The sequence below is a fragment of the Chiroxiphia lanceolata genome, chromosome 8, assembly GCF_009829145.1.
Source record: "Chiroxiphia lanceolata isolate bChiLan1 chromosome 8, bChiLan1.pri, whole genome shotgun sequence".
NCBI classification, from domain to species: Eukaryota; Metazoa; Chordata; class Aves; order Passeriformes; family Pipridae; genus Chiroxiphia; species Chiroxiphia lanceolata.
Genome location: NC_045644.1, coordinates 34,210,203 through 34,279,572, shown reverse-complemented (window position 1 = coordinate 34,279,572; position 69,370 = coordinate 34,210,203). Strand labels below are relative to the sequence as shown.

Genomic DNA, 69,370 nt, shown 5'->3' with positions numbered 1-69,370 from the left:
CCAATCCAGACCCAAAATGCTCCAAGGGCTGCTTGGAGAGCTGCTGTTAAAGTCTTGGAGACTCCAGATTAGCCAGTGCTGAATTAAATTCCTCACCTTTCTTCGAGGTGATGTTATCTTCATCCTGCAGCCAGAGGAGCGAGGCCTAAGGGTAGGAACAGAGCCCTAATCTCTGTTGACACCAGCGTTCACCTCCCCAGCGATATTCTCCGCCTCACTTGTCCGTGCACCTGTTTTCCATGCCTGTCTTTTCCGTGGGAATCCCAGCTGAGACGTTTGCTCCCTCAGAGTTGCCTGCAGATGCCAGCTGAGGTGCCAAAGCCAAAGGGTGACCTCACCGTTTCTCAGCAGGAAATAAGTTCGCCAGCAACTGGTATTTTCAGTGACCTCATATCGTGAAGGATCTGTGTCCCGTCCTACCTGGAAATACCATGAGGCAGCGCTGGCAGCAGGAGCCAGTGCTTTTACTGGAAGGAGTATTTTTAGCTTGGCAAGGTGTTGCCCTGGGAAGCTTATTCCTCCAGACAGTAATACCTTGGGCTGTCAGAGCAAGCACATGGAACCTCTGGCTGCAGCACCCAGAGGAACAGCCCAGCCAGCCAGGGGTGGCACCAGCACCATCCCAGTGCATCCCCAGCACCGGGGCTGGATCCACGCCCGCCTGCCAGCACAGGTCAAGGCTGGACACGTGTTAGAACACGAAAATCAATCACAGCTGAAAATTAGAGGAAAGGGGAGTGTGAAGAAACCCTGGTGGGTGTCAGACAGCCCCCCCCCCAGCCTGCCCTGAGAGCTCTTCCAAATGGATAACACCCAGAGGGAGGGCGGTGATCCGGTGCGCACCCTTGGATTGCTGCTCTGCCCCGGGAAGTGGGTGCTGAAGCTGGGTGGCCTGTGGGTGCTGGATGATGCTGTGGTGCATGGCATGGTCCCCAGGTTACCAGGAAATTCATAAGTGGGAATGGATATCCACAGGCAAGAAGGGCCACACTCCCTCCAGGCTGGCATTTCCCTCATGATCCTCCTGATAAGCCAGGGCAGCAGGATGAGGAGCAACACCAGCTGTCATTTGCTGTACCTGAGGATCGGCTGAAGAGAGGGAAGGAGCTGGCAGACGCTAATTACTAGCTGCAATAAAGGAATGGGCAGGACCAGCCTCATTAGGGGGACTGGGATGGTCTGGTGTGAGCTCCCAGCCTCCGTATGGGCTGTGCTTCTGTGCCTGCCCCCCGCCCCGAGCTGGCTCCCAAGATGGTTTGAAACCCAGAAGAAGGAAATAAATCCCAGTGGAGTGCATGCAACACCTAGATTTTGGCATGAGGAGGCTGTAAGAGGGTCTGGGGGACACAGAGCAGGCTGGCTGGCTGGGGACACCTCTCAGCCTGCGTCCCTGACCTGACATCTGCATCATCAGGTAACACCAAGCTGCTCCCGTCTTTGTGCTGGTCTTCTATCAAACCCCTAGAACCCTCCTCCTGCTAAAGAAAGATATCCAGCCTCCCAGTATCACCATGCTGTTTTCCCAGGCACTCCCAGACTCCCACCCACACTGCTGAGACCTTGGCTGTGCTGTCAGAGGCAGCAGCAGGATGGGGAGGAGGAGATGGGATGGCGGGAGAAGCCGGAGGCTCAGAGTGCGACAGAGCAGGTGACTATTTTATTCTTTCAGGGGTAGGAGGAAGCAATTGCCATGTGGCACTGCCTGGGTATACCTGGAGGGTGCAGCTGATGAATAGGACTGTTTTACTTGCCGCAGGCTGAGACACACAAAGCTCAGGAGAGTTTTTTCCTGAGCTGCTCCATTAACACAAACAGACAGCAATGCGAGCTGCTGACACCGGGGTTAATTAAATCCATCTCTCCATCAATTCTTATTCAGCTATTATCGATGGTCATTAGATCAGCGACAAAGTGACAAGCAAACAGTAATAGACTCATCTTAACCCTTGTGATGCTGGAGAAGGGTGAGCAGTGCAGGTGAGTGGGGAGGTGACTTCTCTGGTTCTCTGCTCAAATTCTGTCTGCTCTCTGTTAGAGAATCCCACCTGGATTTGAATGAGTCCCCTTGGTAGGGCAGGTCACCAGCCCTGTTCTTCCAAGGAGGAGTCTGTGCCTGTGTCCCTTTCTGTCCTTTTCCAACAGCTTCATGGCCCGAGGTCATAGAATGCTAGAAAGGTTTGGATTGGAAGAGACCTTAAAGATCATCTCCTTCCAACTTCCTGTCATAGGCAGGAACACCTTTCATTAGACCAGGTAGCTCAGAGCCCCACCCAACCTGGCCTTGGACACCTCCAGGGATGGGGCAGCCACAGCTTCTCTGGGCAGCCTGTGCCAGGTCCCACAGGAGCTGCACTGTTCCTCAGGGACACTGGGGACACTGGATGAGGTCCCTGACACGGTGACTTGTGGACTGAAAGCAGAAAGGTCCCCCCTGCCATGGCATGGGAAGGGCAGGATGCTCTGGGGCAGCTGCACCTCAGTTTTGGTCCACTGGGTCAAAAAATCCCCCTCATTACAAGGCTGCCCCAAACTGAAGGGCAGAGCGATGGGATGCTCACCTCAGCAACCAAGCAAACCATGGGTAAACTGGTCACTGGGATAATTCCACCCACGAAAGGAATAAGAAGACTAAAAGAATGTGTATTTTCAGCTCCTAGAGCTGTTCCTCCTTGCAGAGAGGCAGAGCTGCTTCCCCCCGCCCCCTGCCCATGTCCTAAAGGCCCTTCCAGTGACACTCACACTTTTACAGTCAGGCTCACAGGGAAAAGCTGCTGCTGCTGCTGCTGCTGCTGCTCTCCTCCCTCTCCCTCTCTGATTAACAGCTTAAATGAGAACTGAAGGCTGCCCAAGGGCTGCAATACATTTTCACGCTTCCGCCGCCACAGCCACCAAGCCAAGGTCCAGCTCCCTCCAAGGTCACTCACAACCTTCAAGTGTCTTTCCAGCTTGCTTGGGGAGTTTGTGTCCTGTGGTTTTAACCATTTAAAAATGTATTTGTTACCACTTTTCTGCCTCTTACAATCCTTGTTCTCATGTTGCTGGAATTGGTTTGGTCATGGTGGTAGGGACACGATTTTCTGGAGAAGATGCCTGAACTCCCTCTTTCCAAGCCCTATCCTTTGACGCAAAGACAAGATTTCTGAGTGCTAGTAAAAGTGCCTCATCTGCTCTGGCAGAGAAATGTTTGTTCTTGCAGGATTGCCTGGGGTTTGTGTTCCTGGAAATAGTTAATAGTTTGGGTGCTGGTTCATCACTCTCCAGCACACACTGCTGCAGCGCTTCAGTGTGTTTGTGGGGTTCAGAGATCTCGGCCACAAATAGCTTTCTACGTGTTGCTCTGTACAGCAGCTTTTAACACCTGCAGAAGCTGCAACATGGTCAAGAGCTGGCACAGAAACACTTCACAAGTTGGTAAACCCTTTGTTGCTGGAGCTGGGAAATGGGCATCCATGGAGCCAATGGCCAGGGGGAAAAGGAGGCAGGATGTTGCAGGGTGAGTGTGTGACAGACCCCTGTCTCCAAACACAGCCCTGCTGCTGGAGAAGGAACTTCTGGGTGCTGAGGTGGGACCCAGGCCTAGTTCAGCCTTGACCCTTTGGAGGGTTTGTGCATGTATGGTGCCTCACTGCCTCACTGTGATGGTGATGGCAGGTAGTGTCTGCCTGTGATGGGCTAATCCTGGTCTCCTGGCCATCACCCCAGTCCTTTCTTTGGAGAAGGGAGACTTTGATCCAGGCAGTGAGTAGGGCACTGGTGAACGGAGAAGCAGGAGGGTAGCTTTTCCATGGTCATCTCTGTAACTGGCATATATTTAGTGGGTGGAATCCCTGCCCGTGGCAGGGGGTTGGAATAGGAGATCTTTAAGGTCCCTTCCAACCCAAACCAGTCTGTGATTCTGTATGTCTCTAATATTCCCCCTGTGCATATATCCAAGGCAGTATTTTATCCCTGCTGTTCCTTGGCGAATGGATACAGGATGGACACGTTAGGAAACGTCCTTTATTCCTGAGCCAGGGGAAAACAGCACAGAATGGGATAGCTGATTTCGGCTCCAGCAGATTACCTTAGGCTAAGGGCTGATCTGCAGGGGAGAGCAATTGCTCCCCTCAGCACAGCCCTTGATCCAGCAAAGTGCCTGTGTCCGGTGGGGATCCAGCAAGTCTGTGCCTGAGCTCAGAAGGAGAAGAGATAGTGGGGCAAGGGAGTGGTGGAGGGGGCAGAAACACTGGTGAGCAAAGCCCGAGTGCATCCCTGCTCCGGGCAGGGACATCAGCTCTGCTCGGCAGCTTAAACCTCACACACATCCCTCCCCTCCTGAAAAGGGGAATAATTGCCATATTCATTTGTGGAGGGAAATAATTACTTCATTCACGACACAAAGTCAATTTTTGTCCTGAACCAGAGGGAGCCCTTTACTGACAGAGGGTATTTCAGGGAGAGCAAAAACAAGCCTGGCATTTGTACACCACAATTTAAAGGCGAGAAGGAGCCAGTGGTGGGCTGGGGGTGGGGGAGGTCTTTTCCCCCTCTCCCTGTGTTTTTTTACATATCAAATCAGATAACAGCTAAAACGTTCTGACTTCTCTGGCTCAGGCTGGGGGGGGGAGAGGAAAGGTCTCCATTAACTTCTTTAGCCATGCTGAAATCAAAAGACAACTGTGCCCAGAGAGCTTTTCCTCCATCCCTTCGCACAGCAGCCGGGCAAGGACTGATGGGCAGATTGAAACAACTTGTTGGTCATTTAGTGTGGCCAGGAGAAGCCCAGGCACAACACAGGTTAAACAGTTTACAGGAATTAAAAAGGAAAATAATAAAAAAGAGGCACCTGGGGCCTATCTGCGTCTCTGCTATGGGAGATGGTGTCTGGTATGTGCCCAGGAATGTGGCTACTGAGTGTGGCTCTGCTCCTGGGACCTCTGGGGCAGAGGGAAAGGGCAGTTGGCTTCCTGGAATGGGAGCACAGGTAAATGATAAGCTGGAGCCTTTGTGTGGCTCCTCTACTCTCAGATGGTTCCGGCTGAGTGCCCATGTCTTGCTGCACAGAGGCTTCCCATTGCCCCATCTGGATTGCCCACCCTATCTCACCAGCTCCCAGAGGGAAGCTGGGGCATGCCTGGCTCACCCAGGGCAGAGGGGAAGGTGGTGTCCGCACCAGCTAATTGACTGATACTAAATTATGTGGGAAAGGAGGAAACTGGAGGCGGATGGCTCTGTAAACATATCTATTTTTGCCCATCTGCACCACCATGATTGAAGCTGGTGTCGGGGGTGATATATGATAGAAAATTGATGAAACATTGATGCCAGACGATGAATATTTCAGGAGGAGCCGTATACATTGTAGAGGGCTTTTCTTAAATCTTTAACCACTGTTGGATAACCTTGAGAGGGGTGTTTATGGGTTTATTCCTTGGCAATGGGAGTAGGGAGCCCAAGGGGGTTTGGAGTGTGATATTCTTGTGGGAGGCCCAGTATATCTCATTGAATGGGGCTGCTCAGCTCAGCTGGCACTGCAAGGAACATCATAGAATGGTTTGGATTGGTAGGGACCTAGTTCCAACCCTGAATATCCTCAAGGATAACGCATACCAAACCTTTCCCAGCTCCAAAAGCAAGTACAGGACATAAAAGTGAACCCCAGCTCCATCTGCCTCCCTACACCCCTTAGAGCATTCCCAGCCTGTGCACTGGTTACATCCACCTCCCAGCAGCTTGCCCTGGTCCTGGCCTCCTCACGTGTTTGGGCACAGCACCCTCAGAACAGTGGGAAACGAGTTTGCTTTCTCCTCCAGGTTGACCAGCACCTGGCTTCAGCAGGGAGGTTGTCCTTGTTCAAAGGATAAGAAGTGGAGATTTGGGGTCAGGTGGGGAACAACCAGCCCAATCCAGGAGCACTTACGCCATGGGGGAAGCTCAGAGCAGCTTGCAGCCTGGTGAGTGGAAAAGTCCTGCTGGCTCGTAGCTATTTTGAGGTAAGGCATTAATTGAGGACCAGAGGGAAAACAATAAAGCCATCCCCGAAATAGAAGCTGTCAAAATGTCGTTGCTAGGAGTGAAACCCAACCCAATTTATATTATTTTTTCCTGTTGCAGAGCCTGTCAGCTTCAAAGCAACTGTGAAGGGGCCTGAGTTTGGGGTTTTCTTTGCTCCCACCAAAACCAAACTTCCCAAAGATGTCCCCTGTGCCCGGAGCAGGCGCCGGGCAGGCAGTGACAGCCAGGCATGTGCTGGGGCTAATGGTTTTCTGTGACATTTAGAAGGTGCCTTGGGGGCCTTTTGCATTTGCTGCTCCAAAGATTTGCTTGTTTATTTTGGAAATTAGCAGCATTCAAGGTTTTTTATTGAGAAAACCTCTAAGAAAAAGAGTTTTTTCACACGGAGGGAGAATTGCCTAGAGGACGGATGTTCAGCGGGGGTTTTGCTTCCAGGATGGGAAGAGAGAGGAGGGGATTTTTTTAAGGAACAGTTTTGATGTTTCATGTACAAAAGCAGTGTTATTGTAACACTCGGGTGTGTCTTTCCAGGAGCAGGATCTCCTGCTGCATCAATCCTGAAACTCCAGTCTGGGGCTGGGACCTGGGAAGGGTTGGCATGACTGACAGGACTTCTCCCTGCTTTTCCCTGCAGCCCCAAATGGAAGCAGGGTGATTTATATGTCTCCCACCCCACCTTGCCTCTCCATAAACAGCATTTCATCCAAAGAAGTGTGACGAGCATAAATGGGGGGGGGGGGGGGAGAAAGGGAGGAAAAAGCCTGCTCTCCTCCTTATCCTATCCCCAGCTGGGCACGTGTGCTGGCCCGTGAGGGCTTTTGGTGTTGCTGGGCAGAGAGCCCCTCCTGCACAGTCCTTTTGAGTTGTTCCCAAGCCACAGTTTCCAAGGACTGACCTGGAAAAGTGTTTTCCTGCCACCAATATTATCTCACAGCACTTGCCATCTTTTTTTTTCCCCCCAATGCAGAAAGCTGCAAATCGAGACCCTGAGGCACCCACATAGCGCCAAGACAACTCTTGTATATCTCTTTTAAAGATATATTTTCCATTTTGCAGTGTTCAAACACCATCTGCTGTTTTGTACGGTGGTGCTTTCACAGGAGGGGAGCATTTTTAGGTGTAAATTGTTCTTTAAAGTACATATTGAGAGTACCAGAGGCTGGAGCGGGTGGAAAAACCCTACAGTGAGCACAGAAAGTATCACAAACCTGGTATTTAATGGAGCTCAGTGGAGGGGAACTTTAGGTTTAGGTTGGATACTAGGAAGAAATGCTTCCCTGTGAGGGTGGTGAGGCTCTGGCATAGGTTGCCCAGACAAGCTTCCCCTTGGAAGTGTCCAAGGCTGGATGAGGCTTGGAGCAACCTGGGATAGTGGAAGGTGTCCCTGCCCATGGCAAGGGGTTGGAATGACATTGTCTTTAAGATCCCTTCTACCCCGAACCTTCTAGGATTCTGTGAATCAAGGCCAGTAGCACCCCAGCAAAGCCCCTTGGGCTTATAATAATAAACTGATCATGCTGCCTGTGAGTGTTAGTTGTGGAGGATTGGGGTTATCCAGAGCAAGGAGGCCTCATTTCAGAGGAATGCTCTTGGCCAAAACCCGGGATAATGACACCATCCCCCCAGTTAAAAATCCCCTGGGCGCTCTGTCTCCTTTTCAAGGTGAGCAGAGCAACAGCAACTAACTGGTGAAGAAACTTAGTCCCTGATCTGTAGCATTAAAACAAATACGATTAAAATAATTGGGTGGCTGCTGTGCCGTCCCCTGTTGCAGTGTCACCGCAATGTAATGACTGCCCTGTGCTACTGCAACATCAATTTGGCGCCTCGTTGCTGGCTATCACCTTATTTATTTTAGAAGCCTTAATTTATGTTGAGCCAGGTGTGCCAGCTGGCCCAATTACACAGAGATTGGGAGCGGCTCCTGCAAAGAGTGTGGGAGTTGGAGCCGGGTGCTGCAACAGCCTCTTCCCTGGCATCTCCTCCTGCCTCTCCAGGAGGATGCTCCAGGATCCCTGCTTGGTCTGGGCTTAGGCAGGCTCCATAGACCATCTCCAGCCAAGTAAAGGGAAGCAAAGGATGTTTTTCACTTGTGATTTTTGTTTTTCCTCCCCTTTCTCTATTTTCTCTCTTTTTTTTCTCCTGCTGGCAACACCAGACGTTCTGTTTTGACGAGTTAATAAACATCTCCCCCAGGAGCGAGGGAGCTCCAACATGCTCTGCTTCACCGTGTTTTACGTCTGACTTACAGAGTTTGCCGAGCAAGAGGTGTTTTTCTAATCTGAGAACTCTGTGGCTCACGTTTCCCACTTTTCCCTGGAGCTGCTGCGCTTCCCTGCTGATACCAGGAGCTTCTGTGCTATATCCTGGAGGGGAACCCATTGCTGCCGCCTCCTCCAGCCCCTTCTGCCACCCCCAGTCCCAAATCATCCCTCAGATCTTGTGCTTTGGAGCTGTTTATCAGCCTCAAATGTTAAGATACTGCTGTACATCTTGCTCTGGGGCATCTCTGTGACCTGCACACTCCCATGTCCCTTCACTGCTGGAAGGGTCACCAAAGGACACCCAACACTGCTGCTATGAGCTGCTGGTGAAGGCCACGTCCCTGCATCACTGATACACCTTGTCTTGCTCCTCCCAAGCACCTCCATCATTGCTCCCCTAATACAGAGCCCCCCCAAACTGTTGTTTTTATCAGCCTTTCAGACCAAAAACCAAGAGTTCTCCATAATTTTCAGACCACCCTGTGAGGAAGCCCTTGGAAACCTAAAGAACAGGGGCAGATGGACACAGTTCCAAAACCTGCTGCTTCTAGGATGTCCCTTCCTGGCTGTATCAACTCAGAGGTGGCTGGTGCCTTTGTGCCTTTTGGCAAGAAGAAATGAGACCTTGGATATGGTGCAAGGCAGCCCTGGGAAGACGGTCCAGGGAGCCAAATTGCCAGTTCCAACTTGTAGAATATTACTGCTCGTGAATTATGGATAGTTATTGCACCTCCTGGACAATGAATTATTGAGCTGACATGCCTGGTGGAGAGCGAGGAGCTGGGGCCATGTTTATGGCAGGAAGATCCAGCCTGTGGTATCCTTGCAGGGAGCAGAGGATGTTTTTTCTCCCTTTCCTTCTAAGTAAGAGCCTCTCTGCCTGAAGCTGTGGAAACAGTAGGGCTCTGCCCACCCTGTCTCACCCAGTCAGCTGTGAGGGCAGCCAGGGGCAAAAATCCCTGGCAAGGGATCCCGGAGGATCCCTGCACTGGGACATGGACATAAACCCTGGAGTCCCCTCTCTGTCTATCCTGTAGCATCACCATGAGCAGTTCTGAGCCAAATAACCTCTCCTTGCCCTCAAGAGGATTTGGGGAATGATTTATTTATCTCCCAGGCTGTGCTGGTCCAGCATTGCTGGCAGGGGATGGCAGGTCTGCTGAGCCCCTTGTCCAGCACAGGCTCCAGGCAGCCTTGGGCTTTAGGGACTCCCTGAGGTGGCTGCTCCATCATGTTTAACAGGCCTTGACAGACCTGTGTGCCCCGGGAGTTTACCTAAATGCTTTCTGGGGGCCACTTAACCTGTAAGTCTCCATAGCACCCTGTGGCAATGAGGTCTATAATTTAATCACGGGTGGCGTGGAAAAAGCGCCGTCTTTTGTTTGTCCGTAAACCTCCTGCCTGATAACTCAATTTGGACATTCCTAGTTCCTCTGTTGGAAGAAATGGGGAATTATCACAGCCTCTGCACCTGCTCCACCACACTGAGGCTTTTATGCTGGCCCACTGTGGCTTTTTTTTCCCTCTCCCTTATTCATATCTCCTGGCAGTTTCCCACTCCCCTGCCACCCCAGCCTGGCTTCACATGGAAGATGGAGCTAGAAAAGTCTCTCTTCATGGCTGTGTTGATCTCCCTTCTCTCCCACTCTCTTCTGTTACAGGTGCGTGAGAGATGCTCAGGAGGCACTGCTGACTCTGGTCCAGACTCGGCTCCCTGTGGAGCAAACCATGGTCTTGATGCAAATATCCAAAGCATCTTCTGGTGGCATTGGGTGCTCACTCCTTCCCTTGGTGTCCATGTGTGCACGTGGGGAGCTTTTCCCAGCCACCCAGCCCAGCCCCTCACAAGGGAAAGGATTCATAATATGGATCCTGGTCACCTTGGGAATCACTAATCTCCTAACCAGGATGGCCTGGCCTCAGGGAAGAAGTTTCCACCTCCATCCCCCTGTGGGACAGAGATGCCATGAAGCACCATCCAAGGTGGAGGAGAGAGGTGGCACGAGGGTCTGAAGGGGTATCAGGGAGAGGTGGGGGCTGTTTGTGTCTGCCTCTCCCTTCCACCCAGAGGGTTTTCCATCACGGCTCGAGCTGAAGCCAAGGAGACTCTGGAGTGGGTAGAAAGTGAAGCGCTTTCCCTAATCGAATCACACGCCAGTGTCACTCGGAAAGCTCTGCAAAGCAGAAAGGACTTGGGAGCCACTGAACCACAAACACCCCCTCCCTCCCTAGTGCCTCCACGGAGATCCTGCCTCTCTTCTTCTCCATCTCTCACCCATGAATTTGGCTTGGGAGGTAACCAGGACTCAGAGATCCCGTCTTGTTCCCCATGTCTGGTGCAGGGCCTGCACACCAGGTATCCCATCGGTTGGAGGATATGTAAATGGTATTTCATGGTCTTGGTCTTCACCTTGGGGTATTCTGCCCTCTCTAGTTATCTCCCTGACAGCAATGTCTCCCTGGATATGCGTAATGTCCTGCTAGTCAAGGGGGCCTCCTCCATCCTCAGCTTCTGTGAAGATGCTGCATCTTCTCCTGTGCCTTGCTCAGCTCCCTCAGGAGCCCCTGCCAGCCCAAGTGTGGAATGTGCAGTGCACAGCATCCCTGTTTGGAGGTGAGGAACAGGACAGCCCCTTGCCTTCACCTCCCTGCTCCAAGGTTAAAGGGGTAACCTGAGGACCCCAGTGTGGGATGAGAGAGCCCATGGAGTGGGGGGAGGAAGGGAGTGTGCCGAGTGTTTCTCCCTCAGAAAGCATGGGAGAAAATTACAGGGAATCATAGAAACATGGAATAGTTTGGGTTCAAAGGGACCTTAGAGATCACCTTCCACTATCCCAGGTTGCTCAGAGCCCTGTACAACCTGGCCTTGAACACTTGCAGGGATGGGGCATCCACAGCTTGTCTGGGAAACCTGTGCCGGGGCCTCACCAGCCGGGAAGAATTTCTGATCTAAATCTCTCCTCTCTTTTAGTTTCAAACAGTTCCCCCTTGTCCTGTCACTACCTGCCCAGGGAAGCTGGCCCATGGTGAACCAAGAGGACACTGACTCCATCCTGGTGCCACCAGCAACAACCTACCCAGCAAAATACCCTGGCCCACCTGTTTTGCAGGAACACCTGCCCTCTCCTCCTCCAACCCTTTTTCTGCCCTGACTCTCCCCGTATTATGGAGAGGAACAAATTCCCTGTCCTTTCCCCGTCCAGGACTTTTTGGTGGCAGTGACAGCATCCTTGCAGCAAGTCTGTCAGCAGGGATTTCCACAGCCTCCTTCAGTGCTCCCAAAGCTCCCAGGTGAGAAAACTGCCAGTAGTAGGGGAAAAGATAAAATGAATCACTGCTAACCCAGTGTTTACTTTGTGTCAGGGCTCTCTCGGTAACAACAAGCTCCCTATAAAATTCCCTCTTTACAAAAAGCAGGGGCATTTCAGCCCAGCTGGATTCCCAGAGGAGGGAGGCAGCTATTCGTGGAGTGAAAGGAGATGTGGTAGGGTGAGCCAGTGAGGAGGAGAAGCCAGGGCATCGGCTGCAGCATCCCAGGGAAAACAAAACTCTGTCTAAGGCTTTTCCATGCTGGGGAAGCCCTTCCCAGTGCCTTGACCCCACGTTATCTGTAGCTTTGCTCTATATCCCCTCTTTTTCTCCCTTGTGCAGGTCTTCAGATGCTCTCTTCTTCCTAATGCCTAATCAGGTTGGTGGGATTGGTTGTCCTGATAGCACAGCTGTGGATAATATTATGCAAATTGCCTTGAAGGCCTCTGAACCCCCAAATAGATAAGCACCTCTGGCTAGCCCCCTGGTTAGCTGCCTGCGGCCCTTCTGGCCAACCACAGCTGCAAATAACATCTGGGGGCTTAAAAGAGAATGCTCTTTAAACAAAATAGATAAAAATCATCTTTTTACCCTTAATAGAATTTTTTTTGTACCATAAAGATGTCTTGATATCTCGGTGCCGCCGAGCCCAGCCTCATCCCAGATCACTGAGGTGTTTAGTGAGGAGCAAGGTCTGAAAGGAAAAGGAACTAATAGGAGATGTTTCAGCCCACCTAAGGCCTGCTCTGCCTCTAAAGTTTGGGTGGGAAGAGAAACCCACCCCTCCCGTGACGGTGTGGTCAGAGCTGAAGGGCACCATGACCTCAAATCCCGAACAAGCGAGTCTTTGTCTCACCTCCTGATTATGCTCTGGGAGTTTCCTCTGTTTATTATTCATCTGATTGCCATAGTTTTTAACGTTTTAATGCATCCACCCCCCTTCCTGGTTATGCCAGAGACCCGAATATCCAACCCAGAGAGGTCAGAGGGTCCCTGCTCAGGTGTCACATGTGTCACCCACCGGTGGGATTTGGGCTACCAGCCCTGTTGCATCCCTGAGTGGGAGCAGTCCCTCCCTGTGCCTGCTGCAGAATGCCAACCCACCCTTTCCCACATGCCAACAGCTTCCCCTTGGCTTCATCCAGCCCTGTCCCTCTGGGGCTGATGACCCTGCCAGGGCAGCTGAGCCCGGTCCAGCTCCTCACACCTCGGATCAGCTGCTGGGAGCTGGTTCCCTCTATGCTGGGAATTTGATTGACGCATTCACGCCGGGCCATTAGTGGGAAAACGAGGGGTAATATGTAAACACCTGGGAGGAAAAACGGCCCTTTGCCTTAATGATAGTTTGTCGTGTCATATTTTTCTCAAATTGTGCAATAGGGGTAAGTGAGCCCTTAATTTGCATTGCTTTAATTCATATTTTGAATACCGGGCAATGACAACACCACTCAGTTTAACCCACTCGCGCTCCCTCATTTCTACAAAAAAAAGGCACAAAAGACACACTCTCCTTCCCAAAGCAGGCACTCCAAATGTCCACTCTGGCTGGAAAATACCTTTATTTTCCAGTTTATTTTCCCAAAGCTGTCAGTCTCAGCCTCTCTCCAACGCCAGCACTGCTGGGTTTGCATCAGGTGCATCCCTCCCCCTTGCTGCCCAGCCGGGCGCTTCCCTTACAGCTTCACTCCCTCGACAGCAATTGGAAATGAGATTTTTTTTTTTTTTCCCCCGCTCTTCAGCCTTTTCCAGCACGTCCCAGTGCTCTGTAAATACCGGCTCAAGTGCAGCCGGGTGTGAGATGCTCGAGGTAGCACTCCAGGCAGCTGCATGGCCGCGAAGTGCAGGTGGCCCAAGCGATGTGCCACGAGTTCCTCCTGTTTTTTGGGGTCTGGCTGGGGCACCCATGGGACTGGCTGAGGGCGAAGGTGGCACCTGGGCAGCAGGAAAAGCTCATGATGGCTCTGGAAGGTTCCCAAAAGGTGGATTTTCATTTTTGGGGTGATGGTTTGCATGCAACACCCCAATTCCACTGCTGCTCCATCCCGTCAGAATTCACGCTGCCCCTGCGAAGGCGACGACCAGGCTCAGCCCTGGGAGCAAACCCGCGTCTGGAGCAGCTCGTGGAGCCTGGAGAGCCCCGGCGCCAAACCCACGGCCCCGGTTCCACCGGGCTGGCGGCGGCAGCACAGGCTGTAATTACCGCCTGCCTGCCAGGGCTCCTTCGCCCCCACTGCCCTACCCCGAGGAGCTGAGCAGCTGCCAGCAATTAAAAGTAGTTAGCAGTTCCCATGCTATTTTAACCATTTATAGGCAGCCATGGCAGCCCCTTCCTTAGTGGGAAAGAGTGGATCTTGCTGTCACTCAGCACTGCACAGCCCTGCTTGCACAGATGCCGCTGCAGCACTGCTCTAGCGTAGTGTGACTTTGCTGAATTTGGGGTTCTCTCCCCCAAAAAGGGCCTGCTGAGTCCTTTTCCCCCCCTCCACTGAGCAAGGGGCCAGGGTTGGGTTTAAACCCAGCTTGAGGAGGGACTCGCCAGGTGGAAAACTGCAGCCCCAACAAGGTTTACAAACCTGTAAGTTTGTTTACAATTCTTTACAAGAAGGGAGATGTATGGATATCATGGAAGCACGAAATGGTTTGGGTTGGAAGAGACCTTAGATCATTTAGATCCAATCCCCTGCCATAGGCAGGGACACCTTCCACTATCCCAGGTTGCTCCAAGCCCTGTATAACCTGGCCTTCAACACTTCCAGGGATGGGGCAGCCACAGCTTCTCTGGGCAACCTGTGCCAGGGCCTCACCACCCTCACAGGCAAGAAATTCCTCCTAACATCTAACCTAAATCTCTCCTCTTTCAGTTTAAAACCATTCCCCCTTGTCCTATCACTACCTGCCCCAGTAAAAAGTCACTCTCCATCTTTTTTATAAGCCCCCTTTAAGTACCAAAAGGCCACGTATCGAGGAGCAGTTGCAGGATACCTCCCTCAGTGTAGGAATTTTATTTTTAATTATTTGTGTGTGTGTGCATATGTTATCTTTATGCTCTTGTGGGTACATCCTGTAGCCTGGATTTTAATGCCCACTCTTGGGAGTGGGGGGGGTATAAGAGTACCTGAAGGGAGCTTACAAGAAAGATGGAAAGAGACTTTTTAAAAGATTATGGACAGAACAAGGGGGGAATGCCTTTGCATGGCTAGAGAGGAGGTTTGGCTTAGATATTGGGAAGAAAATCTTCCCTGTGAGGACAGTGAGGCCCAGGCACAGGTTGCCCAGCGTAGCTGTGGATGCCACATCCCTGGAAATGTTCAAGACCGCCAGGCTGGACGGGGCTGTGCTGGTCTAGTGGAAGGTGTCCCTGCCCATGGCAGGGCTGAGTGGAACGAGATGGACCTTCAGGTCCCTTCCAACCCAAAGCATTCCATGATTCCATGATAAGCGTCCATTCCGCCACCCCACGGCACTCACATCGCAGCAGGACGCGCCGCTTCACTCGTGCAAAGTATTTTTGCAGGGGGAGGAGGACGCGGCGGGGGAGGGGGGGGGACTCGGCGCCGAGCGCGTTGCGGGGCTCCCCCTTGTGCCCGCTCGGCCCCACTGCACAGCGGGACCCGCCGCTCCGCGGGTTAACGCGGGTCCCCCACCCCGGCCCCGCAGCCGCTCTCCCGGCCTGGCTCCATCCCCGTATCCCGGGACGGGGCGGGCGGAGGTGCCGGGGGAGGGAGGGAGAGCGGCTGAGCCCGGTCGCAGCTCATCGCAGGGATGGAGGGCCCCAGGCCCCGCCCCCAGGCCCCGCCCCCGGCCCCGCCCCCCGTGCCGGGCAGCCCGGCAGTGGCGAGGCGGGCGGGCAGCGCTCCGCTCCCGTCCCGATCCCATCCCATCCCGGTCCCAGTCCCGCCGCCATGCCGCCGCCCGCCCTCCGCATCACCCTCCTCCTCCTCCCGCTGCTGCTCCGCCGGGCGCTGGCCGCCGCAGGTAAGGGGGGCACAAGTTTGGAGGGGCTGTGCGGGAGGCTGTAGGGTGGGCAGCGACCCCCCCCAAAAAGTTCACTGCCGGTTGTGGTGGTCAGCCTTGTGACGCTGAGTTCGTGTTTGTTTTGGTTTTCCTTTAAGATAAAGGTTGAGGGGTTGGCGGGGGGGGAGACTCTCCCTCCGCGCCGTTTGGGGGGGATGCTCGCGGGGGATGCGGGCTGGCAGCGCCCTCCGCGCTCGGGGGATGCTCCGGGCCGGGGCGGATGGTGCTCCGGGTGGGTGGGAGCTGGCAACGCTCTGCGCTCCGGGGGGGATGCTCCGTGGGGATACGGGCTGGCAGCGTTCTCCAGTCCGGGGGAGATGCTCCGTGGGGAAACGGGCTGGCAGCGCTCTCCGCTCCGGGGGGGATGCTCTGGGGGGATGTGAGCTACCAGCGCCGCTCCCTGCCCGCCTCGCCGTGCCGCTTCCTTATATTTCTCTCTCTCTGTATATAAATATATTTATTTTTCTTGGCAAAAGCAAAACAAACCCAGCCCTGTTTTTGTAGTATCGCTAGCTGCGATTCCCCGGCGTGTCAAAGAAGTGATTATTCAGCCTGGATTTTTTTTTTAATCTATTTTTTTTTTAATAAATCTGCTTTTTCATAAGCCGAGCCACTGATGGCCAGGCAGCCAAGTGGTCTTTTCCTACGGCTCTTCAAAGTTTCCTGTGCGCAACGCAATCTTGTGATTGAGATGCACTTAAATCCAGCCCTTCCGTCAGTAATCCCTGCCACATACAAGAAACAGAGGCACCTCTCTCCTGCTGCCCTCTCTCGTTAGGACTCCTGTGATCAAATTCAGCCTTTCAGCTGTGTTTTTCCCCCCACACCCACTCCACAACTCCCGAACATCCTCAGCATCTCGGGACTCTGTCCTTTGTCATCCTCCGGCGGTGGCAAAGCAAAGGTGCCGGGTGTTTATTCTCCAGGTGTAAAAAGACGTGCTCGAGTGTAGAGCTCAGAAGTGGAGCCCCATAAAGTTTCATGGCTTTTAGAGGTTGGAAGAGACCATAACCGTGATGGGCAGGGTAGTCATCCCCGTGGGAATTCGGGATCTCTCACTCCCCGCAGCTTCTGGCGAGGGTTCGAGGACACGTTGCAAAGCACAGATCGGTCTTGTTAGGAGTTGAAAGCGTCTCCTGACAAGCTGATTTTCTAGGAAAATGAACCAAGCCTTCTTTTCTGAAGCGTAATTAAGGTGACGAGGAATTTTAGGGAGGGAGTTTAATTAGATTAATATTTTTTCCGCCTCCGCCACACAAAGATCCAGTGTGTTTGGGCGAATGGGAAACAGGAATGGCACTACTGACTTTATTCAGTGGCCTGGACGTTCCTGCAGCGGCATCTTCCAGCCGGGAGAAACTCTCCCTCGTTGGGAAGGGAGAGGTTTGAGGGCTGGCAACTGGTGTCCTGCTTGGCTGGGAGTGGTGCCGTGGTGTAGGGATGGGCAGTGAGGGGCCCGGAGGCTCGACATGGCGTGGGATGCTGGGGATGGGTTTGGGAGGGCTGGATTAGCCAGGCTGCTGTGGGGCAGGGTTTAGCTGTGACCAAGCAGTGGGGATGCCAAGGGGAGGGTTGGTGGTGCAGGACCCCTGTGCCTGGCTCTGTCCTCTTTATTTTTGTGTGCACCGAGTTCACGCAGGGGTTGAAATAAAACTGGGCAGGAGGGAGGGAGGGAATGAAGAAAAAAAAAAAAACAAGTTAAACCTGACCCACCTGGCTCAGTTTGAGCCTGGGGAGCTCTCTCAAGGCACGCTGGTAATCTGGCATATGTATGTCTGCGTATAATAAAGTTTTTAGCTGTAGAGCTATAATTAGTGTTTCTCCAGGAGTGTTGTGTAGAGGTGGCATGTGATGATGCAGAGGAGGAAGCTGAGACCTGGTGATCATCCGTTCCCTTCCCCATCCTTGCCTGGTTTTAAGGAGGGAGGGAGAGCCATCACCTAGAAAACAATTTTCTCTTTTGATAACAGAGAACTTACACATTGTTTGTGTTGGGTTTTGCAATGCAGGGGGAGAAGTGTTGTTTTGGGTGTGGGAGTGAAGCCCAGAAGCAGCTGGTCCACTCATCCATCCCCTAGACTGCTGCTGAGGGAACCCCAGTTCCCAGCACATCCCCCCATCCTGAGCCTGGGGCTTTACCTGCCAGGCTTCCTCCTGCTCCTCTGTGTGCACCTCTGGATAGGAGAAAACTCTGTGTGAGGATTTGGAGCTTGCTTGAGGTGAGGGTCTTTCCCTGAGGGCTGCATGGAGGTTGCAGAAGGGTGGCTGAAACCCTGGGGGTGATGCTGGAGGGGGGCACTCAGCTGACAAAGGGGTTTGCAGACAGTGTGGCACTGCCATCCTGATGAAGGACTGTCCTTCCATCCTTCTGCTCTATCACCAGCGAGAAAACACCTGGGGAGGAAGGGATATCAGCATCACTGTGAGCTGCAAGGACAGTGGTGGCAGGAGGCTGCCTGCCTGCTGCTGCCGTCGGGAGCAGATGGCCAGGGCAGAGCTGCTCCAAGACCTGTTGCTCATCCAATCCTGCCCTTTGGAAGTGGAGGCTTAAGGACAGTAGTATGTGGAAGGATCTGCTTTGTTTTTTTTGTTTTATCTCCTTCTCCTGTAGCTGGTTGGTTGTGGAGCCTTCTCTCTCCTAGAAGTGGGTGCTCTCTGTGTATGATAGCAGCAGGGTGAAATACCGAAACAACAACAACAAAAAAAGGAGAGAAATGGGAAAACACTGATTTAAAGAGGGCAGAATCTCTTGGAATTGGGTAGTTGGGGGGGTAGAGGAGAAATCCAGCTTGCATTTTCTCTGTTTAGAAAGCACAAGCACACGGCTGCTGACCCTGTAAGGAGCTTGGAGAGTCCATCTGTGTCCTTTATCTCCCTGTTTTGTATATCCCATGGGTCCCTTTGATGCTGTGCATGCTGGTTCCCTTTCCATCCCTGTCCTAGCTGTACAGGAATAATATATATAAAAATATCTAAAAAACAGATCTGTATTTTGGGTCAGTTAAGCGAGTCAAGATGCTGCAAGGAGCTTGGTTTTCCTTCCATTTCTAGCAGTGGCAGCACTTTTAAATCCTCAGCCCCACAGCTCTCTCCCTCCCAGTGTGTTTGGGGCCGGAGGATCATCCTGCCAGCCTCGTAGGTTATCAGGAGAGTCCTGAGCTGGGCTTTGCTGGGCCAAGCCAGGCTGGCAGGCGGGTGCCAGGAAGGCAGCAGGAAGGCGGGGAGGTGAGGGTGGAAGGGGCTGTATGGAGTCTGTGAGGAGTTCATTACAGCAGATGTTGGTGCCATAAAGCCACAGGTTCCTGCTGTTTCCTATTCACTTATATCCTCCCGGCTTTAGCGATGCTAATGCGAGTGAAAACATTTGCTGGAGCAGGAGAGAGGGGGGGAAATAAATCATCAGCCTATCCTCTCTGCCCCCTCCTGCCATCCCACTCGTGCGTCTCACCACAGGAAGGGGGGATTATCAGGGCTGTGGGGGATGCCTGAGCTGCTCACTGGCTGCCATCGGCCCCTCTGTGGCATTGCTCCTCCGTGGCATTTTAAGGCCCACTGGCTCCAAGTTTGGTTTTCCATAATATGCAAAACTGTAATTTGCTGTAATCAGTTGTATTGTGCAAGACACCCCTGCCCGTGAGTCACAGCACGGTGGCACCAAGCTGACACAGCCCTGGCCCATGGGATGCTGGGGTCTGTGAGGGGACCTGTGTCCGGTGACATGGAGGCTTGTTTCTCCTGGAGCTTCCATCCCTGGAAGTGTTCAGGGCCAGGTTGGATAAAGTCCTGGGCAGTCCAGTCTAGTGAGAGGTGTCCTTGCCTGTGGCAAGGGGTTTGGAACTAGATGAACTTTAGGGTCCCTTCCAACCCAAAGCATTTTGTGATTCCTGCTGCGCATCCTGGGCTGAAGAGACCTTGGCCAATCCTTCCCTGGGACTGCCAGAGCTCAGAACCTTAAGGTAATGTTGTGTGAACTGTGTTGTTCTCCCCTCTCCAAAAAAAAAAAACAAAACACCCCCCCCCCCAAAAAAAAACCAAAAAAAAAAAAAACCACCCAAGCAAATCAGAGCCTTCATGGTGTCCCAAGATTGGTGAACCAGTAGCTTTTGAGTGATGTGTCTCCTCACGTTAGGCTGGAGCATTGGAAAAAATCCTGTATGACCTACACTAGGGCTGGGAATTGCAGAGCTTTGGCTTGGGAGAGGCAGAAAGCCCCATAGAGCTGCTCTGGCTTCACACCCACCCTCCCAGGGACCTCTCTTGGTGGGAGCCTGGAGGCCCCTCGCTGGATGCAGCACCCTCCCTAACACTCCCTAAATCCTCCCTGTCCCTGCAGCCCTGCAGGCTTGGCTGACGCTCGGATTTTTATTGTCGAGGCAGCTCTGGAGTGTGGGTTTCCTTTTAGCTTCACGCTGGGGCTCCTTGCACAGAGAGTGATGTTGTTCTTGAGGGTCCCAGCTGGGTTTTGGGATAAATCAGTTATGGTCCCATTGGGGAGCAAAGTGCTAAAACGGGGGAGGCTGGGGATTCGGGAGGCAAGCAAGCATCCCAAAGGCTGCACAGAGTATTATTTTTGAAGCCTCCTGGTTTTTCGGAGGCCTGACTCACGGCGCAGGAATGCGCTGGGCTGGCAGCCCCAGACCTGCTCCTCGGAGGGGAAGAGCTGCCGTCCCCTCCTCCTCCTCCGGAGCCCGTTCCCGTCCCAAACCGCTGGGCTGGGCTGGTAGCAGCCACATGTTTGCTGAGCTTGGATTTTTAGGGGATTTTTTTTTTTTTTAATCCCTCTGCTATTTGCTTTTTTTTTCCTTCTGGTTTTCTTTTTTCCATGTAGGGGCTCAAAACCCCATTTTTTTATTTCTGCTGGGGAGGCTCAGCACCTCTGGATCTCATCGGCTGCATGGAGGTGAGGGAAAGGCAGACCGAGCCCTGAGATCTAATGCCAGCCAAGCTGGGAAAGGCTGGGCGAAGCCACGCTGGAAAATGAGGAAAGGGAAGGGAAGCAGGAATTATTTAGCACGGGGCTTGCTCCAGCGTGTCCTGCACTCTGCCTTTAATCTCCTGCGAGTCCCTCCCTGCTGCAGCCCAGCGTGGCCCCGCTCGAGTCTCCTCTGCTCTCTGCTGCCTTGGGTGGCTTCTCCCACTTTTTGGGGGGCTGTTTCCAGTTTCAGTGGGCTTCTTGAGACCCACACAGACGTGTCATAGCTGGGTTAGGTTTGGAGTGAAACGCCTGAGGCGATAGGCCCCCAAACTGGGGGTGCAGGCCTGGTGTAACTGGGGGGGTGTTGAAGCTGTAAGCCTTGATGGCCGGGGGTGCATCTTGGGGTGAGTCTGGTAGAGGGACTGTGATGACAAGTTTGGCTCCCTGTGTCCCTGCAGGTAGCCCAGTGTTTCTCTGTGGAGCCCACCACGGGGAAATTCAGGTGGGGAAAAAGCATGGAAGCAAAGCAATCCCCATGTCACTGCGATGCTCAGCTTGATGGGGAAAAAGTGTGTTTTTCTTTGGTGTGAACTCTCCTTCCCATCTTTCCCTGGGCTTTGCCAAGCTCCTTCCCTTCCTGCCTACCTGGAGCACACATGGAGGCCTCTCCTCCTTCTCTCCTCCTGCTTCAGCCCCTCTTCACTGGGGATTGATGGCCAAGCTCTCGCTCATTTAGGTGCTGGGAAATATTCCCTTTCCAGCTAATTCCTTGCTGACACGGCTCTTTGCTGGGGGAGGAGGAATTACAAGGTCCCAAGCCCTGGGCATGGCTGTGGAGCCACGTGGGGTATAAGCATGGGGATGGCAGTGGCACGGGAGTCCCAAAATTGGACTGTGACCATGACATAAAGTTTCCTCCTGGAGCTGAATTTATCCAGGTGAAATATGTATCAGGAGCTGCATCCCATTACCTGCTACACAGGGCTTGGTCTGGATGGATGGGGTTGACATAGCCCCCCAGATTTAAAAATCAAGTGGTTTTGAGCTATTTTTCCCCTTTGGCTTTGCTTGTTGTGTCAGTTTAAGGCAGTGCTGGTGTGTTGTGTTGTTTGTTGTCTTTTCTCGTACTCTGGGAGATGAAGGACACGAGTTGAGACACTGATATTATTACTTAAGAGTAATAATATACCTAGTTGTACAAGGAGAAAACTGAGCAGAGCTTTTCTCTCCTGGCATTTTGGGCCTGTACTGTCCCTTTCCTTGGGGGAGTGTGAGTCCCTTCAGGTGAGGAACAAGACCTGTACAGATTTGTGGGAGTCTCCCTTTGCACCACAATCTGTCTGCAGCAGTCCATAATATCTGTACATACATGTCTAGAGCACGGCTGCCCTCGCTTCTCTCCCCAGTTTATTCCCATGTCTTAGGGGAATAAAGGAGAAGGAGGAAAAGCACCACAAGCCATCCCTTCCCAGCTGGAATACCCAGGGCTGTGAGCACAGGCTGCCACCCTAATTGGTACAACCCTCTCATGGAGCCAGACACAAAAGTCAGATCCCAGCATCTCTCATGCTTCTGGGGGGTCCTGCCAGGGTGGTTTCCATAAAGACCCCATGAATAACCTTTGCTGCCCCCCAGCTCCCCTCCTTCACAAGCTTACGCCAAGCGCCAAAGCTGAGGGATTGTTTCCCTTTGAAAGAGCGTGGAAAATCCCATTTTGAGACGTTTAATGCGTATTAGATCCATCTGCCTTCCTCTGGAGCGGGGCCACCACAGGAGGAGAGGTGAGGACATCCCAGTGCAGATGGGTGGGCTTTGGGGCCCTGCAGGAGTAGCCCCAGCTGGAGAATCCATGCAGGTGGATAGCACGGGATGCTGGAAAGAGGTGTGGGGAGTGAAAAAACCCTGCAAAGCTTCCATAGAGGTGGAGAAATGCTCTTGATATTGATGTCGCTGCAGGTTTTTGGGTGCTTTGGCTTGTCCTAGGGATGAGTTTCAGCACATCTTGATCTATTGGACCAAATGGCTGTCCAGGTGCAGGTAAAACGTGTGAGAAGGTTTGAGTGCAGGATGGGGCACGGGGAATGCTCCTATAAGGCACAAGGATGCTCCTCCCCACTGGGCATCCCTCCCTGTTGGAGTCATGTGGGGACGGACGTGGTGGCTGTTAAAGGGTGGGAGATGAGGGCACAGCTGAGATGAGAGCAAGGTTTTCTTCACCCAGACTTTGTACTGTTGTTGCTTTGTGAGCTTTCCCTTTGTGGACCAACTCATCCCTGGGAGCTGCCACTGGCGTGGAAGTGACCCCTGATTGCTCCCTTCTCGCCACGCTCCCTCCTCTGTCAACAGCATTGAAATGCCTCTGCAGGTCCTCTTCCAGGATTTAAAGAAGGAGCAGCACCTTTGGGTGGGCTCCTGGATGTACCTACACCTCCTGGGGCGGTGACAGGGAGGGATGAGACGTGTCAGACCATACCCAGGCTTCCCGGCTGGATGGCTTGCGGAGGCGGGAGGCTATTAAAGGGTTGTGCTGCATTGTATAGCGTGGGAGTTTTCCTTAGGCAGGAGGTTGGAGAGCCCAGAAACTCCTCGGGACAGATTTAAATGGGAGAAGGGACACGCCTGGGATGCAATATTGCCGTCAGCAATTGTCCTCGGTGCTTTCTAGGCTGTGAGGTTTGGGGCACACATGGGCACATCCACCCAGCAGTGGTTGAAGGCACCAGGGTGGTCCTCAGTGGAAGACCTTGCTTCACTGACCGTCCAGTTTTCCAGTGGACTCACATGATATCTGGGAAACTGGAATACTTCCTTCAGGTGATGGTGACTGCTATTTGGAGGACTGAGAGCAACTGGAATGGAGGGCAATCCCATGGTTGGCAAGATGGTGTTTTGTCAGAGGTTGGACTCGATGACCCTGGAGGTCTTTTCCAACCTTAATGATTCTGTGATTCTGTAACAGGGTTTTATGGAATGAAGTTCATTCCTCTGGGTTGATGCCTCCCTGCCATCATTGTGGGGTGTGGCCTCCCCTCTCATGGTCTGTGAGCCGGGGCTGATCTCCCCCTGTGGAGACCTCACCATCCTATGCCATCACCCAGCTGCATTATTGGCTCCATCTGTTTGGGTTGGCTTGAAGAACAGAAGGAGGGTGTTTTCCAGCAGCCAGAAAGTGGTTGCTATTTAAAACAACTGAAAAAAAAAAAAATAATGTGGTCTGCTGCTTCCTTTTCATCTGTGGAGCCGAGCAAGCGTCCCCACCCTCACCTGAAGGGGCATCTCTGAAGGCCTTGCAGGGCCCTGCAAGTGAAGGTAGTAATTAGTGCTGGTCATGAGGGTGGATCTGCAGTGTGGCCAGGCTGTCTGCTGTGGGCTGGCCTGGGGCCATCACTGCCCAGGTGTGGGATCCAGCAGCCTCCCTCCACCCCTGTTTATCCCAAACAGGCTGGGGGTGCAACCTTTGCCTCCCCACTGCCGCAGCTCTTTTTGCAGTTGCTGGATGTTGCTATGGTGTTCCTGCACTGGAATATTATTTTTGAAGGTTTTTCTTTCCCACTTTGACAGATGTGAAATGTAGAGACAGGCTTGAAATGAAAGCATGGCTCCTCGAGTCCAATTACGCAGCAATTAAAAGTAATCAGCGGTCTGGGTCGCTGTGCCGGAGACGGGGTTCATTGAAGGGTTTTCTCTTCCAGCTTATCTTGGAGAAGCTTAAATGTCTGTCTCTTCTGCTGTCTGGGACCTGACTGGGGGACATTTCTGTAGAGCGGGCCAAGTATTGCTGGAAGTCTGAATTAGGCTGGAATTAAGCTGTTCCCAGTGCTCCCAGCTCCTCGCTGGGATGTCCCTACACAGCTCTGTAGGGTCTCCTCTGAGTTGCATCGGTCTGTGTTTAGGGGACAAGGATTTGGTGACATGGTATCACTGCTGGGTGCATGCCCAACTCTGTCACCATTGCCAGGGCCACTTTGGGCTGGAAAGAAGAGGAGGTGGCATTTTGGGCTCTCCTTCCACATCCATCTGCGCATCCACCAGGTCTGCGGTTCCGCTCGTCCTCCCCTGGTCTTCAGGAAGAGATGCTGACTCAGTTGTGGAAGCAGGTTTTCCTGCAGGATGTCTGATTCCCCTTGCACATCATTTTGGCTGCTTTTCTGCAGTCAGAGCCTTGCAAATGCTTCTTTCCGTGCTCCGGCGTCGGCACTAAAGGGATTTGTTTCGGGAGAGGGGATTTGGCTGTGGAGCTGAGCAGCACAGAGCTGCTCGGGTGAGCGGGATCCTGAGTGTGAGGAAGTGGGGTGTGGGCTGCCAAGGGCTATAAAACTGACTTTCTTCCCCTTTTCAGTCCCTCTTTTTGGTTTTTTTTTCCATGTGTGTCTGTGCTAAATCATTTGCTACTGGTGAATGACTAGTTTTGGATTTCAGGACTTAGAGCCTACTGGTTAATCCCTGTCCGGGGTTGTGGGTCCTTCAGCTACCCTGACATATATATATATAATATATATAAAATGTACATGTGTGTATATATATAAAACAGGGCATTGAGGCACATACTTCAGACTCTAAACTTTACACACCAAGATAAAAACGTTGGCTGTGCCCAAAGCTGGAAAAGCTAGATCCAAAAGCTGGGAAGAGGGTTGGGTTCTGTTTGGGCTGAACAATGACTAACCAGAGCTGAGTTTTTAAAACAAATGTTTGGGATAAACTGGTTATGCAAACTGGGGCGAATTGGGCAGGTTCCTTTGTAGTTTATAGCAAAACCCTGGGAGTCTGGGGCGTGTTGGGGCTGGTCCTGCCGGGGATGGAAAAACCCACACGCCGGCTTTGCAGATGGGGTCGCAGCCTATCACGAAGGATCCTGAGGGATAAGCAGTAGGGGAAGCCATAGGTTACTGCAGGGCCTCATCTGTCCAGCTAAAACCTTGAGTAACACTGATCCTAAACACAGAACAGGTCAAAAATAGAGATTTTACTTTTTTTTTAAAGTGTGGTTTTTAATACCTGCTGAGGGGAATTCATGCTGTGCTCAGCTCCAAGAAGCTGTCAGGCTTGCTGGTCCTGTGCTGCTGAAAATATACAAATTCAGATGATTTGGGGTGGTTTTTTTTTTTTTTCCCCCGGGGTTTGTGGCCGGGAGGGTGGTGTGGGGCACACAGGCACTCCAGCAATGCTCGGTATGCCTTGGGAAGGCAGTTCGGGCTCATAGACCACAAGGCTTCTGGTTTCCATCACAGCCAGCGCTGTTTTGGCCAGGGGCATCCGTCCATCCATCCGTCCATCCATCCATCCATTCCACACCCTCCCAGGCTCCGCAAGGCCTCCTCTCCACTGCGGTGCTTTGGGGACACTGGGAGAAAGAAGCAGGTCTGAGTGCCCTTGTGAATTTTTAACCTCACCCAGCAGCGCGGGCTGGGGGAAGGTGAGGCCTCGCTTTCCACGAAGGCAAACTAATGCTCCATAAAAATCCCTCTTACTGCTTCCCGCTGGATTGGTCTGGGCTGAACAAAAACCAGCTTAGGCTGCCGTAGTCATTTTGAGGGGGGAAAAGCCTGGCTGCTGGATGAAGCAGAAAATGAGATGAAAACTGCCTAACAGGAAGATAAAAGATGATTTTTGCACACAGGGAGGGGAAAAGAGGAGAAGTTGCTGCTTAACCCTGAACGTCCTCTGACCACTGGCACTGCTGCACCCGCTTGCCATCCCTGCATCCCAAAGGCATGCTGTTGTTCCTGTCTTTTGCAGAGGTTGGATGTGGTCCCTGGCTGGCTGGGGAAGGAAAAGCTTCCCTTGTAGAGTGGCTCCTTGTTGTGCATGCACTTGCTGCCCCCCTCCCTTTCCATCTCCGCATCCCAGTGACATGCCAGCTCTGTTTCCATCAGTATTTATGGACTGGCTATAAGGGGATGCAGCAGATCCAGCCGGGATGTTAATGACCCCTGCATGGAACAGCAAAGCCCACTTAGCGGTCTCGGCCGAGGGGTTTTACTGCAGCCTCTCCCGCTCCACCTGTGCCCGTCTCCTTCCCTCGGAGAGGGATGGGAAGCTCTGTCGGCACCATTCCTCGCTTAAAGAGAAAAGGGCCTTGGTTTGTGTGCCACGGGGAGGCGGGGGAAGGAGAGCGTGTGTGAGTCTGTGGAAGGTTTAGGGGGGAGAATGCAAACCATATGTTTCTGCAAGGGTCGAGTTGCAGAGCTAAAACCAGCAGGGAAGCCAAGGAAGCCAGAATCCTGCAGTTTGGCTGTGCTTTGCATCCCGGTAGGTGTGGAGGAGTTGTCCAACGTGGCCTAGCAAAGGATGATTTAGCAAAGTAAACCCACATTAAGAGATGATTTGGGTCCCTGTCCAGTGTATTTAGGGCTGGGGTCCAGGGCTGTTTCCAAGCCTTGGGGTTCCTATAAATAAACAACAAAGATGCTGGGAAGAAGCTCCTCTGGGTTGTCCTGAGTTCATGGTGTTTGCAAGCCTGACAGGAAGAAATTTTTGCTGGGAAGGGAGTGCCTGCAGCCTGCTGGAAAAGCAAGGGTGATGTGCCCTGCACCGTGGCTGTCCTTGCAGTCTCCTTCCAGCTATAGAGAGGCCAGGCAGAGGAAAAGGTCTGTTTTCCCTTCTCAGAGTGGAAAATGTGCAGGCAGCCTGGAGAGTTGTGCAGACATCGAACCCGAGCGATGTGAGCTGGACGAAAGTGCTTTTAAAAAGAAATCCAAAGACAGGAAGGAGCGCCGAGGTCTCCCAGCAAACTTTTTTAGCTGGGAGACATCTTTTGTTTCCAAAACTAAAGGCACGGAGACAGTATGTGCTTCCCCAACCGGCTCCACGGAGCTGTTTGCAACCTGTCAGCTTGGTAACCATCTGCTCTCAGCCCATGGGGACCGAGCTCTATGTGGGACACGGGAAGGGGGAGGCACTGCCATGACCCCCGGGAGCGGCCGTGGGCTCCGGCCCCTCGTCCAAAGGGACCGCAGGGCACAGCATCACCTTGTCCCCCACACCAAGAGGAGCTCCTGTGCCTAAGATACAAAAAATCCCCACAGATTTATCTTTTGGCTGGATGGCTTCTGTGGTTTTTTTCAGTTGTTGTTTGTTTGTTTGGGGGGGAGGGGATTTCTTTTTTTAGCTTGATTTCCTATAAAAATCCAGACTTTTTTTTTTTCCCTTTCCTGTCGTGCTGTTTGTGTGTCTGCATCCCTCCCCCTCTGACTCAGAAGGAGATGTCTCGTAATTAAGCGCCCGCCTGATTAGGAAATTAGCAATAAAGTTTTTATCTAGGCGAGCTGGTTGGCCAGTGAGAGGGATCTATTAATATCCCACTAAAAAAAAAAAAAAAAAAAAAAAACCAAAACATCAACAGCATAACACTTTCCACCTACTATTGGGGAACACAAACGCCACGTGGGTGGGAGCATTTGGAGCAGATCTATAGGAAAACAGGTTCTGCTTGGCTGCTCGAGGGACTACAGTGTACAGGCTGGGATATGGGGTACCTGGAAACACATGAAGGACTGAGAAAAAAGTTGGAAAAACCTTAGGCAAGGTGAGGGAAGAGCTGAAGGCTGCTGTCAGGGCATGGCAAAAGGCATTTGTTGGCAGGTGACCTTTATTTGAAGGAAATGATCCTTTGCTAATGATGTTTGAGATGGAAGGGGAAGCGGGAGAAGAGCATCCCACGCCCTGGTCAGCAGGGGGGGTTGTGGAAGGAAGGGTGGGCTTCCTTGCAGGCTAGACACGGGCTTTGGATGCAATCCCTTGGCATGGTGGATGTGGTGTAGTTACTTGGGACTCATTTTGCCACCATGTGTGTAGAAAAAAGGGAGTTAAAAGGGCATTTATGTCAATCACGGGGCCTGAAGTTAGGAGGAGTTTGGGTTATCTCTGGGTCAAAAGAATGGTGCAGCTTTGGCTTTTCATGTTTTTGGGGAGCAGGAGTCCCTGACCTCTCTGAAAAGGGAGCATCAAGGGGAAAGATGGGGGAGAAAAAAAGGATCTTCCACTGATACGATTCCAGCTGCTGCTGCAGATCCTGAAGGTCTCCCCAGGGTTTGATCTGGCTGGTATTTGTGCCTAGGGAAGTGCCATAATAAACCTGGCCCTTGCTTCACTGGCTCATCCCAACCAAGCTGCCCAGGAGATGCTTTAATCCAAGAGAAGCTGAGTCTGGGGAAGGGCTCGGGTCAGTTGGGTGGGGAAATGAGTCCTTGTCCTATTGCAGAGTTCCCTGAGGTTTAAACTGCATTGTTTGCAGACATAGGCTCTTAATGCAGTGCAGGAGAAGGCTTGGAAAACCATGACAAGGTTCTCAAGAAGCTGGTGAAAACAAGAAACTGGAGCTAGGAAAGGAAAAGTGTGTTTTTATTCCAGCACCAGGATGTTTATTCCAGATAATGCAGAGAGATGGCATCCCTTTTAATTTAAAAAAAAAAAAAAAAAAAAAGGGAAAAAAAAGGAAAAACAACCTCTATTTTGAGGCTGCTGAGAAAGTGACTGCCCCTTGTGATGTTTCACAGCTGAGATCATTTCTGGCTGAGTGAATCCGCTCCGGAGGCTCGATCTGTATGGGTGAGCTCAGAATCTGAATTTTTATGAGGCAGTGGCGGGGTAAATCTCAATAATTTTGGGCCAAAAAATAAAATAAAGCTGCGAAGATGCATCAGTGAAGAAAAGACTGTCATGTTTTGGGGTGAATCGTGATCTGGAGCTGCTCTGCTGTGAGGGAAACAAGAAGCGAGCGTTTGCTGAGAAAACATGAGCAAAAGCTGGAAGGAATTACTCTTCTTTTCAGAAATAGGTAATAGACATCATTTTTGGAGTAATTAAATTTCACGAGTGCTAATTCAGGATGAAATTTAGTCTGTTCACTGTACTGCAGACTTTGGGAGAAGATATGAAGTCCGAGGCAATGCAGGCTGCCTGTGGGAGTGACTGAGGCTCGGAGCAGGGCTTTAATTTCGGCGCTGTATCAGTGTAATAGTGTTGTTTATAAGCTTCTCTTGCCACATGAAAGCAACATTGCATTATCCTGGTTGGCCCTAAAAGCAGGGAAGCAGCCAGAAGAGGGCTGATTACAGAGCAGCAGCTCTTTCTTCCCATCACTACAAAAGAATAGACAATAGAAACCGGGATCCAGTTTTAGCTCCAGTAATGCAATGCCCTCCTTCTGGTGGTCATGTCACATGCTGCCTGAGTAATTCCCATCCTTGTTTTGCCTGGAAAACCAGCCTCTGAGGGAGGGAGGAGGGAAAGAGGGAGGGAGGAAGCAATGGCTTTGACTGGGTGATGCCAGGATCGGGCACCCCTGTCTGCAGCACAGAGCTGCAGGATTGGGGAAGGTGGTGACATCCAAAATCTGTAGGGATAGCAGTGCTGTGGAGCTGGTGGGCTGTTGTTTGAGGGGTCACCATCCCTAGGAATGGGGAGCAGCTGGGCTGGAACCTGGAGTTTGCTTGGAAGTCTGAGCCTGAGGCACTGGAAGAGGAACTTGCAAAAGCAGCTGTGTGGTTGCTACTTGCTTGTGCCATGAGCTTCCCATCCATGCATGGGGGGTGCTAAGGCATGGAAAACATGGATTTTTGGTGGTTTTTTTCTTTCAAGAATAGTTAACTTGACCTTTCCAAGGTGGCTTGGAAACAGGACAGTTTGTTTCCAACTTGTTTTGTGTTGCTTGGCTTCCCCAGCTTGGGTGATCGTCATGGGATTCAGGAGGTGACTGGAGAGCAGGTGATTGCTAAGGAGAACGGGGACACCTCTGAGATTGTGTTTCCAACTCCATCATTGCACGAGGTGTGGAGAAAATTCCAGTGGAGTTACTTCTTAAAAAGTAGCTGCAGGTCACAGCTGGCTTACTTTGTGCTTTGGCATTCCCAAAGAAGCCAGATGGGAAACCAGTGCAGAGAGAAACCTGCAGCAGAAACCTCACAGTTCTTTGTGCCCAGGACAAAGGGTTGGTTTGGAGTTACAGGGAAGAAAAGGAGCTGTGTTGGGGGGAGAGGGGAGGGAAAGGTGTTGCAAGACAGGCATTGGGACTGGAACACATAGCAGGGGAAGCAAATGGGGCCAGAATGAGCAAATACATTGTTGAGGATAATTGAGGATGCTGGCCCGGGGGAAATCTTTCACCAGCCTGAGGGTGGTGCGGATGCTGATTTTCCTACTTCTCTGCAGCTTTAAACAAGCAGAAGACAAATTTTCCCTGGACACTTTGGTGGCAGGAGGTGGGTGCCCACCGTCAGCATCTTCCTGCTTAGCCCTCAGGAGCGTGTGCTGGGGATGTGGCCGAACCCCAGAGCTGCTGCCACCCCTCAGCCTTTGGCCTCGGTGGTTTTGTAACCTCATTTCCCTCCGCTCACTTAGTTTGCAGTGAGGAACACCTTTTATCCACCTTTTAGACGCTGAAGACTTATGGTTCAGCCTGAATATGTTATCAGAGCAGTGTCTGATAAGTTTTCTGCCTCAAGCCCTGGGGAAGTGCCTGTTCAGGGTCGCTGCAATAGATTTTCCTCCTCTTTCCTAGCTGCCTAAGAATAGTGTGATTTTTTTACTTACTCCTTAACTGAACATTATTACTTTAATCAGTGGAAAGAAAAATGCAGGGCCCAGCCAGTGTTGTGATGCCTCTCCCCGCTTTCAGAAATCCATGAATGGTTGGCAGGACGTGTTGTTAGGAAAGAAGAAATCCCTGATTATTTGGATGAGCTTGGACTATGTGAGGAAGGTGACAGGGGAAGGGTGAAAGGTTTGGCTTGGGTGGGTGGTGGAACTAGTGGCTTGATGTTGGATGTGGAGGTGATGAGGGTGGTGATGGTGGAGAGGCATTTCCTGTGGATGGTGTAAAGGGGAGCAGCAGAGGCACCAAGTCATTTTGTTTTGCAAGAGGAGGGTGATTCAGGGGTCCCTGCTAGAGTTTGGAAGATGGGAGGAGGTACCACATGGAGTGGGATGCTGAGCATCCATGGAAGTAGCCTCGTGTGCATTAATCAGAGAGCTGCCTGCAGCTCCCCTTTCAAGCTGTAATAGCCAGACCTGGCAGAGTCAATCCCTATCTATTTAAAGCACTTCAATAAATAAAGATACTAAATAAAATCACAGTGGCCCTGCACTTTCTCCGTGCTTCTAGGATTTCTCTTTCCCCTCCCCACATCAGCTTCTGGATGCATCCAGAGGCAAAGAAAGGGAAGGGTCAGGGGTCTTATTTTGGGTGGGCGACCTACACCTCACACCAGTGGTCTGGAGCCAGACCCCAGACTGGGCATCTGCAGGGTGATGGCAACAATGGGGCCTGGATTTGCTGGACCCCTTCATCACCCCAAATTATGACAGTAGAAGGGGGACACATTTTCTTAGGGATATTTTATTCCAGGCAGTTTCCCTGGCACAGCAGAAGCTCTTGATGGTGTTGCTGTTTTCTGTGGCAGGGAGGTGACAAGTGGGAAGCTGTCTTTGCAAGCCCTCTGTAATGCTAATGGAAGCTGCAGGTTGGGTTTTTGTTGTTGGTTTGTTTTCTTGTTGTTTTTTGTGGGTTTTTTTTTTCCCCTTGCCAAAGACTAACCAGGGAACACTTGTTGGAGGATAAAATTAAAAAGCCCGTGGTGGTTTATTTTGAGGGCAGTGTGTTTGCTTTCACATCATGCTGGAGGGAATTGCTCTGCTACTGTCAGCAAATAAATAAAATAAGAGCTTTGTTTTAAATTAGACTTTCTTCTGGTAGCTAATTAGGCGAGCTGATACCTGCAGTTGCATTACCTAGGCACCGGCTGTACCCAGCATATTTGAGGCATATGGCTGCTGTCGGCAGCTTCTAAACTTCATTAGCCCCTTATTATGATTTTTTTAAAATATCCCTTTAATTGGATGCGAATTCCCTGGGACCAACAAGAGTCCTTTTGGGGTGGATGCCCATGAAATCCCTGGCAGGGATGGAGCTGGGGGTTGCAGACACTGGCTGGGACTCGCTGTCCGTGGACGCCACGTGGCTGTGGCATGATGCAAGTCCGAATTCACTGTGGGTGCTGGTGTGATGCTTTCCAGCCACTGAGGCGAAAGTTCTGGGTTCCTAGTTGTGAAAATAACCACTCGAAGCTCTTTTTGGGTGTTAAGAGCATCCAGCCCTCGTGCCGGGAGGGAGCTGAGGGAGCGCCAGGCTGGAGCCGTGGCTCCCATCCCACCTGGCAGCAGGCGGGATGAGAGCCAGCAGCGCCTCCTCTTCTCCCCGCTGGTGCTGGGAGGCTGGAAGTTCCTGTCGGTCCTGTTGGTGATGGAGATCAGCCCCGTGCAGCTCCTGAACCAGAGTCTGAGCAGAGCCCACCACCCTCCTCGCCAGGGAGGAAGGCTCTGGGGGGTCCCGCCCTCCTCTGCCTCCCACCGGAGAGACTGCGACGGTCCACAGACCGAGCCGTGAAGGTCTTCGGCTGTTTTGGGAAGGGCTCACCCCGCGTCTTTTTGGGCGGGACGGTGGCTCTCCGGGCTGTCGCCTCGTGTCCCCCCGGCTCCAGCCTCGGGCATTCCCAGCCGTGCTCCCGCACCCAGGGCTTGACTTTATGGGGAAATGAAGCAGAGTAATTATCCCCGGGGATAATTACCCGGCCCTTGCGCAAGGCGGGGGCGCTTCCGACCCCTCGGGCCGCCCCGGGAGCCGGGGCTGGGCACCGAGCCCTGCGCACCCCTCGGGGGTCCCTCCATCCCCCGCCCCTCCCCAGGCTCCTGCTCTCTGTCTGCTGGGGCCAGGGGAAGGGGGTTCTTCCTTCCCCTCCTCCTCCTCGAGCTGCTGCAGGGGCTGCCCCCATCCCGCATTCCTCCTCGGGAGGAGATAAGGATCCAGTCTGGCGCCGGGGTTTCAATGCGCTCCCTGATTATCGGCAGGCGCCGGGCAGAGCCCCGGGCAGCGATAAGTGGGGAAGGGGAGCGGGGAGGGGGCTGCCCGCTACTCCGCACCCCTCCCCCGCCCCGCACCGTTCTGAACTGCGCTTGGGGAATCCTCAGTCTCACTTAAAAGCCTGGTTTTTTTTCTTTAATTTCCTTTCTTTAAATTTTTTTTCTCCCCCCCTTTTTTTTTTTCCTTTTTTACCTGTGCACCCGTGGCTTCTGTGGCTTCACTGCTGCCCAGCTGGGCTTGTGTGGGCATGGAGGGGGATGAGGAAGAAGATGTCCCAAGCTCAGAAGTCTGGTTCATAGAATCACAGAATGGTTTGGGTTGGAAGGGACCTGAAAGCTTAAAGACCATGGTCAGGGACACCTTCCACTAGACTAGGTTGCTCCAAGTCTCCTCCAGCCTGGCCTCTGACACTTCCAGGGGTGGAGCAGCCACAGCTTATCTGTGCCAGGGGCCTCACTACCCTCACAGGGAAGAATTTCTTCCCAATATTCCATCTAACGTTTCCCTCTGGCAGTGGGAAGCCGTTCTCCCTTGTCCTGTTCCTCCAGGCCCTTGTTCCAAGTCCCTCTCCAGCTCTCCTGGAGCCTCTTTAGCTACTGGAAGGGGCTCTGAGGTCTCCCTGGAGACTTCTCCAGGCTGAACAATTCCAGCTCTCCCAGCCTGGCTCCATAGGGGAGGTTCTCTGGCCCTTGGAGCATCTCTGTGGCTTCCTCTGGACTCACTCCAGCAGGTCCATGTCCTTTCTTATGCTGGAGGCCCCAGAGCTGGACACAGCACAGCAGGTTGGAAAAGCCATCTGAGGTCATTGAGTCCAACCATTTGGGCACAAAGATGCCACCACCAAGCACAGAGTGGTGCTTTCCTCCCCTGGAAGATGGGATGTGTATGTCCAACATCATGTGCTGTGGTGCAGCAGGAACAGTTCTCCATGGGACACTGCCACGGTGCACAGTTCCCCTTCCAGATGTTTTATTGCACATCTGGGCCTTCCATGTCCCCCACCAGCTCCTTGCATTGCAAGTCCCCCACCAAGTCCTCAGCAAAGGTCCCTTCTGAGTTTTAGGAGCACAGGGCAGGGTCTTTTTCATGGGACAAAAGCTCTTATCATGCTTTGTCAGCGCTGTGGCATCTCTGTATGCAATTAAACCCCATGTGTCTCCTCTCTGCCAAGGAACCTGGAGGCAAAGGAAGAGGCTTATCTTCCTGCTGGTGGCTGGAATGCTCTTGCAGCCCAGAGGCATTTCTCTGCTGTGCTAATGCTGAGATCTGGGGATAAAAAAAAAACCAACACACAACCAGTGCGTTTTGCCCTCTCTTTTCACTCTGAAGCTTATAAATAACAGTGCAGCATCCTGTGGAGCAGTGGTGGGGTTTGATTTTTTTTTTTTTCCCCTTAACTTTTTTTCCTCTTCTAAGTGTAACTCTGGGCTGATGTCCCAGGAATGTGATCTCTCCGGCTCATAAAAGACCAGCTTCCTTCCCAGGCATTAAAGAGCCAGGCCTTGGGGATGAATTGATGGGATCTTGCATCCACTGGGATGCTCCACAACATATGGGGCCTCTGGTTTCTGGTGTGATCTCTCTGAAGCTTCCTGCATTAATATTTGATGCTCTTCCTTGGGGTGAGTGTTAACAAGAAATGACCACCACCAAAAAACGTGCTTTTTTTTTTTTTTAGTGGACGGGAGAGAAAAAGAAGGAGGAGGGGGGAAAAGCTGAAATGCAATCGTTTTTTATGGCTTTCCGGAATGGCTTGGATGTGGGCTGGACAGCAGCGGGTCAGGAGCAGAAGGAGCAGATAGCCCCATGATCATCTACCTTACTTGCATCTTTCCCTTTCAGGTCGTAAATATAAAACCACTACTTGAAAAACAAAAAGCTCGTTAAGCTGTCAGCAGGGTCCCTCTTGGAAGGTCGTAAATGTGTCTCTTAGCAGTGACTTTTGTTCCTGTCATGACTGGGGCTTAGGCACCGGGATCCTCTGTAGGGCCGGAGGGAGGTCACTGCCCGTGAGGACACCAGTAGCTCGTGGGGGGGCTCTGACCCCGCTTATGAGGGGAGTACCATCCCACTGCCACAAATTTGAGGCTCCCCATCCATTCTTGATCCATGCCTTGGCCTTCCATGTGGACCTCAGGGTATGATGGTGCTCCAGTGGAGCACAAACCCTGCACAGAGTCAGGGTTGTCTCTGCTGGCCAGGGCTGGCAGAGCATGGGCTTCTCCTATAAAGCTTCTGGAAGGGTGATCAAAGACAACAGAATACTTGAAATCTGTTTAAATCTTGTGGGAGCACAGTGGAACATCTCTGCCAAATGATCTCCGAGCACCGTTGGATGGTGGAGTCCCCATCCCTGGGGGTGTCCAAGGAACGACTGGACACGGCACGCAGTGCTCTGGGCTGGGTGACAAGGTAGAGGTGGACTCAGTGGTCTGGGAGGTCTTTTCCAACCTGATGGTTCTCTGATGGTGTTTACGGTTGTGCTGGTAATGACAAGCCTTGGTGGCTGTCCTGTGGCGGGGCCGGGCGCCACGGGCAAGGGCACAGACTCTGCCTCTGCGTCGCCTCATTGATTTCATCACAAACAGCTCGGCTCAGCTCCTTGCAGCTCACTGAGGTGGGTGTTAGAGATGATCCAAATAGCCCAGCAAACAGCAGAGAGGAGGAGGAGCTGGTGGTGAAGAGCATCCCGTTGCCTTCTCCCGGGAGATGCTCTATAAAGGGGCAGCCAGGAGGGTTGGTTGGTCTTGTTGGTCAGTTAGGTGGTTGACATAAACACAGGTTGTGCTGGTGGGGTTTTTCCGCTGTGTCTGGATAGACAGAACTACTTTGGAGATCCTTTGCATGCACTGGTTCAGAGGTTGGATGTGGGGCTGGAGAGGGAGATCTGAAGCTGGCACTGTCCTGACTCACAGGCATCAGGCAGTGGGTGCAGAAGCAACCCATCCTGGTGTGAAAGGATATCCACATTTTATGGCCCGTGTTTCCACCAGAGAGAGATTTTCCACGCTGAAAATAAGGTCACACATCCCTGGGATCTGTTTGTCATTTAGGGCCCCGATGTTTTCCCCTTAGTTACACCATGTGCTGCAAATGCAGCCGCTCTTGCATTAACATCTAATTAGCAGCAACCAAAAAAGCCTGTGCCTGAAACAGGAGGAGAAAGAAAAGGGTGAGAAATTAAAGATGCAAAAGACCTGTTAGATCATCTGGCCCTTCCTCTGGGATTGTTCCGGTGGTGTTTTGTCCAGTCTTGCTCAAAAGTCTCCAGGGCCATTACTGCTTCCCTCGGAGGCCCATTTCATTGTGTATTGAGAGAAACCTTCATAAATGTAAAAGCTTTATACAATTGAGGTAAAAGAAGAAACAGATTGAGTCATTGTATTGTTCTTTGTAATCAGCTTTGCTTTTCATTAATTTCCTCCCCAAAGCCTTATTTAGGCTGGGAATTTTAAAGAAAAAGCACGTGCGAGGGATGGTGGGAACGGGCTGCCTGACTCCGGTGGGTTCCTGTGCATCACCCTCCTCGCCCCGACGGCCTGCATGTGTTCAGACACCTTCAGGAGCCAGTCTGCCTGCTAGCTGGGCCAAATTTAGCTGTGGTGGAGACGTGGTCGGTGCTCTCACGGCCTCCTGCAATGGGGTCCGACTTGTCTGGGCAGCTGCTTGCTGCTGGAGCTGCCTAATTTAGCTATTTTTAAAGTAACAGCACCAAAAAAACCTACAGGTGGGCATCAGCTGGGGCAAAGGTGACGGAAAACGATGGAACAAAATCAGACTGGGCTTTTGCAGGCACTTACTGGGGGTTTGGGAGCTGTGCCCTTTGCTGCAGGGTGTGCAGTGACAGGGGATGGGGCACAAGCATCCGGCGTCTCTGTCCCTGACACAGCGGATGCTTTTTGCTAGTGGCGTGTTCTGGGTGAGGCTTCTTTAATTAGGCCTCTATATCCTCCCATGTCCGAGCGTTTTTGCTATTTTAACCTTGCCAGCCTGGTGGATAATTCTTTCCTTTAATATGCCTTGGTTGTTCCGCTTTCCAAACACTCTCCTTCCTCCTCTGGTATTTTAGTGGAAGGGGCCCCTGCCCATGGCAGTGGGGCTGGAATGAGATGATCTTTAAGGTCGCTTCCAAACGAAACTCGTCTGTGATTCTGTGATTACTTTCTTTCCCCCTCCCTGTTTTCCTCTCTGACATCCCCATTCTCATCCCTTACATGTCCCTTTCACTCCCCAAGTCCCCTGCATCTTGTCCAGGCTCTCCAGGGCAAGGTGCTCCACATTCAGGCAGGCTGCCAGCATGGCTGCAACACACCCCAAAAGAGCTGCCCTTGTCCTTCCTACTCTTGTGGGACACCTGAGGCACGAGCAGCATCATTGTTGGCCCTCAACAGCCCTACAGGCTGCTGCCCACAAGCCCACGACGAGAAATAAATGAGCAGCGAGTGCCAGATGCTGTACAGGCAGCTGCTGCTTCCTCTCCCGCGTGGTCCAGCGCCACACCGGCTTTAATCCTCCCCTCTGGAATACCCAAGGTGCTAATCCGGGCTCTGCCGGAGCAAACAGGAACTACATCTCTCTCTGCGTAGGAAATGCTGAGGAGATGTTTTGGGGAGAACTGAGAGTGCTTTGGGGTATATCTGGTGAGCTGGGGGGATGCCATCCTGTGCCAGGAGTGGCTGGATTGCTCCAAGGAGCTGAGTGAGGCTGCTTTGCCAAGAGTTTGGTGCTTTGCCCCGGCACAGCCGATGGAACAGTGGAGGATCAGTGGAGTTGCTCCACGTGTTCGAGTGTGGTTGGTGCATTTCCTGGCTGTAAATGCAGCCGGGGGTGCACGGAGGTGACAGAAGTGAATCCTGCTGTGGTCCAGACTGGTCCTGAGTATGGCTGCTCTTCCATGACAACTGCCCCTGCTATCCAACCTCTCTGTGGGGTCGCTTGCATCCCTCTTTTCCTGCCCCCGTTGGCTTTGGGTGGGTGGAGAGGGAAGGTGTGGGTTGGCAGCTTGGACTGGGGCCACGGGGGAATTCCCTGGTGCCCGAGTCTGGGTGGAGATCCTGCCAAGCCAACTCTCCTTCCTCACAGCCAGCCTGGATCCTGCCCAGACATCAGGCCCTGCAACTTCCCCAGCCTTCCCAGGATTGTGCATGGGGCCATGTGCCGGGCAACTCTTCCACCAGGGCTTTTGGGGCAGTAAGAGTTGCAGATGAGAAGTAGAAAGAAGAAAATACCTCCAGCCTCTGTGACTGCTGGGCAGGACCTGCTGTCTCCTGCAGGGAAGGATGTGTGCCCTGGTGCCAGCTGACGCCTGCTTTCATCCTGCCATGCTCAGAGCCCTGGACCAGGGTGTCTTTCACTGCTCAGGGCATCCTTTAATGCTCAAAGCCCTGTTTGGAGGTGTCCTATAATGCTCAGGGGGTGTCCTGAGATGCTCAGAACCCTGTACCAGGGTGTCTTTTATGCTCAAGGCATCCTTTATTGCATAAAGCCCTGCTCAGGGGTGTCCTGCAACGATCAGAGGGTGTCCTGAGATGCTCAGGGGGTCTTACACTGTTTGGGTCATCCTGTAATGCTCAGAGCCCTGCTCAGGGGTGTCCTGCAATGTCCAGAGCCCTTTTTGGGGGTGTCCTGTGATGCTCGGAGGGTGTCCTGCGATGTTCAGAGCTCTTTTTTGGGGGTGTCCTGCGATGCTCAGAGCCTTTCTTGGGAGTGTCCTGCGATGCTCAGAGCCCTGTACCAGGGTGCCTTGAACTGCTCAGGGCACCCTTTCACCCAGCCCAGCTGGGGAGCCAAGGAGTGCCCCTCTGGGGATGGGGACCTCCACTGGTGTGGAGCTGCAGGTCCCCAGAGCTGTGCCGGCAGCCGGGCTCACGGCAGGGCCGGGGCCAGATGTTTCCCAGATGTTACTCACTTCCTGTCTGGCTTCTCCTCGTTCAGCTTTTTATGTACTTGTTTGTTTTGGACTACAAACAAAATAAAAAGGGTTTTTATAACCCTGTTCCCGTGGGGCGGTGAGTTCAGGATATAATCTGAGGTCTATTCACTATTGTCTCAATCCCCCTCCTTGCCCTCGGTGTCGTCCCCGGGCACGCTCAGACTCACACGCTGCTTTTGTTAAGGTGCTTTTTTTCCCACATGACGTCTTCTCTCAACAGACCGTTTTTCCTTATGACCTCTTCCAGCTCTCAGGGGAGCTCTGGGAATATCCCTGGCCAGTTTGGCATGGAGGCCTGAGGAGGAAACAGTGTGTTTCTCGGTGCTGACCTGCTCCTTGCTGCGGGCTGTATTGTTTGGAGGGTTCTCCTGTGTATCTGAGGATGGGGAAACTCATTGCACTGATGACATCCAGCATCCCCATGGATTGCCATTGGGAGCAACTGTAGCCACTTTGCCTTGATGAGGATGTTTGCAGAGGAATGGGGTGGAGGGTGCAGAGAGTGAAATAGCCACATCGACCACTTGTAAAAGAAAAAAGGAGTTGAAAACACTTGGAATAAAGGTGTTTGTGCTTGAGTCAGGTTAACAAAGGGGTCAGAAATGGTATTACCTAAAGGAACGCTTTCATTTTAGGGGTAGAATGGATGAAAAAAAATTATCTCAAAAGTATTGTTTTGGCATGTCAGGAAGTTCTGGTGATTGTGGTATAACCAGGAGCTGTTACAAATGCAGCCAATCGAGTTCTCCCATCCTGAAAAGCACCTGGATCAGGATCAGTCCTGCTGCTCAGCAGGGTTGCTTAGTGGATGATCTCCTCTCTGTCCCCCTGGGTCTCAGAGCATCCACTTTAACACCCTCCCAACTCAAACAAAGTGAACCTGGCAGCATCCCTTTAAAATGTGTATGTTCAGCTCTTTCTGCACTCCTCTCACTTCATTTATATTGTTTTTCCTGCCTGTTGGGGTTAAGACCCCTTTTCCTCTTTTCTTTCTCCTTCTCTCTTAATTGCCTGTTAAATAATTTAAATATTTAGGACTAAAGGGCTTCAATTATCCATTAATTTACATTAGTAATTTATATATCAGGCTGAATGGACACACTGTTAGTGTAATGGGTCCCTGTGGACAGGCAGAAGCAGAGCTGCAGTGTGTTTTCCTGGAAGTGTGGATGTTTCCTTACACCTCCCAGCCTGGATGTCAAGTATGTGGAAGGGACCCCACTGCCCACATGCCTGTGGGGACAGGCTGCTGTGGGGTCTGGAGTCCCATCTCCTTAGGAGAGGGTTGCTTGTGTTTTAAAGCAGCATTTTTTTATTTCTTTTTTTTGCATTTTGAGCTGTGCATGCAGGAGGTTGAACATGTCACATGTTGATGGACATCATGGAACGGTTTGGGTTGGAAGGGACCTTAAAGCTCATCTCATTCCACCCCCTGCCATGGGCAGGGACATCTTCCACTAGCCCAGGTTGCTCCTAGCCCCATCCAACCTGGCCTTGGACACTTACAGGGATGGGGCAGCCACAGCTTCTCTGGGCAACCTGTGCCAGGGCCTCCCCACCCTCATAGGGAAGAATTTCTTCCCAATATCCCATCTATCCCTGCCCTCTGGCAATGGGAAACCATTCCCCCTTGTCCTGTCCCTCCAGGTCCTTGTCTAAAGTCCCTCTCCAGCTCTCTTAGAGCCTCTTTAGGCACTGGAAGGGGTTCTGAGGTCTCCCGAGAGCCTTCTTTTCTCCAGGCTGAACAATTCCAGCTCTCCCATCCTGTCTTCATAGGAGACATATCCTTTAGCGAGGACAGGGTTACTTTAGGAGGCTCAGTGCAGGACCTCCGGGACTTTCTGAGGCTAAACCCCTCAGCACAGCCATCCATGGGTGCTTTGGGAGTGCCAGGGAGCAGGTCCAGGCTGGTGCATGGCTGGTGCTTAGCCTTAGAGACCAGTGTCCCTTGGGCAGTGACAGCTCTTCCCTCCTGTCCCCCTGCCCAGGATGGGGATGGGGCAATACCTATTTTCTGCATTCAGAAATACAGTTTGGGGAGGATTTGGGGGGGGGGGTTCAGGTGCTTGTACATGTTTGTTTGGACCCAGCCCAACGGCCCCCAGCCCCGGTCTAGCTGGCACCCGTGGTGGCAGCTCCCGGTGCCGTGGCATTGCTGGCGGCTGGTCCAACCGGGAATCCTCAGGATCCATCCCTGCTGCGGCAGGAGGATCCAGACTCCCCGCTGCAGGGCAGGAGGGGGGGCCGTTTACTGATTGGGCTCCAGGGAAGAGTAAATTGGAGCCAAGCTCCATCCCTGTAGCACGGGGGAGGGATGCAGGAGCGTGCCCTGCTCCGGGGGGAGGCTGCCCCGTGGTGCTGGACGTGGGGAGCTGCACCAGCCCTGCTGCCCTCCCGGAGCAGAGGTCACCTAATGACTCTGATTACCCACAGCACGACCGTAGTTAAAGCAATTAGTGCAGATCGCTTATGGAAATGCAGCCGCTGGGGGACAGAGAGGAGAAAAGGATGAGGCTGGGGGGCACCGTGATTTTTTTTTCCTGCTTTTTCCATGACGTTCAGTATGCGTGATCCTTTGCCCCTGCTCCCCTGAGACCTTTCTGGATCACCTCTGGTCTCTCTCTCTGCTGTGCATCCCTCGGAGGTGCCTCTGAGCCCTTCAAGAGACATTTCGCTGCTCTGCCTTGGATGTCCTGCATCCACCCGAGCCGTGTGTGAGGTTGTGTTTGTGACCATAACAAACCTGGACTCAGCATCCCAAACTTTATTTAATTCGGCAGTCTTGCATATTTTTTAGGGCAGTTTTTGTCAATACTTTGGGATCTTGTAGCACCAAGGGAGGGAGAGGAAGGTGAGGGAGGGAGCATTGATTTGCTTGTTGGTGTATCCAATTTGTTGGTCCACATGTGTTGCAGCATCAGTTGGGACACTTCCAGGTGGAGTCCCACCTATATGGGGTGGCACAGACCGCCAAAATTGGGGCATTTCTAGCCCTGGAACCTCCAGCACCAAGTGGTACCCATGCTGAGAAGGGAAAGATGCTCGTGGGAGGTTGGCCCACCTGGGAGCCAGAGTTTGGTCCCTGGGGCAGAGCAGGAGTGTGTGTGCCAGAGGACAAAGGGAGGAAAGAGAAGCTCAGCACTGTGGGAACAGGGGCTGTGTCCAGAGAAGAAAAGGTGGAAATTCCCGGCAGTGAGAAAGGAAGAAACTGGTCCTCTGGTATTGAAGTGCCAGGGAGGGGAGGAGGGTGCCAAACAACGCTAGGAAGCTCCTGAGGGCTTCCCAGCTCGATGGAAATGGGAGCGTGAGGGCAAAAGGCTTTGTTTTTTGTAGGGGTTTCCTTCCATTGGATCGTGGGGTGTTTCTGCTCCCACTCTGGATGGTGAGGCAGCAATACCAGGCACCAAAAACAGCCACCCACCAGAAAAACACCAAAACCTCCCAGCTTTGATCAAATCCCAGGTTTTTTTCTCTCTGTAAAAGCGGGCGTGAAGTACTGGGAGCCCAGCTGGCTGCGGGGTTTAGAGGGAAAGGAATAAAACTAGTCAAGGTAATTGCTAAAATCCTTTTGCAACTGGCCAGAGACCTCCCTCTATGCCACGATGGGGACACCAGGCCCTGGTCTTGGGTACCTGCTCTCCATCCTACCTGCTCTTGGCTTCAGGGATTAAATCCTAACAGGGAAGAAGGGATGGGGAAGCCTTGTCCTCTAAGCTAGTCTCGCTGATTGTTTGGGGGATATTACTGAAAGTGGGGGGAAAGAAAAATCTTAATATTTGACATTCAGCATCAGCAGGGATTATTTTTTTTCTCTTAAATCTTTTTCTATCCCTGTTCTCCCTCTCCCCCCTTTTTTTCCTTCTGTTTGTCCTCTCAGTAAAAGGAGAAGGGAAGAAAAGGGCAGAGAAAGGACAATGAAAAGCAAAATATTACCAGACTCCATTTGTGGTGGTTGTTTGTTTTTTTTTTTTTTTTAGTGTTGTTTTTTTTTATCATAGCAACAAATCTGAAAGATTAAGGGCAACTTTAAAGACTGTTTAATAAAGGGACCTTAATCAGCCGCTCTTGTGATGTTCCTCCCCCAGTTGAATTAATGGGGAATTCGGGGCATGGAGTGGACCTTTCCTTTTGCTGGTTTTTTTAATGATTGAATAATAATGTGAAGATTGAAATTATTTCAAATCAGGACAGTGCTGCCCCGAGCACCTTCCCTTGTGGAACTGGAATGTCTGGCAGGGTGGGAGGTGACCCCTGGGTGCTGGGTCTGGGTGCCTGGCACAGGGGAGTGGGTGCTGCGGGTCCCGGGGAGCGGGTGCTGCTCCCAGCCCACGCCTGCCGAGCGAGCGGCGGGAGAACAGTGGGAAAAGCATCGGGAAAAGTAGGGCAGCATCTGGCGAGGGGCCTGCGGAGAGGCTGGCTGGAGGCGGCGGGAGCATCCTTCCAGCCAGCTTTGGCTTCCCGGGGCTGGCGGGAGGAGAGAGTGAGTGAGAAAAAGACAAAAACGATGGGAACAAACAAACAAAACAAAACAAAACAAAAAAAAAAAAGGCAAAACCCCAAGAAATCCCCACAAAAAACCAAACACAAAATCCCCAGCTTTCTCTTCTTCCTTTTACGAAGAAGGTCCCCTCTTTGCAGCCAGCTGCCTGAACTTTTTGGTTTGCCTCGCTGGGTTCATGCTGCCACATTGGCTTCCTCGGGCTGGGACACACACAGCCGCCTCCTCTGGATTTTGGGACACAAGTACCACCGCCCAGGACCACCAAACCTTGTGAGCCACTTTTAGAGAGCGTGGCTGGGTTGTTTCCCACCCCCACACCCCCCAAATGTTTGGCATCAGCATGCTCAGAGGGTGAAAGCTGCTGCCCTCCAGCTCATGGTCCGGTGGGATGCGCGTGTTCAGGGAGGGATGCTCAGAGCTGGGATGGTGCCTGCTGGGCAGCAGAGCATCCTTCTCTTCCCAAGGAGCAGTGGGTAGTTCCCAGCCCTGCTCGCTGCTGGTTTAAAGTCACTTTTTGTGCCCAAAGCCAAGGCAGCCGCCTCTGGATTTGCATGGTCAGGGAAAAAGAACCCCCAGCTGAAATTTGCACTCTCGGAGGGAATGCTGGGGAATTTACATTTTGAAATATGTGTGTGATTTCAGTGAAGGGGAAATTGCTCTCTCTCTGCAAAACCGGGAACTTTCCTTCGCACGGAGTTAGCATTTTAAAACTGCACTGCTCAGTTGAACAGGACACCCTTCTTTTCCTTCCCTTTTTCCATTTTCCAAGGAGAGATACCATCTCGCACTTGGTTTACTGCAGTTTGAAAGATAATTAATAATTCCTTGGACTTTCTGGCGCTAACCAGGGCAACAAGTCCCTGTTTGTTCCTTGTTTTCTTTTCCCTTCTCTCTTTTCTTGTTGAAATTATTATTCTTTTCACAACAGAAACCCAGCACACGCCGTACATGTGAATAAACAGCACGTTACCGCATTCTCTGCTGCTGGCTCTTTTCTTTTATGAGCCAAAGCAAATAAATAAAAAAGTTCATATAATTATTGTGTCCATTAAAAATAATGTTGTAGCTTAGTAAATAGAACAAACCCTACAAGAGGACCGTGACAATGGAATTAAAATAGCACAAAGGGAAGTGTCTGTGCCCGTAACAAGAACCAGCGCTAGATGAAATTTGGAGATAGTTTTCCAACATAACTGCTTCCCTGAAGGGAATGTATAAAACAGCACAAAAGAAGTGAGCACAATAGAGTGTAACAGGGATTTGCTACATAATTCCTCCTCCTTTTTTTCTGCCTTTCTTTCCTTTTTTTTTTTTTTTTTTTTTAATTCGCTCTCTTTTCCGCGGGTATTTACGGGGATCTGCGCAGCTCACAGCTCTGCTCCGTTAAAACCAGAAATAAGGAACAATTTACTCCAATCTGCCTGTGTCGTGTTATAAATCCATATAATGAAAAATGAAGAGGTTTGTACCATAAGGGATCTCAGCTGTTTACACTTCTCGGGAGGCTTCATCTTTGATTATAATAATCATAAAGATAAACAAAAGAGTAGTGGCTCCATAAATACTCCGACGTAATGCGTAATCAACAAGATGAATCTCTCTCTTCCCAACTCCCAGCAAGGGAAGTTGCTGCCAGAGCCTGGGTGTTTCTCCTTTTGGGGGTTGGAGATGGTTGGGATTTGGGTTGGACCCACTTAGTCATGGCTGGCAGGGGCACAGGGAGGCTGCTGTGAGATGGGCAGGGGTGCTGAGTTGGGGTTCCCGAGGATGCTGTGGTGGGATGTGCAGGGATGCTGCCATGGGATGTGCAGGGACGCTATGGTTGGATCCACTGTGTGAGGGTACCCTGCCTTATTTTACCTCTCAGGCTGCTTTGCAAAAACCTGACCTGAGAATTTAGCTAAAACGTTGATTTATTTTTATATTTTTGTCTTTAAGTGTTGTTTGATCCATAAGGCCATTGCATGCAGGCACATTCTTGGTGCTGCCCAGCTGCTCCTACCCACCCTTTTTTCAGCACAGACTTTGCTTTCTTTATTTTGTTTCCCCTTCCCCATCCAGTCCCAGTTTAATAAAGGTGTGCAGCGAGATAGGCCGGCTGCAGGCTTTTCCTTTGGCTGGGAGAGGAGGAAATCTGCTTATTTTTTTTCCAAGGGTGTAATTAGGGCTGGCTGGGTGCACCCCCTCATTACCCACACTGGGGAGGAATGCTCTCTAATTATAAAGCTTGCCTGTCGCCGGGTGGGAGGGAGTGCTAACCCACTGGGAAATGCCTGTCTGTCCTGCTGTCCGTCTGTCCCGAGCTGGGTGGGCTCTGGGAGGAGCTGGAGGTGATGGGGTGAAGGAGTGGCGCTGGACGATGCCAGGTTTGGTAGGAAGGGTATGCAAAGGGACTGTGAAGCTCCTGGCAGAGGGCAGCCAGTGGGGGAAAAGGAGCTGATTTGTCAGGCAGAGGTGCTTGGGGGAAAGGTTAAAGTGGCTCTTTGCAGGTTTAATTATTAATAAAAGACTGGTGAGAATGGAGAGGCCAAATGCACCCCGTGCAGCCAGGCTCCCAGGTGCTTTCCTGGCTGGTGGGAGCAGGAGGGGATGGGTTCCACTTTTTGAGGGGCCAGAGAGGTAGAACAACATGTTCTGCAGACCCAGCACAGCCCTGAACACGGCAGCACACCGATGGCTGGGTTTCTGTGCTCCAGCCTTTGCTGAGTTACCATGTCTGGGGGAGGTGTCAGGTGCCACGGGGAGGGGCACCCCACGTCATCCCAGTGGCATTTTGACCTCAAAATTCGACCTTGCTCCAGACTGGAGATGAGATAGAATCATGGAATGGTTTGGGTTAGAAGGGACCTTAAGGATCATCTCATTCCCTGGACAGGGACACCTTCCCCTAGATCAGGTTGCTCCAAGCCCTGTCCAATGTGGCCTTGGACACTTCTAGGGATGAAGCAGCCACAATTTCTTTGGGCAACCTGTGCCAGGGCCTCACCACCCTCACAGCCAAGAATTCCTTCCATAAATCTAACCTAAATTTCCCCTCTGTCAGTGTGAGCCCAAATGAACTCGGAGGCCAGGTACCACTGGTTTTCCTTGGTCCCCCCAGAGGTTCCATGCTTAGTTTTTTGGCCTCTCTTGGGTCTGTCCCATCGAGGGAGAGGTTAATGAGCCACGCTGAGTTAATGAGGCCGGGGGTTACATCAGCCAGCTCAGCCCTGGGGACCTGTTACATTCCCTGCCTCTCACTTTCATCAGCACTTCCCAGCTTGTGCCTGAGCCCGCTTTGAACAGTCCCAGGGTTTTGAAGGCACAGGATTCTGTGGGCTCTGTGCAAAGAGGCAGCAGGGAGAGTTTGATGTGAGTGGCTTCAAATTTTCCAAACCCATCCTCAGTGACACTCTGTATTTTGGGTGGTCCTCCTTTCTCCCTGCTGTGGCTCCAGTGGAAGGCATCCCTGGAGAAGGGACAGTGGGCTTGGCATGGCACTGCCTCACCTCATGGAGACTTTGCCTTTGAAGATGCCCCAGGCTGCTGTCACCTCCTCAGTGATGGGACATCATGTTGGGTGACCACACATGTGTGGGGGGCTGAATTTGGGATGAGAAGGGGATCTCAGGGAAGGATGTTTGGGGGAGAAAGGATGCTCAGGGTGGTTTTAGGATGAAAAGCTTGGCTGTGTGTTAGCGCTGGACACAAAACTGTACCAAGAGGGCAGTCTGTGATGGAAAGCCCATGGGAACAGGGCAGGCCTGGAGTGGTGATTCTGGTTCCCCATTAGCTCAGGGATGGACTGGAATGTGATGGGAAGCCTTTGCATCCCTCCGGGGCTGGCAGTGGGGATGCCCTCAGTGGGGCAGGCATTCTGGGATAGGAGTGAGCCACGCCATGGCTCCAGCATAGAAATCTGCTGGAGCATAAATGGCAACAGCACTAATCCCTAAATGAGTTCTCCCTGGAAGCAATAGGGGGGGAATTTGGGGAGGGAGGGAGTCCCACTCCAACCTTTCAGACACCTCCTTCGGCCAAGCCAGTGGCCAGAGCATCCCCTCCATCTCAGTCTCTGGAGCAGAGCCATTCCTATCCCTGCTGGGGGATTGGGAAGGGGGATTGGGAAGGCAGATGACTCTCCTCCTGTGGTGCTGGAGATAAGCTGCCATATATTTTTTCATTTCTACAGGAAGAATTTATCCCACCTGGCAGGTTTAACCGTTGCCTCCCAGGCCTTCCCCTGAAACAGCGCTTGCCCTGAGGCAGATGGGAATGGGGGGAGGTGGAGACAGAAGGGGTTAAGCGTCCACTGCCGCTGAGATTTAGTCAGAGAAACCCAGCCGGAGGACCCAGGCATCCCAGCTTAATCCTTACATCCTTACATTGCATCCCTGCCTGCCTGGTACGGGGGAGGGAGGGATGGTGGCCGTGGGTGATGGGCAGCTACTAATGCTCCTGTAATCTTCCAAATATTTGGAGGGATAACAATTGCAGGAGAGAGGATTTTAACGCTTTCCTGTGGAGGTTTGCTGGGCCATTGCTGCAAAGGGAATTGCTTTCCTAGGGGAATTGCTTTCCGGGTTTGCCATCCCTTGTGCCGAGGTTTGGGGTAAGGCTGGATCCCGGCTCCAGTGCTGCTCCCCGTGGAGGGGGTGGGTGGGTTGCTTGGGATCATCGGTCGATCATCAACGGAGTTGCAAGCGCTGGCTGCAAACATCTGCAGGTCACCCCCTGGGGAACAGATGCTGCGGATAATCCAGCTCAACCCCGGCAGATTAAAACGTGTGATGAGGGATGGGGAGAGAGAAGAAGCCCTCGGTGCCTATTCCCCTCCTCCCTTTTCCACCTCGCTGCTCCCACCACACTCATCCTCAAGGCATCAGGATTTGGCCCCACGGGTCGAGCCAAGAGCTGCTCCTCCTTGGCTTTTCCCCCCCAGAAAAACCATCTCGAGTACCGAAGGCTCCATCTCGAGTACTGAAGGCTCCAGCCGCCCCGTAACACCATGCCCCGAGCAGTGTGAGACTGTGGGATGGTGACAGCCTGGGACTTCCAAAACAAAAAAAAAAGAAAACAAAACCCCAAAAGAGAGCTGGGAAGCAGGCACCCACCTCCAGAGGGAAGGAGGGAAGCCGGCAGATGGGAACCCCCTGTAGACGTCTGCCAGGGAGATGATGATGGCAGTCAGCGGAGCGCACACTCAAATATTTATTAGTTTGTCACTGCTGGGAGTTTTATTGCTTGTCTGATTGCGGGACTGGAAATCCTGGCTGTGCAGGGCTCCTCTCCTGCTTTCCCATGCAAAAGCATCTCCTGTGCATGCTACTCCTGTGGTCACTGGACCAAAGTGTCACCTCGGGTGGGCAGAGCAGAGGTGGCCTCTCTGGAGGTGAGGGGGTTGTACCATTGGGAGAGTACTTTTATTTTTGGGTTGTTTTGCAGTTGGTGCTGGATAGTCGGGGCAGAAGGAGCAGCAGTTGTTCCTCCGTATGGCACAAGCAGCCATGTTTTCCCCCCTACCGACCGAATGTGGACTTTTTGGGGGCCCCCCCGTGCGTGTTAGCCGAGTGAGAGGTTTCCCATGCGGCGGGTGGCCGGGCGTCGGGAAGGGGAATGAAAGGCTGGGTTGATGGCTTATGATAAATGTGCTCAGCATGGTTCTCCTCCCTTTTCTTATCCAAAGTCCCTGTTGTTCCTGTGCCTTAATTCTTCCCCAGCTTGTTTAAATACTAGTGGCCGTATCATGCTGGAGAAAAACGCCCTGCCCAGCTGCACATGCCTTTTTTTTCAGCTGGATTTTTGGTTGGAGAAATCATCCTCCCCCTTGATTTGCTCCCATCCATGAGCCTGAGAGATCTGTAGGGTTGGGGCTCCATGGCATGGCCCCAGTTGTGAGTCTGCCACAAAAAAACCATCATCCTTTTCCCCCGTCTCCTGTTAGAGCTGATTTTTTGGCCCCAGATCTCTTTTGGCCAGAAAAAAAGATCTCTCAGATGTTGTCAGTTTGCAGGATTTAAACTTTCCCAGCAGCCAGGATGCTCTTTGCTTTAAAGGTTCAGGTGTTTTGGGTTCAAACCTTAAATTGAGCAGGTTTTTGTAGCCACCAAAAGCAGATGCTGTATCTGATGGGGACATCATAGTATTCCAACCACCCTCATCCCCAAAGCCACTGTGCCTCCATGAGAACAACCTTGAAGTGTTGAGCTTGAGATCCACAGCATTTATTTGGGCAGACCCCCCCTCTTGGAGCAGGGGCTTGGATGGGACCCAGCAGGTTGTTGGTACCTCCAGGGGTGTTTCACCCCCAGACCCTGTGCTGGGGGGCCAAGGTGGCTCCCATCACAGCCTGGAGCGTCACCCATCCCACTGGAGATGATCACTGGTGAGTCACAAACCTGGCATTTTCATCCCCATCCAGCCATGACTCATCCCCTCCCCGCTCCCGGATCCTCTCGGATGACCTGAGGTCCGGTTTAGCATCACCAAAGTGGCACTGAGGTGGAAGAAAACATGTCTTTGGTGTTGACTGCTGGAGGAGGACCTCTCCTTGGTCATGGTTTGGGATCAGGGACGTGCACTTCGGGGTGTCACCTCCATAGGGGAAGGACCTTCTGAAAATTGGCTTCTTTAGGGACATTGAGGCTTCGTGGGTCATTCTTTTAAACAAAACCCAGGAGCCACCCCTGCCCTGGAGATGGGTGACCAGCAAGCCCCCAGGTGGATTTTTGGAGGGTGCCTGTGCCCTTTCCCGGCTGCCAAGTTCAGGTGTGACTTTGCAGGCTGCATGGCACAGGGATACAGGGAGCATCACTTCAGGGAGGTTTTCACACGAGCCCAGGAGTGAAGTTTTGTTGGCTGCCTCTGTTGCCAGTTAGATTATCTCCTGCCAGCCCTCTTTGCCAGGGAATTTAGATTTGTGGCATCGAAGCGGTTTTTGAAATAAAAAAAACAGCAAACGACCAACAAAACAACAACTCAGCAGATGAAAAATTGAGTAGTAACTTAAAAAAAAAAATAAGGAGAATAAAAATAAAGGATATTTGCCGGTAGGACACAGGCAAGAGGCTGCTCAACAGGAGAGGGGGAGCAGGAGCGGGGGCCTGAGGTGGGCACAGGGGGCAGTGTGGGACTGCTCGGGGGGGGGGCTCACACCTCAGCATTCCCTGTCCCCCTGCCCGCCGCAGGGCCTGGGAAAATCACGGGTCTGCAAACAAGATGGGGGAGGAAATAACCAGCGGCAGAGAGGTGGGGAAGAGCCAGCCAGAGAGAGAGAAATTAGCCCGGAGTTTAATTCATTGTTTCCAAAAGAGCAGTTAATGGATTATGACAAATGTCCTACCGCTCTCCCTTAGTGCTGTGTTAAATGGAAATGGAAAGTCAATTTTCCTAAATGGATTTTAAACGACTGACCTCGTGCATTTTTTTTTCCCCTCACTGATTTTTGCTCAGGAGGCAGCTTGGTCATCTTGTTTTCTTGATGCATCTGATTATATTTATTTTTTTCTCTTCTTCCTTCTCCTCCTCCTCGCATCTTGGGATTCTGATTCTCTCTGTGCAGCACCGTTCCTTGCCAAGGGTGATGGAGGGAGTGGGCTCCTTCCTTTTCCCTGCCAGCTCTGGAGATGTTATCGCGGGGCTGGGGATATTTACTGTTTTCCTGCACGCTGCAGTGCCTGGAGTTGAGAATCACAGCTCTGGCTGAGGGAAGAGAGGAGGAGGAAAAAGCTCATAACTCCTTTGGGTGTAAAGAAAAGCCTTGCGATGTGACCTGACTGCTAGTGAGATTCCCAGGAACAACAGGTTCCCAGTGCATCCCAGCATCCCAGTGCACCTCTGTGGATTTTTCTATTAGTCCTGGGATATTTGGGTTTGATCTTAATGGGTGAAATGTCTGGAAACAGGCTTCCTGCAGATGATACTCAGCATCAGTCACATCATCTTCCCAAGCTGTTGCTGGGGATGAGCCACCCCAAGGTTCCCATTCCTCAGGGATTATGTCCCTGTGTGAGCACTGAGGTGCTAACCCCTTCCCAAGACTTTTCTTGGCCTGGCCTGAGCACACCTGACCTCTTTGTCCCGTTATTTTTGCATTTAGATGGCTTTTGAAAGCAAAAAAGCAGGAAGATGGAGGTCCCCAGGTCACTGACCCCTAGTTTCTGGGGTGGGAGGGTGTGAATCCTGGTGGCACCTTTGGGTGATATTCTCTGGAGTTGGCTGGGCTGGAAGCAATTGCTCACCTGTTGTGTGATGCTGAAATCCGAGTGTTGACAGGGGCGTGGGATCCCAAACGCAGCTCCACTGAGGATGTGGATCTCACACTGGATGTCTGAGATTTGTGCTGGGAAAATGGTCAGCATTCCCAGCACTGAGCCCTGCCAGCATTTTCCCTGGGGCATACCCGTGCATTCCTCAGGGCTGTGAGGAGGAGACCTGGGGTGGGGGACACCAGCCCCTGTGGAGCCTCTCAGTGTCCCCATCAGCATCCCTGGACCTGGGTTTGTTCTGCTTTTTCCCTTGTGGTGTCCTCTAGTGAGATCACCCAGGCTGTGGGCTCAGAGTGTGGGCGAGGGGCTGGTACCCAGGAAAAAACAGGATAAACTCCGCAGCTCTCTCACTAGCAGGGATTTAGGGATTTGCTTTTCTGGTTTTGGGGGGGCCTCCAGCCTTCTTTTGCTTTTCCAAGCATCCTCAGCAAGGGCTGTTGGTGACACCACCATGTGCAGGGCACTCCTCGGGAAGGACAGGAAGGGATGAAGCGGTGTAAGCAGGAGATGCATTCCTGCTGGGATGGGACTAAGGGCACCTCCCCACCCTCTGGCTCCCCTGGCAGGGCTGGAGTACAGCGATGTGCTGCCCGACTCCTTCCCCTCAGCGCCGGCAGAGACCCTCCCTCACTTCCTGCTGGAGCCACAGGATGCCTACATCGTGAAGAACAAGCCCGTGGAGCTCGTGTGCCGTGCCAACCCTGCCACCCAGATCTACTTCAAGTGCAACGGGGAGTGGGTCAACCAGAACGACCACGTCACCAAGGAGAGCCTGGACGAGGTCACTGGTGAGCAAATCCACCTCATTATCCCCCTGCCTCCCCTTTCCTCTCGTTTTTCCGGGTGCTTCTGCCCTTTTCCCTCATGCACAGCCAACCTGTTGAGGGCTCTCCTCCAGGCAGAACAATAGGTAGACTTTCCAGAGCACGGATGAAGGCACGATGGTGGTGCTGTGGTCACCCCCTGGAAGCTCGGGGAACTCAGTCAATCTGCTTGCACACTTACCCTTCTGCAGGACCTGGGCTTGTTAAATGGGATTTTAAAGGCAGCATGTTTAAATCCGATAAAAAAAATGGAACAGCTTTCCTGCAAAGTGCCTAATCAACACGTAGGAGTCATTGCCAGGAGGGGTGGCAAAGGCTGGCATCTTACTCAGGTTCACAGAGGGATTAGGTGTTTAATGGGTAATGAGAGCAATTGCAGGTAGGATTTGAAATGCCTTTTGATGGCAAATGAGCTCTTCCCTGCCTCAGAGGATAAGTCAGCCTCTGGCTGCCTGGAACAGGGGGTAAGAAGGTGGTTCAGGCAATTTAGGGGGGTTTTTTTCCATGGGACTGGGCTCCGCAGAGCTGCTTGGTCCATGCCTTGAAACCTCCTGGCATGAGAAGAAGGTTAGAAGTTGGATATATTGTGTGATCAAATAGATTTGCTAAAATTGGGATGCTTTAGCTCAGCTCCCATCTTTTCTGTGCCAGTTTTGGTACCTGTGGTCTGACCAGGGGTGGAGGAAAACAGTCACAGTTCCCGTGTAACATCTGTTCTCTGCAAATCCCTGAGTATGTGGCATCTGCATGTGGCATCTGGAGGGCTTTAAACCAAGGCAGCCCTTTTGAACTGCCGTGGTGTTGGCCTGAGAAGTCAGGCTGAGCTTAGAGGAGAGACTTCATTAGCCTGGAGCCACGAGTACTTTTACAGAATCTCTCCTTGTCCCTGTGGTTTTTCCCACAGCCTTGCCCTTCCCTGGCATCTCTCTCTCTCCATCCTGCACTAACCATGACCCTGTCTGTGCTTAGGCCCGTCCCTGAACCTGCTCTGCAAAGGGGGGATCATTTCTTTCCTCTGTGGCTCTTTGAGCCTGTCCTCCTAAAGCTGCTTCAGATATTCCTGGAGTGTTCTTCTTCCAGAGGAAGGGTTCAGAGATGCCATCTCTGAAGGACAAAGCTGTCCCCTTGCTTCTCCAGAGGCTGACAGGAGCAGGGGCCACAGCATTTCTCTTTTCCAGGGTGCATCTCTACCTTCCAGCTCTTGCAGAGGCCAGAGTTGAAACCCTCACCACTCCAGGGCAGAGTCAGAGCTGGTCAATGACCGAGCAGCCTTTGCTGAGGGGTTTTGAATTTATTTATAACATCTGGCCACACTGGGTTGAGCCAAAGGTCCCTGTGCCCTGTGTATGGCAGTGGAGGACGCTCAGGGGAAGAGCACTGAACCAGGACAAGGAGGCAGTGATGCAGCCTGCTCTGTTACCCTCCCAGCTTTCTGCCATCCATGATTAGGGACTCCCTGCTCCGATGGCGGTATCTGAGCAGTGTAGTCCAGCCTCAGATGAATTCCCCACTTGTTAATTTGTCTGAATGCTGTTAGGACTCATTTCTCCTCTGGATCATCCCAGCACCCTACAGCAGAGAGTTTCATGGCTTACTGATGTGCACTGTGGAAAAAACCACTATATTTCAAAGGCTCATATAATCCCAGAATGGTTTGTGTTGGAAGAGACCTTAAAGGTCATGTAGTTCCATCCCCTGCCATGGGCAGACATCTTCCCTTAGAGTAGGTTGCTCCAAACCCCATCCAACCTGGCTTGGAACACTCCCAGGAATGGAGCATCCATCTGGGAAACCTGTTGCAGGGGAAACTCCTTTGCCTTGGGCCCTCCCAGCAATCTGTGGAGGAAACAGCGTGCACCACCTCCGTCCAGGCTTCAAAGATGGTATTGCTGCTTTCAGGGAACACACCAACAGTACCTTCAGTGTGGAGGTGATGCCGTGCATGTAAAAGCTGCTGGCGTGGGCATCTCTGCCCGGCAGCTTCCCTGAGAAAAAAGGAGCTGGAACCAAAGTGGTTTAACATGCTAGAAAATCTGCATTTGCAGCGCCTGACCTTGGTCAGGAAAGCTGCTGCAAAGGGCACAGGGCAGAGCTGGGCACAAAGGCACAGGTTAACACGGTTAGTTTTTAAGTGTCCTCGGTTAAAAGCTTGGAAAAACGGACCTTTAAGAAGGTAAAAACAAGAAAAGGAACTTTTAGGATGATGTGTCTTGAATGAGCCCGGCTCAGTAATGCTCTGTCTACATCTGATCCAAAACATTTCATGTGGAAGAAAGCAAAAATAGGCCAAGTCAGGGAGGATAATTCAGCTGGGTGAGAAGGGCAGGGTGGGAAGAGCAGCCAGGTTTGGATGCCTAGGAGCCCTTACATAGTCACTCCTGTGAGCCTTGAGCTCAGCCTACAGTTTTGGGTAGTCATTGCTTTCAGGGGGACAGAAATAAGGCATTTGCAGGATGCTCCCCACCTTTCCAAGGCTGCTCAACCCACCCCACTGGAGCTTTCCAGATAGACAAGATGTGTTTGAGCCATCTCCATCCTGGGTCCTTCTAAAAACCCTAAGTTTCCCAAAAGCACTTGGCCCAAATACCTTTTCTTTGGTTTGTTTTGTTGGTTTTTGGTTTTTTTTTTTCTTTCCCCCGAATAGTGACAAAATAAATTGTATTTCCTTGTCAGCTCTCCTGCAGGAAGGTGGCAGAGAGACGGTAATTGCTCCTCACAGCGCTGGGAGCGGGCTGTAACAAAATTACAGCTGGGGAGCATGCGGCGCTCGATCGCCGTGAAATTGAGGCCTTTTTAAAATAGAAACTGCAAATAAAAGGGCAGGTATTGCTTAAAATAAGGAAAAGTAAGCCCTGAGTCTCTCCTGCCCTTGGTGATGGCCACTGATGCTTCAGCATGTTCTGAACATGGTGGTGTCACCTTTGCCACCACACCACTGCCGTGGCCGGGGTGATTGCCTGAAGATCTTCTATTTGTCTTGTTATGTTTGTATTTAAGTGGCACTGACAGAGATGGTTTCTCCCTGCAACAAAGCCTGGGAGGCATCCTTCAAACCCTGGCGGGGGGGAAGGAGTCTGGGCAGGGATACTGGTGATGTGGGAGAGGAGGGTGGAGGAGGGTGATGCCTCTAGAAATGGTGGAGAGGTCCTGGTCCTGCTCAGTCAGACTGAGGAGGGACAAAACCAGACAATTCCACGGGATCCATTCCCCTGGCTTCAAATCCAGGTCACCCTCCGGAGGGAACAGTCCCCCTGATTTGCAGAGGTGCCATCCCCAGATGAGATGCCCCTGTCCCCAAGCTTTGTACGTCCACCATCCCTCTCAGGTGCTGCCTCGGTCCCCCTCATCCCGGATGCTCCTGCCGAGCTGATGCCGTCCCTCTCTCCCCTTCCAGGGATGCTGGTGCGGGAGGTGCAGATCGAGGTCTCCCGGCAGCAGGTGGAGGAGCTCTTTGGCTTGGAGGATTACTGGTGCCAGTGCGTGGCCTGGAGCTCGGCGGGCACCACCAAGAGCCGCCGCGCCTACGTCCGCATAGCGTGTAAGTGCCCGGGACGTGCCACGCTTGCTCCCGTGGGGTTGCCCATCTCCAAAAGCTGGCTCCCTATTGAAGTCACTTTTCGATCACTTGGAATGACCCATCCTTGCTGGATGGCCCTGGTCTTCGCTCCCCATCCCAGCTCCAGCTTTGCTTCTGGGCGAGAGGCTGTGGCACTACCTGGGTTAATGCCGCAGTGCCCGTCAGCTCAGCTCTTCCCAGTGCTTTATTATCCCTAATAACCCAAGGATAGCACCTTGCACGCTCTGCCTGAATCAGCGGCTCAGTGTCCCCGTAGTCCCTGCTGTCATATGTCACTTCTCTGAGCTGCTGTTTGGGGGTGTCAGCCTGACTAAGGGCGGGTTAATCAGGCTGTTCCCTCCCCAGTTTGCTCGATTAGCAAATGAGATGGCAAAGCCATGGGAGAACAGCCAGGATTCCCCAGCCCCAAATGGATTTTGCTATTAGAGGGCTAATAATCCCACGTGTTATCCAAAACGGAGAGGGCTGATGAATTGGCTAAAGGGTTTAGCTTGAACAGGGAAAATCACGGGATCAGAGGATCATGGAATGGTCTGGGTTAGAAGGGACCTTAAAACTCATCTCATTCCAACCCCCCCGCCATGGTCAGGGACACCTTCCACTAGACCAGCCTGCTCAAAGTCACATCCAACCCGGCCTTGAACACATGTTGTTTTTTCAGAGCAGATGAGGTGAAGCGAGGGTTCCGAAGCCACATTTAGAGGGCTGGAGCTGTAGCAGAGGATTGCAGCACCATCTAGTGATGCTCCTGCTCCTTCCAAGGCTCTGGAGCAGGACACAGCCATATCCCCCACATCCCGAGGGGCCTCTCCTTCCCCAAAACACTGTCCAGCCCCTTGCTGAGGAAGCCTGCCTTTTCCTCTGCAACCTTTCCTCATTGGAATGCAATGGCCACATTTCCAGCAAGTCTGGGGATGTGGCTTAGCCAGGACCAACTAGGGCAGAGCTGAGCAACAAACCCCTTTAACCCTGAAATCTGGGAATTCTCTTCAGCACTGATGTGGGAGCTGAACTGTTCTGCAAATCTCATTTTCTCCCTTCATGAAAAGAGGGCCCTGGAGCAAGGTCCAGAGGGGGAAGGAAATAGAGGGGACAAAGAAACAGTGGTCAAGCTGAGGTTTAGCCCCAAAAGGATACGACAGGATGGGGTATAAACTTGCAACAACATGAAGGAGGAAAGATAGTGTCCTTGAGCACCACATGCTGCCCAAATGCATCCTGGAAAACATGATTCTCCAGCTCCTTCCTCCCAGGACATGTTTTGCTCTGGCTGTGCTATGCCAGAGGGATTTCCTCACTTGTGGACACTTGGTGCTGAGGTGCCCACCAAAGTTTTGGAGGTTGTCCTGCTCCTGCAGCAGCACTGGTAATCCCTGGCTTTTCCTTTCCCTCCCAGACCTACGAAAGAACTTTGACCAGGAGCCGCTGGGCAAGGAGGTCCCACTGGAGCATGAGGTCCTGCTGCAGTGCCGCCCGCCCGAGGGGGTCCCACAGGCCGAGGTGAGTGGCTCCACAGCCCCAAGGAATGCCACCCTGTTGGCTGAGGTGTCCCCTCCCTTCCCAGGGCACGTCCTTGCACATGGCTTGTGGCCATGATGAATGGCCTCGTGCCGAGACCGTCAGCTCTCACTGTGCAGCAGAAAGGTTTATTTTGGGCAGTGGATCTCTTGCTGTGACATCTAGTAACACACGTAACCTCAGCACCTGCTCAGAACACCTCCCTCACCCTTCCTGAGGTGCCCTTAACCCCTTTTAGAGGGAAAAATCTTCATCCCAAGGAGTTGGCTGAAGGGGAGCAGTCACCAGTGGGAGCGGAGGGCAGCTGGGAAAGTCAGTATGGATGGGTTTCCCTGCCAAGGTGGCGGAGCTTTCCATGCCCACAGCTCTGTCAGCCCCTGGGAGCTGTGCATTTGTGGTAGCCACATCCTTGGCCCAAACAGCTGTTATGTGCCTCAGACTTTTAAGTTTTTAAGGAGAAACAAATACAGTCAGAGGCAAGGTTGGCCAGTCAATGATTGAGGTGCTGAGGACATCAGTGGTCTCGGTGATGGCTCACTCACTGTCCTCACTCACCCCTTCCTTTATTGCCAGGTGGAGTGGCTGAGGAACGAGGACGTCATCGACCCCTCCCAGGACACCAACTTCCTGATCACCATCGACCACAACCTCATCATCAAGCAGGCCCGGCTCCTGGACACTGCTAATTACACCTGCATGGCCAAGAACATCGTGGCCAAGCGCCGGAGCACCACGGCCGCTGTCATCGTCTACGGTACCAGCCCTTGCTTCAGGGAGGGGACCTTTGCTCTGGCCATGTCCCCAGGCCAAGGGGGAACACGGGCACTTTCTGGGAGTGGTAGGAGGGAATTAAATTAGTGCATGAAATTAAGTAATAACCAATATCTGCAGAACAGGATCCTCTTATAGCTTTGCACAGCCTGTTAGGGGAGGTTCGGAGGTGTAGGGGTGGAGGTATTTCCAAGCCTTCTCTGTTGGGTAGGAAGGTGGATGGAGGCTGGACCCAGACGGATTGTTTTGATTCTCAAAGCAGCTGAAAAGCTGTGTTTGGCTGAACTTGGCTATGAAACCAAGGATCTCCCTGGGGCCAGGCACAAAAATATTTTGCCGAGTGGAAAAAAGACCAAAGCTTTGTCCCAAAGGGCTTAACTAAAAGGCTTGAGCATCTTGGGCGTGAGGTGGGATACACGAGAAGGAGTCTTGTGATTTGCTTTTCGTGAGAAGGAGCTGTACAAGGGGGTCACAGATGTGAGAAGCCAAGGTTTAGCTGCTGTCCCTGCTGAACTGGGCTCTGGTGTTAGTGCTGTCCATCTCCTCCTGCAGTGAATGGTGGCTGGTCCACCTGGTCCGAGTGGTCTCCTTGCAACAACCGCTGTGGCCGGGGCTGGCAGAAGCGCACCCGGACCTGCACCAACCCCGCGCCGCTGAACGGCGGCTCCTTCTGCGACGGGCAGCCTTTCCAGAAAATCACCTGCACCACCCTCTGCCCAGGTAAGGCAGGTTCGCAACCTGGCGTGCCCACACTGCCCATGCCCCATGTGGAATGGCCCAGCTCGGCTACCAGTGCGTCCCAAGGAGATAGGGGCTCAGGAGACCCAGTCCAAAGCACCCCCCTGGAGTACTGCGTCCAGCTCTGGGGTCCCCAGCATAGGAAGGACATTGACCTCTTGGAGTGAGTCCACCAAGATGGTGAGAGGGATGGAGCACTTCTCCTGTGAGGAAACGCTGAGAGAGTTGGGATTGTTCAGCCTGGAAAAGAGGATGCTTTGAGGGGACCTAATTGTGGCCTTCCAGTGCCTGAAGGGGCCGACAAGGAGGATAGAGAGAGACTATTTACAAGGGCCTAGACTGACAGGACAAGGGGGAATGGCTTCCCACCGACAGAGAGTAGGTTTAGATATTGGGAAGAAATTCTTGCCTATGAGGGTGGGGAGGCCCTGGCACAGGTTGCCCAGAGAAGCTGTGGCTACCCCTGGATCCCTGGAAGTGTCCAAGGCCAGGTTGGACAGGGTTAGGAGCAACCTGGCCTAGTGGAAGGTGTCCCTGCCCACAATAGGGGGTTGGAAAGAGATGATCTTTAATGCCTCTTCCAACGCAAACCATTCTATGATTCTACCCTGTTTTAGTCTCAAAGAGCTGGGGGTGTCTGCAGGGACACAATTGCCCTCCCCAGATGGCGGCAGGGCTGGATGCACTGGAATAACACTCCCCAAGGGAAGCCCCTTTGTGCTGCTGGCACCATCCCGGCACTGGGGAACGAGCCCCCGGGACCGTGCCAGGGCTTTTACTGACGCTCCTGTGTTGGGTGTCCCCGCAGTGGATGGCGCGTGGACGGAGTGGAGCAAGTGGTCGGCGTGCAGCACCGAGTGCACGCACTGGCGCAGCCGCGAGTGCGCCGCCCCGGCCCCCCGCAACGGCGGCAAGGACTGCAGCGGGGGGCTCCTGGACTCCAAAAACTGCACCGACGGGCTCTGCCTGCAGAGTGAGTACCTGGGCAGGCGGGCACAGGCGCGTGGTGCCACTGGCCATGCTGCTCCGGCGCTTGGCCACGCTGTCGCCGGCTGCGCCTGCAAGCCGGTGGAGCAGCACCACTGGCACCTGGGTTTAGGTTGTGTCTTCAACAAGGTGTTTTCAAGCAGACTAACCCCTCCCAAAGCTAGTTCTCACCTGGAGGAAAGAAATCCTGGAGATTTTTGGTGGGATCTAAATGTCCCAATGGCATTGAGACCCTCAGCCCCCCTCTAGGTTTGGGGTCTTGGCTGAAATAAGGCTGGTTGTGGTTGGTGGGGGCAAAGCAGAAGGGGTTTCTCAGCCCCACCATGAAAACACCTGCCCTGGGTCCTTGCTGGGTAGGAGGTCTGGAGCTGAGTGTTTAGGGAAGCAAACCAATAGTGGAGATGATGGTGCTGCTGTGCTGTGAGTGGGCACACTGAAGGCAGCCCAATGCTGCCACCTGCTGCTGTGTGACACCACTGTCCCCTTTAATGCCGCCATGGCCAGATATTTCCGAAGTCCTGTTAGATAGGGACATGTGTCCCAGGGCCTGGCTGGGCATGGGGATGCCCTTGTCACTGTGCTTCTGCCTTGCTTTTGGCATGCCCTGGGGTACAATGCTGATCTCCCATGCCCCCAGGCTGGCTTCCCCCCACTTTCTGCTTCATCTCATGCCCATCATCACCTTCACCATTTTTTTTTTCTAACTTTGTTTTCCTAACAGATAAAAGAGTTCTAAGCGAACCCAAAAGCCACCGTAAGTGCTCATTTCATGGCCATTTTTTTTTTCTGTTTGTTTCTTTGTTTTTGTTCTGTTGCATCTGTGGTTGGGCTCCTCAACAGCTGGGCAAGGACAGGGTGGGAAGAGGGAGCAACTAAAGCCCACCCCAAAACTCCTGTGTATTCCTCAGGATTGTCTCTATTAGGATGTGAGGGCTGATCATGCACCTGAGCTGCACAAATCTAATGTTTCTGGGATCCTTGGTGCTCAGGTGAAGTTGGCATGAGCTGTGGCCAGGTGTCCTCCAAAGGTTTGAGGGCTTCACCTCCATCTCATTCTCTGGCATCGCTCTTGACTTCTTGCTCTTAGAAAATAACCTCCATCCTCCTGCCAGCCTTCCCAGCAGGCCCAGTACTCATCTTCCCCTTCGTGCCTGAATTGGTGGTAGGGTTTGGGGAGCGCTGGTGGGTCTTGACATGCATTTCTCATGCTCCTTTTTTCACCTCCACTTCTTTAATCCCTCCCAGTGCTGGAGGCCACAGGTGACGTGGCCCTGTACGCTGGGCTAGTGGTAGCCATTTTCGTCTTCATCGTGATCCTTATGGCTGTGGGGGTGGTGGTGTACCGGAGGAGATGCCGGGATTTTGACACGGACATCACGGACTCATCAGCTGCTCTCACCGGAGGATTCCACCCTGTCAACTTCAAGACCTCCCGGCACGGTGAGAGCCACAGCCCCGTTTTCCTGGGGGAATGTGCTGATTTCTGAAGGCTGAGGGCTCCATGATGAGGGGAATCAGTGCAAAACTTTGAGCAGCCTGGTCTAATGAAAGGTGTCCCTGCCCGTGGCAGAAGGGTTGGAACTAGGTAATCCTGAAAGTCCCTTCCAACCCAATCCATTTTAGGATTCTGTGATCTCCTCCACTCAAGCAGTACTTTCCCAACCCCTTGTTTCCTCCGCTGTCTTCATCCCACCTGTGTTTCCTGCTCCCCCAGACAACTCCCAGCTGCTGCACCCCTCGATGCAGCCGGACCTGACGGCCAGTGCGGGGCTGTACCGCGGCCCCATGTACGCCCTGCAGGACTCCTCCGACAAGATCCCCATGACCAACTCGCCCCTGCTGGACCCCCTGCCCAACCTCAAGATCAAGGTGTACAACTCCTCCACCGCCTCCTCCTCGCCGGGGCTGCACGACGGCACGGACCTGCTGGGGGGGGTCCCCGCCACCGGCACCTACCCGGGGGACACCGCCAGGGAGGGGCACTTCGGGAACGTGCGGAGCAAAGCCCTGGGCTCCCAGCACCTCCTTGGCTTGCCCCGGGAGCACGGCTACAGCGCCAGTGGCACGTTTGGCTACCTGGGGGGAAGGCTCACCGTGCCAGGCACTGGTAAGCCCTGAGCTGGGAGGGGGGACTGTTTGGCTTCTGAACGATCAAGGGGTTGCTCTTGTCCTAGAAAACTTGCCTGCTGTGAGCAGCCTTTTGCTGTCCCAAAGCTGGCTCAGGGAAGAAAAGCAGCCATTCCCAAGCCAGGCATGGAAGGCTAGAGGTCACAGCCTCCTTGGGTTTCACTTGGCCTTTCTCCGTTATTGATCCAGGGCGAGCACCTTGCAAAAAGATCCAAAGATTAGGATTTTCATCCTCAAGCATTGGCCTGGCTCATCCCTGCAAGTGGTGTAGCTGTGGGCCATCCCATAGAAGCTGTGGCTGCCCCATCCCTGGAAGTGTCCAAGGCCAGGCTGGATGGGGCTCTGAGCAACCTCATCTAGTGAAAGGTTTTCCTGCCTGTGGCAAAGGGGTTGGAACAAAATGATCTTTAAGGTCCCTTCCAACCCAAAACGGTCCATGATTTTCTGATGTAGAAGTGTTTCTCTCTGGGCTGCCCTAGCTCCCTGCTGTCCTGGTGCTGTCTGGCCAGGGGGATGGGAGGGTGGTTTCTCCCTCTTTTTGTGACTAACAACACCTATGTGTTCCATTCCAGGGGTGAGCCTGCTGGTGCCCCACGGGGCCATCCCCCAGGGGAAGTTCTACGAGATGTACCTGGTCCTCAACAAGGCAGAGAGTGCCCTGTAAGTCACCCTGTGCCACCCGCATGTCTGCTCCTTGTTGGCCACCATGGAGTTCCCTTTCCAACCAGTGTCCCCTCTCCCTCCCCAGCCTGCCCTCCGAGGGCACACAGACGATGCTGAGCCCAGCAGTGACCTGTGGGCCCACTGGCTTGCTCCTGTGCCGCCCCGTCGTCCTGACCATTCCCCACTGTGCCGACGTCAGCTCCTCAGATTGGATTTACCAGCTGAAAACACAGTCCCACCAGGGAAACTGGGAGGTAAGGTGGGAACCCAGCCCAGCGGCCACCAGAGACCGTCAGCCTTGAGGGACACAAGCCCTCGGGACCATGGGCTGACCCCCAGCCTTGATGTCCCATCTGTAGGAAGTTGTGACCCTGGATGAGGAGACCCTCAACACTCCCTGCTACTGCCAGCTGGAAGCCAAGTCCTGCCACATTTTGCTAGACCAGCTGGGCACCTACGTCTTCGTGGGACAGTCCTACTCCAGGTCAGCCATCAAGAGGCTCCAGCTGGCCATCTTTGCCCCCACCGTTTGCACCTCCCTGGAGTACAGCCTCAAGGTCTACTGCTTGGAGGACACGCCAGATGCTCTGAAGGTAAATATCACCTTCCCAAAGCTGTTTGTGCTGGCAGCAAGATGCTGCCTGGTGCCTCTCAGGGTGGCCTGGCCCCAGGGAGCAGACAACCTGATGCAACTGCCTGCAAAGTGACCACAGTGAAATAATAAGGTGTTTACTGCTTTCCCTGTCCTTCTGCACCCTCTCCGAAGGAAACAGTGAGGGTGTTGCTTGTCTCCTCTGCTGGAACCCCTTCCTGCAGGCATTCCATGAGAGGTCGGGCTGCCCATGGGTGGGTTTTCTCTCTGCTGCACAGAAAGTTGTGATTTACCTCAGTTTTCTATAGATCCTCTTATTCCTGCATGGATCTGTGTGTCTCCCCTCCTCTGGAGTGTTTTGTGGTATAGACACCACCCAGTGCAGCACAGGAAGCTGGAGTTTTGATGCTTTGGCTGCCTGGACCACTGGTGTGGTGGCTGTGTGATTCCCTGTGACCTGTCCTGTGGATCCTGTCAGGATTGCTGTGGTGCCTCTAGATGGGGATGTAGGCAGCACTCTGGCTCCCAGAGTGTCTTTTTCTCCTAAAAGCTGCTGGTGTGATGGTGGGATGATGTTAAAGACAAATAGGGTGGCACCCTTCAAAGGAGTCCCTGACCCTTGTGTTGGACCTTTGCATTCTCTGAGGAGTACAGAGGCATTTACGGATGCTCACATTATAAAATTCAAGTTTAGGTGAGGCTGGTGCATGAGGTGAGTTGGCAAGTTCTGTTGCTGTGGCAAAAGCTGCTCTCCATGGCTTGTTGTTGCTGCTGGCTCTTCTTGGCAGCTCCTCTCCCCGCTCCATGCCTGGCTTTGGGCATGGAGGTGGGCAGAGAAGCAGCCCCTGCCCTTCTCCTGGGTCTTCATGCTGCCTGTCCCGCTGCCCACAGGAGGTGCTGGAGCTGGAGAGGACACTGGGAGGGTACCTGCTGGAGGAGCCCAAGCCCCTGCCCTTCAAGGACAGCTACCACAACCTGCGTCTCTCCATCCATGACATCCCCCACGCCCTGTGGAGGAGCAAGCTGCTGGCCAAGTACCAGGTGAGGGTCTGAGGGGGCTCAGAATGGCAGCACCATCTTCAGCCAGGCACCACAGGGTTTGGGAGTCCCCTGCTTTTATCTCCAGAGTTGTTTCCCAAAGGGATGGGGGAGGAAGGGGGACTGGTTTTCTGGTCTTTTTGGAGGGATGCTCACTGTGGGGTCCCACTGTCCCATCTTGTCCCTCGTGGGGTGGCTGGAGGAGGTGAGATCTCCCAGGGGAGCTGCTGGAGCCTTGGCTGAGCCCGTGCTTTGGTGGCCTGCAGGAAATCCCCTTCTATCACATCTGGAGTGGCAGCCAGCGAGCCCTGCACTGTACCTTCACCCTGGAGAGGTACAGCCAGGCCTCCACCGAGCTCACCTGCAAGATCTGCGTCCGGCAGGTGGAAGGGGAAGGGCAGATCTTCCAGCTGCACATCACACTGGGAGAGGTGAGCGCTGGGACGGTGGGGGGATCACAGTGAGGGGACACGCTCGGGTATTTCAGCTCTATGCTGCAACATCTCTCCCTGTCCTTCCCTTTGCAGCACTCCAGCTCCTTCGACACCCTCCACTCCCACCACAGTGGTGCCACCCCCACCACCCAGGTGGGACCCTACGCCTTCAAAATCCCCCTCTCCATCCGGCAGAAGATCTGCAACAGCCTGGATGCTCCCAGCTCCAGGGGAAACGACTGGAGACTTCTCGCCCAGAAGCTCTCCATGGACCGGTGGGTGTCCCTGTGCTTTGTTTTCCACTGCTGTGCCCCAGGCAGGGGGGCTTCGCTCTGTGCTCCCTCTGTGGTGCAGGCCCCAGTGAGGTTAAGTCCAGCTCAACAGGTACAACCAAAAATATGGATATAGTTCTGCATAGTTATATCCATCTCTATCCATGGATACAGTTTTAAACTGAAAGAGGAGAGCTTTAAATGAGATATTGGGAAGAAATTCTTTCCTGTGAGGGTGGGGAGGCCCTGGCGCAGGTTGCCCAGAGAAGCTGTGGATCCAGCTGCCCCTGGATCCCTGTAAGTGTCCAAGGCCAGGTTGGATGGGGCTTGGAGCAACCTGGTCTAGTGGAAGGTGTCCCTGCCCATGGCAGGGGGTTGGAATGAGATGATCTTTAAGGTCTCTTCCAACCCAATCCATTCTGAGATCCATCTGTGGGTCTCTTGGCACTTGGAATGGCCCTGGGACCAGGGCAGTCCTGTTTCTGCTTGGGTTCACCCTTAGGACTGAAGAGTAATCTCAGCAAAACAAAGCTTACATTGCTTTTGCATGAATGTCAGCTCTGTGTAGAAGTTGAAGATGGCATCTTGAGGGCTTTGGCATTTGTGTTATGGCATTCTTGCCACAGTTCATGTTGCAAACAGGTTCATGATGCTGCTCTGGCATCCTCCCTCCTTCCACCCCCGAAGGGCACCACACCAACCTCTGCTTCTCCTCCTCAGGTATCTGAACTACTTTGCCACCAAAGCCAGCCCCACCGGGGTGCTCCTGGACTTGTGGGAAGCCGAGCACCAGGACGATGGTGACCTCAACACCCTGGCCAGTGCCTTAGAGGAGATGGGCAAGAGCGAGATGCTGGTGGTCATGGCCACGGAGGGGGACTGCTGATGATGCTCCCACGGCTGGTGAGCCAGGAGGATGAAACAGGGGGTGAGGAGGGGTCCTTCCCCAACAGCTGGGGGCGGAGGCATGTCCATCCTGAGCAAGGAAGGGCAGAGGCCGTCACTCCTCCTCCCTCCCACATCACTGTCAGCCTTAGAGACCCGTCCTCAGCGTTTACAAGCAATCCAAGTGTTACGCAGCATTCCTCTTCCTCCTCCTCATGGCACGGGGAGGAATTAGGGCTTCTTGAGTCGGGATGGGGGCTTTCCTTTTCCTTCTTCTTTTGGGTTCCCCTCCTCCTCCTTTAATAGCATTTCTGCGTTGAAGAGGCGAGTTCAATCCAGGCGAACGGCTTAACTCCTGTCAAAGGCTTCAGGCAGCTTAACGAGGCAAATAAGAAAGAAAAAAAAAGGAAAAAAAAAAGTTTCTTAGGAAACGCAAATAATTTATTATCCAGATCTTTGGATGTGTCCTTTTTAAAAAAAAAAAAAGAAAAAGAAAAAAAAAAAGGCAGATTTATAATTTTTTTTTTTTTTTTTTGGTGCGTGAGAGCAAGAGCGTTGCTGTGGTCAGGGTGGCAGAGAGATTTCAATGGACACACTTTTGTAGGGAAAAGTGTGTGATCCAAGTCAAGCAAAACATGTTTACATGTCCTGGGACCCCCAGGGAGTCCGTAGGGTGAAGTGCCTCTCCGCCCCTCTGGTTCAGGGCCAGCTCAGACCCTTCCCAAGGCTTTTTCCCTTGCAAACTCCCCTTTCCCTGGCTGCAGTGCCCAGTGGATCGAGGGACTCCCTTCCACCTGTGAGGAGGGATGAGGGATGCTGCCCTGTATTTGGGGTTCAGGGTGGGGAGAGTGCATCCAGATATGGGTATTTTTAATGAATTCTTCCCTGGCACCGTTTGGGGGAGCTTTTTAGGATGACTGCGCCTTCATTTGTGCAACTTCAGTAAAAACCAAAGATTTCAGTCCTGCACCGACCTACGGACCCCAAGGCCAAAGTGGGGGGTGTTTTAAACCCAGCAGGATTTTTCAGTGAACACTCCAAACCTGGGCCCGGGGGGTCAGAGAGAGGTGAGGAGTGGCTTGTGGAAGGATCCAGGGAGAGCAGAGGGCTGATGGGCTGGGATGTGGCCTCATCTCGGGTCCATGTGCTCATCCCCGGTTTTTGATGCAGTATTTCAGGAGGGATTCAGGGAGGAATACCTCAGCATCCCCAAGTTGTGAGCCAGGCTGAGCATTTCCACATGAGGGACAGCATCGTGAGCAGTGATCAAGTTTCCATCCCTCATTGCAGCTCCTGTTTTTCCCTTTAACAGGCTTTTTGTAACGATGGGGAAGTTGTGGAGTGAATGGAAAGTAATCAAGGGGTAGGCAGGAACCAGGTTCCTCACACAGATACGGTGTCTTGATGAAGGTAAAAATTTAGGTTGCCTGCAGATAGAAATAGTTACTCAGAGAGTGCTGTATCTTAGAAATTTGTCTATTTTAAAGGAAAAAATAGAGGAAGGGGTGGTAAGCTCAGGATTAGGCTAGGTCACACGGCAAGGCTGTGGATTCTCCGTCAGTGGAAGTATTAGGAGCAGGTCCTGCTTTGGGCTGCAACGTGCGGTGTCCTGGCTGCAGAGCCCTGGCCCAGTGCCACGGGGTGCCTGTGTCATCCCACAGTGTGCAGGGGACTGGAGCACGCTCAGGGAGCCCTGGAGAGCATCACCTGCACAGGGCAGCTCGGGGAGAGCTTTCAGTATTGCTGGGGCATGAAAGGATTCCTCTGGGCAGCTCTTGGAGCCATGATGGAACACGTAGAGCCACTCCCTGTTGTGTTTCGGGATCTTTGGGCTTGTTGCTGGGTTTTTGAGGCTGTGGGAGAGAAGGGATCTTTTCCACTTGTGCCGGATGGGAAGACTGCTGCTGGGTGAGCTCCTATGTCACATGGGAAGGGTTATATCCATCCTGTAGCTTGCATTTGAGCATTTCTGAGACCCCATCTCTGAGCTAAGGAGGAATAAGCAAATTTGAAAAGAAATGAAGGCTTGATGGATAAAACCAACTGCTGGTGGTATGGAGGGCTCCTTTCTCACTTCCACGGTGTTCTCTGTGAGATGAGATACTCCTTCAGGTTGCCTCTGAATCTCTCTCGCTCCCATTCTCGCTGTCTCTCGTTTATGGATCACTGCACCAGCACATGTGTCTGTCCATCCGTTCATCCATCCGTCCTGCCCGCGGGTGCCTCTGGCTCCATCCCCATCCATTGCATTCATCTTCCCTTTCCCTTTGGCAGGCAGCAGCTGCCTGGCCCAGCTGTGTTTGGGGAGGTTCTCCCCATTCTCCAGACCAGGGAACCTGTGCTGGGAGTGGGGCAGGAGGGAGGCAGGGTTTGCCCCCTACCCTGGTCCCCTGAGCACCTGTGCCCCTCTTCCATGGGTGCAGCTCCCACACCTCCCACCACACCCAGGGGTTTCTCCAGCCAGGCCTTTTGGCAAAGGCAGCCCCGTGGTCCATGTTGTGCTGGCAGTGTCCATCTCTTGCTCCGCAGTCTGTTTCCATATTTATATGTCCGGGGGATGGGCCTGGTGGCATCCTCTGAAACCATGTCTGTTTATTCTGTAAACTAAAGAACTGTAAATAAAGTTTAGCATTCCTATTGTAACAAATTAATTTTTATGCAATAAATTATATTTCCTAGTCTAATAAAAAAAAAAAAAAAGAAAAAGAAACAGTCTGCTCCTTTCCTTTTCATCACTCACTGCTGGTTCCTTCGGGGTTTAGCACCTGCAGGGATTCAGCTCTGGCAGCATTGGCATTGTGGGGATCCCTGTGAGCATCCCTCCAATCTGTTTTTGGTTAGGATGCCACAGGCATGCCAGTGGGAGGATGTTGCTGTCGGAGTCCCTGATGGAGATGAGCTGGAGATGGA

General features: G+C 52.7%; 1 protein-coding gene across 3 annotated transcripts; it reads left to right on the top strand.

Moving 5' to 3' along the window:
- Nucleotides 1-15,457: 15,457 nt before the first annotated feature.
- Nucleotides 15,458-69,103, top strand: UNC5B (unc-5 netrin receptor B). 3 transcript variants are annotated; one of them, XM_032695437.1, is made up of 17 exons: nucleotides 15,458-15,542; nucleotides 52,601-52,822; nucleotides 56,253-56,396; nucleotides 57,832-57,935; nucleotides 58,527-58,707; nucleotides 59,277-59,444; nucleotides 60,271-60,435; nucleotides 61,171-61,203; nucleotides 61,695-61,889; nucleotides 62,164-62,556; nucleotides 63,149-63,236; nucleotides 63,325-63,493; nucleotides 63,599-63,832; nucleotides 64,723-64,872; nucleotides 65,136-65,300; nucleotides 65,397-65,578; nucleotides 66,296-69,103. In XM_032695437.1, the coding sequence occupies exons 1-17, from the start codon at nucleotides 15,470-15,472 to the stop codon at nucleotides 66,459-66,461; spliced, it is 2,832 nt and encodes a 943-aa protein (XP_032551328.1). In that variant the 5' UTR covers nucleotides 15,458-15,469; the 3' UTR covers nucleotides 66,462-69,103. The 3 variants fall into 3 exon arrangements, with proteins under 3 accessions (XP_032551328.1, XP_032551329.1, XP_032551330.1); XM_032695438.1 differs by lacking the exon at nucleotides 61,171-61,203; XM_032695439.1 differs by lacking the exons at nucleotides 15,458-15,542; nucleotides 52,601-52,822; nucleotides 56,253-56,396; nucleotides 57,832-57,935 and adding an exon at nucleotides 58,187-58,293.
- The last annotated feature ends 267 nt before the right edge of the window (nucleotides 69,104-69,370 follow it).

What these genes read in the sequence shown, in the direction of transcription:
- UNC5B (XM_032695437.1), top strand. Translation starts at nt 15,470, where the DNA reads ATGCCGCCGCCCGCCCTCCGCATCACCCTCCTCCTCCTCCCGCTGCTG. An exon ending in AGGGGGTCCCACAGGCCGAG is followed by an intron (nt 57,936 to 58,526) that starts GTGAGTGGCTCC and finishes CTTTATTGCCAG; the next exon opens with GTGGAGTGGCTGAGGAACGA. An exon ending in ACACGCCAGATGCTCTGAAG is followed by an intron (nt 63,833 to 64,722) that starts GTAAATATCACC and finishes CGCTGCCCACAG; the next exon opens with GAGGTGCTGGAGCTGGAGAG.